Source organism: Scardinius erythrophthalmus (genome assembly GCF_964197995.2).
Source record: "Scardinius erythrophthalmus genome assembly, chromosome: 7".
NCBI classification, from domain to species: domain Eukaryota; kingdom Metazoa; phylum Chordata; class Actinopteri; order Cypriniformes; family Leuciscidae; genus Scardinius; species Scardinius erythrophthalmus.
The window spans coordinates 9,775,198-9,836,145 of NC_138227.1; the positions used below are offsets into that span (position 1 = coordinate 9,775,198).

Below are 60,948 nucleotides of genomic sequence, written 5' to 3' on the forward strand. Positions count from 1 at the left end.
CAAGGGAGTTGTTGTTTGGTTTTGATGGAATTGAGAAGCGATGGAAAATCCGACAGATTGAGAGTTTGAAGATCAATTTAGATTTGTGTCATTAACCAAATGAGTGATTATTTAGTATTTTATTTCATAAACAATCTATTTCTGTTAAGGTAAGCAGGTCACACTTTAGATTAGGGTTCACGAACTCACTATTAACTATGCTTGCCTTAATAAACTCCTAAATACTGCTTATTAATAGTTAGTAAGGTAGTTGTTCATTTTAGGTATTAGGATTAAGGATGAAGAATATGATAATGCAGAATAAGGCATTAATTTGTGCTTTATAAGTAATAATAAACAGCCAATATCTGTTAATATGCATGCTAATAAGTAACAGTGAGAATTAGACCCTAAAACTAATGTGTTACTGTTAATTAAGTTAACTTCTTGGGTTTATTAAGTCAAAATCTTACACAAATGTTTCCAACAACTGAAAAAATGTCATTATTGTCTCTTCACTTAATATTATTCCAAAATGCACTTGAAGCTCAGCTCAATTAAAGCTGTTATCAGATCTTTTTTTTTTAAGGAAACTTGATGAATATTTGAACATAGTTTGATGCAGTATAGTTTACATTAATGTTTTTATTCCATATAATATAAATACATGTACACACTTAATGTACATAAACAGTAAAAGAGGTCTGATTGCCAATAATGTTTGCATTTTTACAGGAAGAATAAATCTGTTGTAACAGAGGAACTGGCCGCTGTCATAATGTCATTCAGGGATGATAGATGCTTTCAAAATGACTTTCAACACCTTCATTTCACCGAGTGAATCCTAGTAGCCTATTAGAGACCAGACTCTCAGCTTGATACTGAATCAGGCAGAAAATCAACAAGTACAAACATGCCTAAATATAAACGATGTGTTGTGGTGTGCAGCAGACTATGAATAATTTAGCACCATCACCTCAAAAGATCTTGAATTCAGCCACACTGATGTTTATATTACTGTCTATATAGAGAGAGAAACCTCAAGATATTTGTGTTCTTAGTATTTAAATTTCCAGACATTCCAGATTGTAAAAAGTAAGAAATTAAAATAGACAGTTTTAATCTTTATTCTGTATTTAATACTTTAATAGCAAGAATGGGTTTTTATAAGTGACAGTTGTAGTTTCGGGGGACTGATCTGTTACGGTAGCTTGTTTTGTTGAACTTACTGGCATGAGGGAATCATCAAGCCTGGCATGGATATTCTCATATAGTGATTGTAGCGTGTGCTATAAATATATCTGTCCTCAGATAAACTGGCACAGAGTTTGAAATAGGACTATTGACTGGCACTCATTAACAGTACATGATGAGCCTGTCAAAGAACTGGCATCTTTTGTTCGCACATACTCATGTTTAACTGTTTTTGCACATGATGGCAATACCATAGTATTTTTAAGTACCTTAAAGTGTCTTGGTATATGAGAATGGCAATCAAAAGTACCATGGTATTATATGATATCTAACATAAATTGCACCTTTGTTTGGTTTATTATTATAAACTGTTCCTTAATAACATTTCTGTAGCTGTAGCTTTAGATTCGTATCACATGTATCAAACCCTCACGTTGATGCCGTTTTTCCATCGGAAAATCCTGATATCAGGTTGTTCCCGGCACATGGCTGTTGGTTTGGGTTACTGTGTTTGCTGACCCACATCTCCCGGCACGAGCGCAATTTTTGGAGACGATTAAGGGCAACTCACCTTTCACATTAGAGTTGAAATTCTATCGCCCTAGTTTTCCTCTAAATCTGTGTTGTGATGTTTGACTGAAGTCACGTGGCTTTTTCAGATAAGAAGTTATTGCATGACTGACCCACAATGTGCGGTCAAGCTTTCAACTGGTATTGATAGAAATTGGACTGTTTTTTCCAACTTGGTTTCTTTTAATTGATTATTATGATTTTCTGTGCAGAAATAAAAAATCAAGTTGTGGTGTCTCTTTTTTTCATTGTATTTCTGTCTTTGACTCTCTGTTTCTCTCAGATGTGGAGGCACAGTAGGTGCGATCCTGACGTGTCCATTAGAAGTGGTGAAGACGAGGCTTCAGTCTTCCTCAGTAACGCTCTGCATCTGCACAGTTAATGGAGCCAGCATGGCACGTGTGGCCCCTCCAGGGCCCCTTCACTGCCTCAGGTACACATGTCAACAAGTTAAACCCTTTTGCACTTTCTTTAGTGCATATACATTTTCTTCTTTAACCCTTAAATGCATGAATGTTTCGCCAATCATTATTACATATTCGGGTCTTTAGCGACCCGGATCTATAACTAACACGGATGCATCTCTACCTGCGCGATAATATAAAACTCTCCTAAAATTATAGGAACAATTACAGAAGAATATATAAAGCATATTTTGTTACCTTTTGGAGATTGGACGGGTTCAGTTTGAGCAGTTTGAGTTATATACCATCACTGTCCTCGTCAGAGCTCATTTCCCTGTACATTTTGCATTTGGCTCATATTCGCAATTTCAATCATATTCTCAAAACTATAATTTTCAACATCTTCAAAATCAATATGTTGATCGCTGACAGCTTCTTCAGCAGATCCACCATTAAGTGACAGTGACTCTAATATTTGATTGCATTCAGTACAAGTAGTAAATCGCTGAGCCAACTCTGCAGTAAATCGCTGAGTTATTTCAAGTTTTGCTGATGATACTTCCTATTCTTTTGTTTTCTGCCTGCAGTAACTATGAGTGAAAAATCTAGGGCTGTAGCTATCGATTATTTTAGTAATCGAGTATTCTACTGATTATTCCATCGATTAATCGAGTAATCGGATAAAAAATTGTGGTAATAAAAATAGATCCAAGTGAACAACAGCCTTTAAAATGACTTAAACACAAATAGGTAACACTTTACAATATGGTTCATTAGTTAACATTAGTTAACTACCTTAGTTAACATAGGCCTACTAAGAATGAAAAATACTTCTACAGCATTTATTAATCTTAGTTCATGTTAATTTCAGCATTTACTAATACATTATTAAAATTAAAGGTTGTATTTGTTAACATTAATGTAGTGAACTAACATGAACAAGCAATGAACAGCTGTATTTGTATGAACAAATGTTACAGTTGGAAATGTAGCTATTGTTCATTGTTAGTTCATGTTGGTTAATACATTAACTAATGAGCCTTATTGTAAAGTGTTAACCAAATATATAATAACAAGCAATAATTATTGGTTCAAATAAAGTATCAAAATAATCATATGGGTTTTATTGAACAACACTAAAAATACAGCATGTAAAATATATGATAACTAATAAACATTACATTTAATTCAAATGTCAACTTAATCTTTCATATTTGGTCACTTCTGGACGATAGAAATGCAACAGTCGCTGTAATTTTTTAAACAAGAACATGTGCATGTCAAAACATGCAAGCTCAGTGCAAGGGTTAAACTTTTATTTTGAAATTGCGATGAACAACAATTCGCATATGAGAATATATGCGAATGTATTTCTGAATATATTCAGAAACATACTTATGTGGTCTCCTGTTTTGACGTAGATTTATAAATGAGCTGCGTTTCGAATCTTGTGAAACGGCGCACACTGCGTGCAGATGAACGATATAAGCCACACAAACTCACTGCACGCAGAGATGGAGTTTGAGAAACCCGAGATTCTCCACGCATAAATTATGACATTGCAACTATGAAACACGCGTCCGATGTTTTGCGTTCCCAAATGCACATTATTGGAAAAAACCTAAACAAACAGCACATGCAGAGACTGAGTGTGTGTGGAGCAGCATTTACTGTGAACGGAGCTGAGGTACTTTAACACAATCTGCACGCATGTAAATAATTAAAGCGTCGTGCTTCTCTGTGGGAGAAAAAAAAAAACAGCGCATATATTTTTTTAACTGAATCAAAGCCAGTTAAACTGATTTATTTAACTGATTTCACAATATTATGATTGTAAATATACCGCGTAGCCTTAGAAAACGGTGTAATAATGCAGTTCATGGATTCTCGTCTGTGGAACGCGCCACTTCCGGTATTTTGCCGGTTACTCGACACGGGTAAATTGCAATCGAGGATTTTTAAAAATCGAGTACTCGACTTTAATCGAGGAATCGTTACAGCCCTAGAAAAATCACTTCATCAGTACCATCTTGTAGAATAAAGGTGAATTGCACTTATTCAGTCATCAAAGATTCAATTATTGTTGTGCAGAAAAAAATATACTTACACTGTTACACACCGTGGGTTGTTAGCGACCCAATGCCCAAAAAATTAATGAGATACATAATTTTTGTATTATTATTAATAATATTTTTTTTGTTATATTGTTTATACTGAATTGATTGAGGAATTTGATGTCTAAATTAAAAAAAATGAATGAGGAGGAGGGTAGTGAAGGATATCCCGGGTCACTAAAGACCCGAGGTATGAGTTTAAAGGGTTAATTCTACACACTAACAAAATATAATTATTTTTCTTGTCCGTGCGACACTGCCTGTCAAACATGTTTTTGAAGCGCTGATCATTGTAGCTAATCACAGACATATCCGATGAGTGCGTGGATGGGCAATCAGAGGTGTTTACGATTTCGCTCAACAGTGCTCAAAGCGTCACATTTTTCTTGGCATTGAAGTCGGTACTTTTGACAACACTACAGTGGAGTGCCATACTGTGGTATATTATTCAGTAGCACCAGGGTATGTATATTTAATTCCACATTTGTCCATAACATATCAGATATATGTGTGTCTATGCTGTTTTAGCTTGGTAAAGTAAAATGTTTACTCATCTGATTTAACATGGCGGTTTTAGTTCGGGAAACAGGCAACGCCCTGTACTGGAATAGTGCGAATGTTACATCTGCGTTGTGGAAACGTTGAGTCTGCGTCGCATTAGCTCAGTGTTTTGCAAACATTTGCTCTATGGTTTGTGGGCCTAAAACCGAGTGCCAGAGGAGACGCCCCCTTTCTGTTGTCTCTTTTCCAAAAATGTGGTCATATTTCTTCACTTCACTAGTAAATGTGACTAAATAAGGTCAGAAGACGAGACAAAATCGGGATCATTGGTTTGGCATTTAGGAATTTGTTTATTTTAGTTCTGTCATCATGGTCAGTTCCATGTATGAAACATATAAGTATATACATTACCCAGGCAGAACTACAGTTTGCACACACAGTGCATATTGCATAAAGTCTATAATCCCCTCTCTTTGCCTCTTTTCTTTCTGTTTTCTTAATAATGAAACTGTTCACAGTGGTTTTCACTCCCCCTTACCCAACCAATCGCTGCCCTCACACTAAAACGCTGCGTCCTGGTGCTTGGCTCTCGGATGAAGAGTGTGTGTGTGTGTGTCTGACTGACTGCTTCTGAGAACAGGGCCCTTGTCCTCTCTGTTTAACTTGGGTTATACATCACAGAGAGATACTAAAATAGTAAACACAAAGACATGCAGAGATACTTTGGTCTCGTTTATTAAAGTAATACATTGAGTAAATGATTCTGACATGTTGGCATCTGTCTATTTTGGCTTTTTGACACCTGAAATTGCATCAAATTACTGTAGACTTTGATTGGACGCATGGCCTTCGAATGAAAGCATTGATAATAGTCTAAGCTAAGTCTTTTTATTTCGCTATCCCATCTATGCCCAATTACAATCACTTACATGGGTATTTGCATTTTATTATTTCCTTAGCGTTCACTGTTTCCTTACAGTGCTCATTGTAAACAAAGTTAGTCTGGAGCCCTGCTGTCTGGATACAATGTTGTTGTTTTTTTTTTTTATTATTATAATCTTTAAATGAAAAAGAACAAAATATTGTGTTATTATTTTTGCATGATAATTTGGTTATCAATTTGTTTGAAATACTTATGAAAATATCACAATGAATGTCACATTGAAAAAAATATCAAATGTTCTTAAAATGGGATTCATTTACAATATAATGCTTTCTTTTGATTTTGGAGTAAAATATGAAACATATATTCCACCTCAGCCCCCAGACATTTCTCAGGAACCACATTACATGTTTTTACTAATACCAGACTGTGTTTATAGTGTTCATAAAGCCTTTCAGTACAAAAGTGTAATTCTGGTATGTTTGTCTTGTGCTTCTTTTGATGTGTTTCACTCTCTCTCTGTCTCAGATTAATTCTTGAGAAGGAAGGGCCTCGTTCTTTATTTCGAGGCCTGGGACCCAATCTAATCGGAGTGGCTCCTTCACGGTAAGTGTTTGTTTATTCATACAGTTAAACACCTCCATGTCAGTGCCATGAGTGTATGTACAGTAAGAGTATGTAATCCTGAACTCTGCATAATGAAAACACAGTCATTTTAATATGCAGTGACTGATGCAATCCCTGCTCAACCGGTAAAGCTGCAAATTTGCAGGGCTTGTAATACACACTGATACAGCGATCAGTTTTGGGCAATTTTACAGGTCAAGTACACCATGTTCATATCAACCTGGCAGGGTGCAAATTACAGGGTGTCTAAATCCCAATTAAAGGGATAGTTCACACAAAGTGCTGTCATTCATCATGTTCTGTATGACTTTTCTTTTGTAGAACACAAAATATATTTTGAAGAATGATTTGTGTTCCACAGAAGAAAGTCAGTTTTGGGTGAACTGTCTCTTTAAGGCTCGAAAAGTGCATACTAAATCCATTGTAATTCTAAACAAACAGTGCAGTTTTTAATGTACTGAACAATACAACTGAAATTATCATCAACATAAAGATAACATGCATGTGTTTTCCAGGCCATTAAACAGGCCATTAAACATCAGTTAACACTTGTCGATTAAGCCAGGCCCTGCACTTTTTCGCCACTCCAGCATTTTCGAGGTTTTCTGGAACAATGAAGCCTATAAACAGATCCAAACGTGCCTTCAGCCAAGGTGTAACAACCCACAAACTGCTCTAAGAAGAACAGCACAGCTTAAAGAGCAATTAAATAAATGAGCGGACATGATAAATGGTGGTTTCAACATTTAGCATCTGTTTGAACAGATGTTTGACGTGCATACGTTCAGGATAAAGCGTTTATCCAATGAGGCACGCGTGACAAATCTGTGACTACTGATGCTGGGCCTGTTACTTAACGTTATGTAAACGTGTGTGTTAAGTGGACAGGAAGGTGAGATTGAACTTGAGATTAGTTGCAGAGCGTGTGGAGAGTGTTTAATGTTGGAGTGGTCACCATGCTTCAGTTAACAGCTTCAGGAACTGCATGTGCACATTTGGGATTACATGTGGGGGTTTGCGAGGAACAGATTGTCTCTGTGAGCTGCTTACGCAGGCATCATTGTCGCACAATGGGTGTTTTCAGAAAGGTGGGTATATGCTGCATTAGTGTTGTCAAAAATATTGATATTTGGATATGTATCGATACTGAAATATCTGAAACTCTCCCATGACTCTTTTTCGGCAGTATATCGATACAGCGATAACAGCTGAACAGAATAGTGTTTATATTGTGCATAATTTTAGACATTCCCGCAGGTTTCGCGCTCCCACCAAAAGCTTGCGCACCACTGATCTATATAAGTGGCGCTCTCAAACAGCTTGCGAATACCAAATTTAGTTGTTTTTTTGTGGCTTATTGCGCTTAAACAGTTTAATACATACAGAATTATGTCAAAATGCCAATCATGCCGAGTATTCAGATAAATATAGTCAGTTTTGAAACGTAAATAGTTCAGAGGAACGCGTGTTGTGTAACAGTATATTGGATCTGTGCATAAACTCTTAAAGCTACACTGTGTGAGTTTTACCCCCATCTAGCAGTGAAATTGTATATGACTACCCAGTGAATATTAGTTTCTGTTCCTCTCAATTCCGAGGGCGTTTTAACTCCTACGGTGGCCGTATTATTCCAAGATTAACATGGCTTCCAGTTATCGACTTCGTCCATGACAATAATAAACAATATGTCTAAAATGAATAAAACTACAGGACAGATGTCAGGAGGTAAACGTCACCCTTGGAATCGGCTATCCCAGCATAATCAGATTAGGCTAACGTTACAATGTGTACAAAGTAAAAGCAATTAAAAATAACTAAAATTTACAGTGTCCTTTTTTTATATAGCTCAAAAAATTGCGCCTTTAAAACTATTCATCACCCGTGATCCGTCGCAGCACAGATTTATGTTACAAGGTAAACAATACTTTTTCACTATTGATGCGAGGATGAAGTTATACTAGAGGTCGTTCTGGCGTTATGCACAACCATGCTATGGTTAGACAAGCAACTATAAAACTTCGAATTTACACAAATTAATTACAACAGGCTGAATTACCTGTCGAGAAGAAAGCAGGCAACCTCGGCGTCCGTTTTAAAATCTTTTCTCCTCATGAGCTCTTCCCATCTGGGAAAAGTTACTCCAATATTGACTGTGGTCTTGCTTATTTGTCTGTCGCGTAGGGGTGTGACGGTTAGTATATAACCGTGAGACCGACGGTTATAGTTGAACACCGTCATTAGAACCGCCAAAACCGTGTTATTAAAATATTTTTTACAAACATTTTTTATCATAGAGAATGTTTAAAAACTAATTAAAAACAATTGTTAACAGTCTGTGTTATTAATGGTCTACGTCGTTTGCAACTGTATTTGATTCTTTGCCAAGTACCCCCTGACCGACCGCCAATCATTTGAGATAGAAATAAAAGCTATGATATAGTGATGTGCCATCATTATGAGATTTATTAAACAAATGAAAAACATTTGCAATAATAAACATTAGCAATAAACATTTACAATAATAAACAACGTATCATTATCGATAACTGATCGTGCAGTTTAATTACCCCTTGACTGGCCCCAAACATGTTTGATAAAAGAAACATATACAGTGTGTATATAGCCTATATGATGTGTTACATTTTAGCTCAAAAACAATTGTAATAAAAGAGAGGATCATAAGATGCGCAATATATCGGGAGACATGGTTTTTACCACTTAATCAAGTTTTGTTTTGTAAATCGTCAGACATGATTTTTACCACTTCATTAAGTTTTGCTTTGTAGAAAGCCTTTCTTTAAAGCGAATTTCGTTTTGTACAAATTGTATCTTCATTTTAATAAATGTTTCATCAACCAATTGCATGTATTTAATAAATAAAAAGCAAATATAGCAGACAATAAATAACCGTGACATGGAGGCGCGCGAAGCGCCACGTTCACTTGCATTGCATTGTAAACTAGAGCGCATCTCATAGTAAATGAATGAAACTCAGCTGGGCCTATGCCTCATACATTAGCATTAAATAGCTTTGCTGCATCCTTTCTAGAACAGACAAGGGCTTTCTTGTGGCTCGCATCAGCAAAGCATTGCATCGTCCATAGACCGGCTTTGAAATTTGGTCAAAAAACGTTGGTGCGGATGATGAGTTTTGTGATGCGGTTGCGGATAAAATAATACCCCATCCGCGTATCTCTATCGATAACAACATTGATCACTACACAAATATTTATTTTGTTTTATTTTAATTTAGGCGATCATGTAGTTAATCAGTGTCTGCTCCCCCCGCGACGACTACGACGGTTATGTTACGAACCGTCACATTTGACTCACGTCATAACCGTCATCACCAATTCTGAAACCGGCACACCCCTACTGTCGCGTTGACTTTTTAATTCTCTCTTTCAAATGTGAGTACGCACGCACACACACACACACACACACACACACCACACTATCTTTCAAATCTGCCGGTGTTGTGCCGAATTTTGACCCCCTGCCAAATTATTACCCCCCTCGTTGAAGTCAGTACCGATTGCCTAATCCTAACCCCACCCCTAATCCTAACCCCTCCCCCACAACTAATCCTAAACCTACCAATACTAGGGGGGTAATAATTTGGCAGGAGTCAAAATTCGGCACGACACCGGCACTCGCGAGTAATCTCCCCCTCGCATTCGTCTCTGTGTCACTGAGTGAAAAACGCAAAAGGCGAAGCTTGAATTTACAGGCATGTCCCTCTTTGGCTAATGTAGTTTCAAGATGGAGGGGCAACATGGCGACCGGCATTCGAACCCCTCACCCGTATGTACTTTCAATGGCAGATTATAAACTTAAGAGAATACTTTATTACTTGAAAGAAGTAAATATACATTAATGAGCACATATATTTTTGAAAGAACTAAGTGTTTTTTGCTAAGAATCAACTAAAAAAGTTACACAGTGTAGCTTTAAAGTAACAGCAGCCTAATAAACCTTCTGCTGCTCTTGGCTGAATAACTTTTGTAACTTTAATTGTAAAAATTAATCTGTATTTAATTTTTACAATGAAAAATATCCAGTGTTATTTTACATTTTATTACTTTCATTTCTGGTATTGTAAATAGTATCGAATATCACTGTTTTTTAAAGGTATCGTATCAAAGTAGGAAATTCCAGTATCGTGAAAACCATGTTGCATTAAACGATTTGGCAGCATTGCATATATCGCTTTGAAAAATCAAGCTTTGCTTTAGTAGTTGTGTTTGGAACATGGTAAATGCTTTATAGCTGGACTAAGCTGGAAATGAGCTGGTGATTTATTGGTTGTCCAGCCAGCTTGTTTCAAAACATGCCTTAAACTATTACGAGGATGGTTTGTTGCAGACAATGACTGACTTAGGCCAGTTAGTCAATAACATCCAGTAACATCTTAAGCCAACCTAAATGGTTTGCTCGTCTTAGCTGGTTCAGTTAGTCTCCCAGTGGTCAAGATGATGTTAATCAGATTTCTGTAACTTATTGGAAAAAGTTTATTGAACAATAACATACTGTCCAATGTTTTCTCCGAACAATGTGCAAATTCAAGACTATGAGAAGAAATATAAACGTATAAATTTAAACTATGCTATACGTTGTGCAATAAGAATGATGGTGCATTATAAGATTTGACTGCATTTCATTTATTCTTTTGAAAAATCAAGCATGGCTTTGGTAGTTGTGTTTATAACACAGTAGATTGTTTCTAGCTATTCTAAGCTGGAAATAAGCTGGTTACCAAACAGCTTGTTCCAACAAGTATGAGGTTGTTTTGCTGCAGATAATGACCGGTTTGGACCAGATTATGACCAGCTTCCCTGCTGCAAAGAACATCTTAAAACAGCCAGAATGGTTTGCTTGTCTTAGCTGGTTTAGTTAGTCTCCCTGTCTGGCCAGGTGGTATTCAGCTGGTTTATTTGGTTGTCAACCAAGTGGCCAAAACCAGTCTGACCAGTCTTGTTTTTGTGTAGGTTAGGTTGTGTGTTATTACTCATTTGTGTCCTGTCCTGCTGTGTTTTCAGGGCCATCTACTTCGCAGCCTATTCCAGCACAAAGGAGAGACTGAACTGTGTGTTTGAGCCAGACTCCACGCAGGTGCACATGACGTCTGCTGGGATCGCAGGTAACTTCCATTATATTTTGACCATGTAATTCAACTACGTCCCTGTTCCTGATGGGCTCAGAATAGGGAACGCTTAACACTTTAACCCATTTGATGCTTAATCGCACGTGTAGATGCGTCTAGCAGATTTGAATTGCAACTTTTCTCTTATGTTTCATGCTTTATCTCTAAGTATCATGCCAGTAAATGTCACAGATCCGGCAGATGGCCAGAAGAGAGCGTGTGTGTTGTCTCTTCTCACCTGTCACCTGGACTTTTGTCAAGGAGGATTTAGATTACTCTGAGCACATATGCTAGAGTTTTCTTACACCTTTAACGCACGTTTCACACATACTCCGTTTGCAGTGCGTATGTGGTGCAGGAGCAGCACGCGCTATAGTGCTATATGCTGCGTTTGCAGTGCGTAACTGATCCGCGGCTGTACCACAAACACACACTTACTATTTTTATTTCAAATCCAGAAGTTATGCAGTAACTTTTATTAAAAAAAAGTTTTGTCAGCATTGCGATTCTCTTTGTACACATATACACTCTTTAATGGACGTATGCACGTTTAAACACAATTTAAACAACGTAGGCCTATTATTCCATGCATTACTCCTACTTGTATTTAGTAGATCAAGTAGATAAAATCACAAATATTTTAAATTAAAACTTAAAATTGACAAGAACAGCCAACTCTCATGCCTTTTCTTTTGCATTTAAATTTTAATACAATAAATCTTGCATGTCACAAAGAACTTGTTTTTCCACCTCCACGAATGAGACGAGTGTTGTTCATTATGTCGCCTTGTTGAGGTAAATTGTAGTTTTCCTTGCTTTACCCCGTTCTTAAAGTAAAAAGATGACTGTGAAAAAAAAAAAAGTATTTAATTAAATGCATTTATGGTGAGATTACTACATTTTATTTAATTAAATGCATTTATGATGAAATTACTACATTTTCATGTCAATTTGTGTTAAATTTGACAACGAAACATGCTCTGTCACTTTAATTCAGCGTTTGCAGCACAGCAAAAATAGACTCGGTGCGGAAACGATCTCTGCACTGCTGTATAGGTACCGCAACTGGAACGGATCGACGGACTGCAACCGCGTGCAGTGTGAAAGCTCTAACCTGTTAACATGGGTACGGAAGAAAATACGCACCGCATACCCACTGCAAACGGAGTATGTGTGAAACCGATGTAAGGCCCTTTCACACCGAGCATGATGTAATAAAGCTAAGCGAATTGCTGACGAACGGAGCTTTCACACTGAACGCAAAACAATTGATTGCCTTCGGCTAATTCACTCCTGCACAATAGGTGGCGCTGTCCGACAATACATTTTTCCTCCTGTTTGTATCTCGTAGGTTTTCCCATTTGGCTTTAACATCATCCTCTGTTCAACATACAACAGTAAATTAAGATAAATAAAGTTTGGTACAAAACAGAAACTATCATTTTCATCTTTCAAATTTCACCTTAATCTTTCCAGGGTTCACGGCAATAACGGCAACAAACCCAATTTGGTTGATTAAGACACGTCTACAACTGGATGCCAGGTAAATGCCAACAGATATGTGGAAGTGAGTTGGAAGTAGATTGTTTGATTAATATCCTTAGTGACTGATTTCTTAGTCCAAGATAATGGTTTTAACATGAACTAGTGCTTGATCCCATTGTTCTTCACTCAATAAAGCATGTGTTATTCTGCACAGGAACCGTGGGGAGCGTCGTATGAATGCGTTTGAGTGTGTGCGGCGCGTATATCAGACGGACGGCCTACGTGGGTTTTACCGCGGCATGTCTGCATCCTACGCGGGAATCTCAGAGACTGTGATCCACTTTGTGATCTATGAAAGCATCAAACGGCGTCTTTTAGAGGCTAAAGCAGCGACACACATGGATGAGCATGAGGACACAGCCAAGGACGCTTCTGACTTTGTGGGCATGATGCTGGCAGCCGCAACCTCCAAGACCTGCGCCACATCGATAGCCTATCCACACGGTGAGCATGTCAAGCTGCATGTGTATTTTCCCATCAGAGCACTGTATGATTTTAAAGGGGACCTATTATGCAAAATTCACTTTTATAAGGTGTTTGAACATGTGTCCACAGTGTGTGTAAACAACCAGCATATAATGATAAAATCCATTCACTCCTTTTTTTTTATAATCCCCATAAATCATAAACAGTCTCTCCAAACGAGCGCTTCCAGATTTATGTAAGAATAAGCCCCGCCCACAACTGGTGACGATCTGCCCTATTAGCATAGGTCCCGCCCTGAGTGAGCCATTTCTGTTTCCTCGCTGTAGCCGCTGGAGATATACAATGTCTGTGCCAAAAAACATTACAAATGTTCTGTTATTGGATGTACCAGCAAACATAAGAGTCTCCATAGACTCCCTGCATCTGAGCCACTGAGGACACTGTGGTTGAATTTCATTTATGAAGGAAATGTGCTGAAGAAAGTCGTTAAAGTGTGATATATTTGCGAAAATCATTTTTCGTCGGACTGCTTCACAAATGAGGGTCAGTTCAACGCTGGATTTGCACAAAAGTTGTTTCTAAAAGATTTTTAGATTAACATGACTGTACATGCTAGTCGATGAGTTGAATCAACTTAACTCCACAACTACATACATTTATCCACTGACTAACCATTCAGAAACGTCCAGTTGCATTCTAAAAGTTGCAACTTCTTCCTGAGTCTCTCCATCAGTTTCCGACTCCGGTTTGAACATGTAAAGCTGAACAACATTACTGACAGTTTCTGACATTTTGGCTGCGTGAGATTCTCCAGTTTTATTATTCCCGGAGTATCTGAAACACAAGCTATATAGGCTCCGCCCTCTTCTGGAAAGGGGGCGGGGAGCAGCAGTTAATTTACATTTAAAGGGACACACAAAAAAAGTATGTTTTTGCTCACACCCAAATAGGGGCAAATTTGGCAAGCTATAATAAATGATGTTGGGTATTTTAAGCTGATATTTCAGACATTCTGGGGACACCAGAGACTTCATTCACAACCTATTTTACCTCATTAATGTGACGCATACTTCTGTTCAAACGTTTTTTAAAGAGGAATTAACACTTTTATTCAGCAAGGATCCATTAAATTGATCAAAAGTGACCGTAAACACATTTATAATTTTAGGAAAAAAACTATTGCTGTTCTTTTGAACTTTCTATTCATCAAAGAATCCTGGAAAACATGGATCTCAGTTTCCACAAATATATTAAGCAGCACAACTGTTTTCAACATTGATAATAATAAGAAATGTTTATTGAGCAGCAAATCATCATATTAGAATGATTTCTGAAGGATCATGTGACACTGGCGTAATTCAGCGTAGCATCACAAGAATAAACTACATATTAAAGTATATTTAAATGGAAAACAGTTATTTTAAATGGTAGTAATATTTAACATTATTTGTGTTTTTAATGTATTTTTAATCAAATAAATGCAGCCTTGGTGAGCAGAAGAGACTTCTTTCAAAAACATTTTGAAAAATATTACCAGCCCCCAACTCTTGAATGGTATATATAAAGTAAAACAAAAAGACTTCATGCTGTGCACATGGTTTGAAACCAATTCTGAGTAGTTTTGTTTCTCTCTGTTCGGTTCTGCAGAGGTCATCCGTACGCGGCTAAGGGAAGAGGGAAACAAGTACCGCGCGTTCTTCCAGAGTCTCAACCTAGTGATCAGAGAGGAAAGCTATCGAGCTCTTTACCGAGGACTCACCACACACCTGGTCCGACAGATCCCCAACACGGCCATCATGATGTGCACCTACGAGTTCGTCGTCTACCTGCTCGATGGCTAACCTTCGACCCGAGGTGCCTCGTGGACAGAACGTTATGTGGTTTTATTCACCTTGTCAAATGGTGTGTGTTCTGGGAGGAAGGTGTTAGGAGAAACAGGGTAATGACTGAAAAGGTGGTGTCTAGAAAGAAGCTTTTCCTTCCCTTTCCCTCTTTTAATGTTCTTTAAAATGATGCTGCTGCTAAAAAGCCTTGACATACCTGACTAAAGATGGCAGTGTGTTACGTTGACATCAGCACCAGTTCACCTTTAACCCCGTCAGAGTTTGGCTTTCCATCTCAAACAGCACTTCACGTCAGATTGATCTTGAATGTGGTTTTAGCAGTTTGGTTCTGTTAGAGAAGGTCATTGAGGGTTTTGTCCGCCACTTTGTTGTACTATGATGGTGATCAAAGCTTCAAGGGATTTTATCAAGCATTGAGCTGGAAAGATATCGAAGAGGATCCAAACAGAGGCTCACTTCCTGTCTGGAAACAGCCAATCGGGTTGCTCTTACACCATGCAGTGCAAAAGCAGGAAGATCCTACATAGAATCACATACCTGACACTATGCGCACACATGTACGTGGACCTGCAAAAGAAAAAAAAAATGTCTGAGAGTGTTTTGTCGTTTTGACACTGTACAGGTGAGTGTGTGCTAGTCTCAGTGTCATATTTGTGTGTTTATACAGGTTATCGTGTGTTTGCTTCCCATGTTTGACTTTAACACAGGAATGTAACAATCATTGCAGCCAAAGTAGGTTGTTAGCACAAAAAAAATCTTTAATAAATATATGTACTCAGCAGAAAAATTACTAAAGAAAGGAGGAATAATTATTTACATTTGTAAAAAAGAATGAAGTATTATGCAAAAAAAAAAAAAAAAGGCACTGCACTGTAACACAAAATAAGTTTATTTTTTGGTGGACATGTTGTGCCGCCATCCCAAGCGCACACACACACACACACAGAGCACAAAACAAGAGAGTTTGTGGCTGCTCATGTTGAAAAAGAAAACATTTGCATTTTTTGCCTTGTTTTGCCGTAAAGATTCCTAGAAATCCTTTGAACAAGATCCATTAACTCGAAAAGCAGAATTGCATTCGATTTTTTAGACTTTTTCAGACAATATTGAATTTATTATTATTGTATTCATATTTAATAATGATAGGCAAAAACTTAATTTATTTGAGATTTATTCTTGACAACAAAAAAAAAGATATTTTCCACAATGAGTTGAGACAAAAACAATTCAGTGTATATTATATTTACTGAAAATGTCTTTTGTTTCATAATTTCAAGTGAATTGATCTTGTTTTAAGTGTGTTTTAGATCTTTTTTCAGGAAAACAAAACAAAATGTTTTTGCTGTGTGGACAAAGGGAAAACACATTAAAATAAAGTCAAGCTGTCAAAACTCATGTTTTCTCTTTATGATGCAGTTTTGTATCTCTTTTATGCCTTTATGATTCCAGTGTTTGATTTTTTTTTTTTATTATTATTATTTTTTCTTCAGTGTTTCGTTGTCGTTTACAGTCAATTTGGTGTGAAAGGTGAAATTGCCTGCTCTGTTGTCACTGTTCATTATTAATATTCAGCCGTTGATCTTAAGGAAAAATAAATGCATATGATAAAACAAAGAAAGGACATGTCTATTTTGGGTTGGATGGAGATGCTGGGTGTTTGACTCTCACTGTAAGTTGTGAAGAGTTGGAAATTTTTCTGTTTAGACATGTCCCACTCCCTTTCTTTGCTTTAATTTTGTTTTCAAATATGCGCCAAGAGATTTTGTGTGTACAGGAAATGTGTGTGTATTCCAGTAAAGCAGAAATTCCTTTTAACTTGAGTGACACAAGTATTCAGTATTTACAGGTCCATACTGCTGTTAGTTTGGGTCAAATCTACATGGGAGGAGAGTATAGTTTAGTTGTCAAAAAGCAGGTAAATTCATTGAATATGAAGATAATGTTTTTATTATTATTATTTGCCTGTGTAAAAGTCTAAATCAGCTAAAGAATGCTTGTATGTAAACTAATAAAGGGACGTGCTTCTCCGTTCATTTTGGTAAGGAGTTAAACCTATGGTTATGCTTTTATATAAATAAATTCACAAAAAGTGATAGTGTAGACCTTATTCACAGCAGCGCCATATTTGATTTTCTAAGGTAATGAAAGCAAGTCTCAGGGTCAGACATCTTTTCAGTGGGTTGTGCTGTTATTTAATGTTTTTGGGTTGTTCTGCTGACGAAACAATGCAAAATGATCATTTCAATAAATTTCAGTAGACAAAAAAAAAAACCTCAAAACAAGCAGTGGAAAATTATAAGTGACCTATGTGTATTTCATCATCTTGGCATGAAAGTGCTCATTTAGCCTGGTTACTTTGCAGTCATATATTTGATGCAGTTCATCATCAAACCACAAGATGTCAGAATTAGTTTGGGAAAATAATTGGCTCACTGTGTTGACCAAAACTTTGGATGAGGTTGACTTCAGGGTGTAACCTAGCCTACTTGCTTGATATTACTGTTTCATAACTACAGTATATCTTTAAAAAGGTGACAAAGGTGCATTAAAAAAAGGTCTCCACATCTGAATTAATATCTGCTCTTAATTGTGATAAAGAAGTATCATGTTATAACAAGAAAAGTTTTCTGACAGGATGTCAGTATCATCCAGCTAACATAAAAATGATCAATGGGCTTAATTATAAACACAGATGGCTGGAAGTGAAGCAGTTAGCCTAAATAAACACACTTTCTGTCTGTTACACACCATTCGACTGGTCTGATAATTAGGGATTTTAAGCAACAGTTGCGATTCGTTATGAAAAAAGAAGAAGAAAAATGTGCATGAGCGACATTTATTTCTACTTCGTGACGTTGTAGCCTACTGTAACGGTCTACTACGGGAGAACCAATTTTTCGTTGTCGTTTCTACGTGACAGATAAGATAAATAATGTTATGTTTTATTGTGTATGTTTAATCACAGTTGATTATCATTTAATGCCAAAGCAAGATAACTGATGGCATGCTCCGCGCCGTTCTTGTTTACATTTTACTTCCGGTCGTATTGGTGTGGAGATTCGATATGATTCTGGGCAAAAACTGCAAAGTCATGGCATCAAATTATAATCTCCCTCCCTCACACTCTTGGTCTTTACTTGCTCTGTTTCTCGGGACACATGCGCACATCTGCACACTGAAAACCAGGAAGTGTGTGTGGATTCAAGAAAAACGGAACCGTTAGTCGGGTTAATATCTGACTTTTGTGTTCTGTCAAAGCAGGTGAGCTTCATAGAATCGTTAAATAATGTTTATTCCTTTGTCTTTTTGCCTACGCTGAAATAAAGAGCATTACATTATCACTGTATTATGTGTTAATCTTGATGTCGCATGTTTATTGTTTTGCTTAAGGATGAAGCGTTAAGGAATTTGTCTATGAATAAACAAAACTAAGCATTTTGTAGATTTTTAGTCGTGCTCTTTCATTTATGATTTACATGTGGATTTATGCACTATTTCTATAGTGATTTACTTCTGGCAGAACAGTTTCAAATAGAGGAACAGGCAGCTATCTGCAGCAAAAAAAAAAAAAAAAAAAAAATAGAGATAGAGAGAGGAGGAAATGTCTGAATCTGCAGCAAGTACGTATGTGGATCAGTTCAGCTGTCCAGTCTGTTTGGATCCTCTGAAGGAGCCGGTGACGATTCCCTGTGGACACAGTTACTGTATGAGCTGTATTACTGACTGCTGGGGCCAGAAGGAGCAGGGGCCGCCGTACCGCTGTCCCCAATGCAGAGAGAGCTTCAGTCAGAGACCTCTACTGAAGAAGAACACTCTGATAGCTGAGATGATGGAGACGCTGCAGAAGACGTCCCTACAAACGGCTGCTGTGGAGTGTGATGTTTGCACTACAGAGAAGAACAGAGCTGTAAAGTCCTGTCTGCAGTGCTTGGCCTCCTTCTGCCAAACTCACCTGCAGCTTCACTATCAATCTCCTGCGTTTATGAAGCACAAACTAGTCGAAGCTTCCAGACACATTCAGGAGAACATCTGTCTCAGTCATGGGAAACTTCTGGAGATTTACTGTCAGGATGATCGTCAGTGTATTTGTTGTTTGTGCACTGATAATCATAAAGGACACAGTGTGGTGTCTGTGGATTCTGAATGGACTAGTAAAAAGGTAACATCAACAATAATATCCTTTACTGGACTGGTGTCTGTATTTTTGCCTGTTTTTATTATATTTTTCTATGTTAACATCTTCAGAAAGAATTAAATGAGATAAAGGTGTCGTGTCAGAAGCTGATCCAGGAGCGAGAGAGAGGTCAGCAGGAACTCAGTGAAGCTGTGAAGCTTCTTAAAGTATGTTTCTGTATGTGTTCTTTAGTTTTTAAGTTTGTTTGACATGCATTTTTTTAATTCAATTAAAATAGACCATGACCAATGGGGTTTGAGCTCCAAAAAAATTATTACAAATTGCTGAAAGATTCGTGACACAATTCATGATGTTCTTATTGAGACTTTTGGAGCTTGACTGGCACTAATTTACTTTCTACCTGCATTGTTTTGAGTCACAACAACGTTCTTCATGATCAGATCTTTGTGTCTCTGACAGAGTTCAGCACTAGAGACCATGGAGGACATTGAGAAGGTCTTCACTGAGCTCATCTGCTCTCTTGAGAAGAAACGCTATGAGATTAAAGAGCAGATCAGAGCTCAGGAGAAGACTGAGATAGATCGAGCAGAGGAACTTCACAAACATCTGGATCAAGAGCTGACAGAACTCAGAAAAACACAAGCAGAGATTGACAAACTTCTGATTAATGATGATCAGGTCAATTTTCTGAAGGTAATAAAAGTCATTTAATCAGTATACCATAATGTTTTACAGGTGGGAACTCACTGTTTCACATTTTTAAATTGTCTTTTACATAACACGCAGTGCTGTATTTGTCTCATTTCAGAGCTGTCAGTCTGTGTGTGTTTTACCCACATTTGAAGATGTTCCCATCACTCAACACACTCATCTGTATTTTAAAGACATTTCAATCTCAACATTCAGGGAGGTTTTGGAGGACGTCTATCAACAGCAGACAGCCAAAATATCACAAGAAGGTCTGAATATTTTCATATATTGTTTTGCCATTCATTCTCTGTAGTATAAAACCAACGAATGAACTGTACGCATGTTTCGTTTTGTCTCTTCAGTGTCAAATGTCCATGTTGCAAAGACCCCAAATGATTTTTTGCAGTGTAAGTTGAACTGTAGTTTCTTCAAGGCAAACACTCATTAATTAAGTATCAGTGGAAATGATCTGTGACAGTGTGACCATTTTGGAACCAAAGTTTACTTTGTTCAATATTTGTTTTTGTTTTTCATTCCTCCTCAGATTTCTCTGAACTTAACTTGGATCCAAACACTGCAAACAATAAACTCAAACTGTCTGTGGACAGCAGGAAAATATCTTTTACATATAAAGACCAACAGTATCCTGATCACCCAGAGCGATTTGATAGATATGTGAATGTCCTGTGTCGAGAGGGTTTGTGCGGTCGCTGTTACTGGGAGGTCGAGTGCACTGGGAACAACTGGGCTGTAGCAGTTTGTTACAAAGGAATTGGACGTAAGGGGAGAAATTATGACTGTAGGCTTGGCTCCAACAAAAACTCTTGGAGATTGTCCCGATCTCAACAGAATGTCTATTTCACGCATGATAAAACCCAAGTCTCAATCCCTGCTGTCTGCTCCTCTAGAATAGGAGTGTATCTGGATCACAGAGCAGGAACTCTGTCCTTCTACAGCGTCTCTGACACAATGACTCTCATTCACAGAGTCCAGACCACTTTCACTGAACCCTTATACCCTGCGTTTTATACTGGACAGGTTTCATCTGTCAGGATCATAGAAAAGCAGAGTTTAAAATATAATCTGTCAGAAAATAATACATTAAAAACTACATGACTGTATTTGAGTTAAATGTACACATCAAACATTGATTTAAATGAAAAAAATAATAATATAATACAATGCCCAATCAAAAATAAAAATGTCTGTTTGGATTTAAATAGGCAAATGCTTAAGAGTCTATGACTGCATCATTATTGCAGTGATAATTCTGTTTCTAGCATGTTATATAGACTTACAAGAGTGCTTGACTCTTGAATTGTCAATACAAGATCTTTCAACAAGATTTCCATCAAGAGATGCATACATTTTTGGTCAAGATCTTGTATTGTCACTGCAAGAGTCAAGCACTCGGTAAAGTCTCCTCCAGCACAACCCAAAGACTTTCAATCATCCTGGAATATGACCATGATGAGTCTTCCTACATGGTTGTTTAAGAAAGAAAAAAAGCTACTCACTCTATAAATGAGAATTATAAGAAATGTTGTCAAACATATAACATGCTAGAAACATAATAATCACTGCAATAATGACTTAGACTCTTAAGCATTTGCCAATTTAAATCCAAATAGCAACTTTTTTTGGCGGGGCAGTGTATAATATTAATATAGCACACTTTACAACACTCTCAGAGTGGATGTCAGTAAATACTGTTTTTAAGGCACAGTTTTTAATATAGACCTTATGCCAGTACATTGTAGAAATGTTTGTTTCAGATTTATCTTTAGATTTCTGCCGTCTTCAGTTTGGTGTGTAATTAATGATGTCATTTTGATCAGATAAAGAGAAAATTAAATGAAATAGTGTGTTTTGTGTTAATAGTAATATTTTGAAGAAAATGTGGCAGTTTTAGGAAATATTTTGTCTCCAGAATTCATGGTCTATGTGAGATTGTGTGATTTAGGGATGAGTTGCGATCTTCGAATAGTCGAACTGCATGTGAAATTCGATCATAAAATAGCTTTTTCCAATATCGCTATATTTTCACGCAATTCCAATGTGTTCTACATAATTGACCACGCCTACTGTCACAGATCGCGCATCAGGGTATTCTCCTGTCGGGGACACAAAGTAGCGCTAACATGAATGAAACCCCCTAGGCTACCTCTTTTGTGTACATAGTGTAAACAAACAACAGAAGAAGAGCATTGTCGTGACCGTTGACTCTTCGACCAACCATGCAACAACCAAGAAGCTCCGTACGGGACTCGTTAAAAAAAAATTAACAATGATAAAGTTGAGCGTAAATTATGCCAAGCAAAGCTGGCATACCACCACTCTACAACAACGATGCATAGCCACCTGAGATCAAAGCACCCAGGAGCAGCTTCATCCTCCTCAGCACCCAGCAGTCAATGGCTAGTTTGCCTGCATATACTTCAGTGTGCCTGCGACTTCTGTTCTGTGCCATCCGAGCGGGTGTTCTCCGTGGCTGGACTAATTGTTAATAGGTTGCGCTCGCGTCTCCTCCCAGAAAATGTTGACATGCAAATTTTTTTGAGCAAGAATTTGGCATGTCACATATGCCTAAGCACAGTAACATTGATTGAAAACTACTTTGTTCAAAAAGTAGGCTATTGCCGGTAACAAGTCAGGTTCGCGTAAAATCATTATGACATGTATCCAACCGCATTTATTTTATTTTTTGATGTATCAAGCATCTAGTTTGGCAATGCAGAAACGGATTGTCGTGCTTATTGTTTTTTTGTTGTTGTTGTTTTTATTAGCCTACCATAGGCCAACTATGTAAACTATGTAAAAAAAAAAAAAAAACAAGAACATGTTACTTGCTCAACTAATAAACTGTTTGTTTGATGACAAGTTGCTAAAGATGAAATTGGCCTCCCTTTCTGTCATTGTGAGAAAATGCGTTTTTTGTTTGTTTTCCTACGATTTTCGAACAATATTCGACTTTTGCTCCTCGATTGTCGAATGGCTTTTTTTGGCAGAAATTCACATCCCTATTGTGATGATTATTTTTCTCCACAGCATCTGAATGAAAACCTGCTGTTCTTATAACAAAGAATCATCACTTGTTAAAACAAATGATTTCTGAAAGGTTTAATGCCATTGACATTGTACAACAAACATGAAATAATTTAATCATTTTATCATTTTACACACAGATTGCTGGAAGTGTGTTAGAAGCAGTTAAAACAAAGAAACACATTTTCTGTAAGTTATCAACTATCAACAAGTGATATTAAGCAAAGTTCAAAGAGTAGAGCATTAAAACTGCAAAGTCATGGCTTCACATAAACAAGTTTATGGATTTGAGAGAAATGAAACCTATTTCCCTGCTACTGAAAATCGGGAAGCTTGTGGGTTCGAGAGAAACAAACCTATTTCCCTGCTACACAAACCTCTACTTGAGGATTCACTCTCTTCCAGTTTGGTTAAAGCTGTAAAGTAGGGAATATTTGTTATTCTGTCAAATCAGGTAAGAACGTCATAGAGTCGTTAACTAATTGTTTTATGTCTTCTAGCTTGCTTTAAAAAAAGAACATTCAATTATTACTGTATGAGTTTGATAATAGCTCCATGTTCATTTGGATGATTTATGTTTATTCTTCTGGTTACAGGTGAAGAGTTTACGATTCTTTCATATTAATATACAAAACTAAGTATTTTGTATAGTTTTATACATGCTCTTTCATTAATGATTTACATGTGGATTTATGTAGGCTACTCCTTCAGAAATGTCTGAATCTGCAGCGAGTCCGTATGTGGATCAGTTCAGCTGTCCAGTCTGTTTGGATCCTCTGAAGGAGCCGGTGACGATTCCCTGTGGACACAGTTACTGTATGAGCTGTATTACTGACTGCTGGGGCCAGAAGGAGCAGGGGCCGCCGTACCGCTGTCCCCAATGCAGAGAGAGCTTCAGTCAGAGACCTCTACTGAAGAAGAACACTCTGATAGCTGAGATGATGGAGACGCTGCAGAAGACGTCCCTACAAACGGCTGCTGTGGAGTGTGATGTTTGCACTACAGAGAAGAACAGAGCTGTAAAGTCCTGTCTGCAGTGCTTGGCCTCCTTCTGTCAAACTCACCTGCAGCTTCACTATCAATCTCCTGCGTTTATGAAGCACAAACTAGTCGAAGCTTCCAGACACATTCAGGAGAACATCTGTCTCAGTCATGGGAAACTTCTGGAGATTTACTGTCAGGAGGATCATCAATGCATTTGTTGTTTGTGTACTGATAATCATAAAGGACACAGTGTGGTGTCTGTGGATTCTGAATGGACTAGTAAAAAGGTAATATCAACAATAATTAAAAACATGCATAAACTATCTTATTATAATTATTATATTGCATATATTATAGTCTGTAATTTCGATTAACTTTGTTACAAACCTTTACCATATTATGTGTATTTTTGCCTATTTATGTTAACATCCTCAGAAAGAGTTAAAGGAGATAAAGGTGTCGTGTCAGAAGCTGATCCAGGAGCGAGAGAGAGGTCAGCAGGAACTCAGTGAAGCCGTGAAGCTTCTTAAAGTATGTTTATTTTGTTCTTTGGTTTTTAAGTTTGTTTGACATGCAAAAAGTAGATATTTTAAATTAAATAAAAGTAGACGATGACCCATCGGGTTTGAGCTCCAAAAATTCATTGAAAAACTGTTATAAGAATCTTGACACAATTCAGAGTGTTCTTATTGAGACTTCTGTCAATCTGTCAATTTTGGAGCTTGACTGGCACTAATTTACTTTCTACCTGCATTGTTTTGAGTCACAACAATGTTCTTCATGATCAGATCTTTGTGTCTCTGACAGAGTTCAGCGCTAGAGACCATGGAGGACATTGAGAAGGTCTTCACTGAGCTCATCTGCTCTCTTGAGAAGAAACGCTCTGAGATTAAAGAGCAGATCAGAGCTCAGGAGAAGACTGAGATAGATCGAGCAGAGGAACTTCACAAACATCTGGATCAAGAGCTGACAGAACTCAGAAAAACACAAGCAGAGATTGACAAACTTCTGATTACTGATGATCAGATCCAGTGTCTGAAGGTAATTAATGATCATGTGTGTAACTGATTTACTGTAGGACGCTCACTATTCATTGTTCTGTGCTTTAAGTATTTATTTTATTTTGTGGAAACAGTCATTTGTGCTGATGCCAAAATTTTGGGAATCTAAACATTATTGTGTTGCTTGTTTGGTCTTTGAAAAAAATCAGTTCTGCTTTACAAATCATGTTTGAATTATTATTTGTCTCATTTCAGAGTTGTCAGTCTGTGTGTGTTTTACCCACATTTGAAGACGTTCCCAGCTTCACTCAACACACTCATCTGTCTTTTAAAGACGTTTCAATCTCAGCATTCAGAGAGGTTTTGGAGGACGTCTGTCAACAGCAGACAGCTAAAATATCTCCAGAAGGTCTGAATCTTTTGATATGTTATTTTGTCGTTAATATTCTTAAACCAACAATTTAACCATACACTTGTTTTTTGTCTCTTCAGTGTCAAATGTAAATGTTACAAAGCCTCCAGAACCAAAGACCCCAAATGATTTTTTGCAGTGTAAGTAGAACTGTAGTTTCTTCAAGATGAACACTCATTAATTGATTAATTGATATCAGTGGAAATGATCTGTTACAATGAGACCATTTTAGACCAAAGTTTACTTTAAAGTTCGATATTTGTCTTTTGTTCATTCCTCCTCAGATTTCTGTGAACTTCACCTGGATCTAAACACTGCACATAGAAACCTCAAACTGTCAGAAAACAACAGGAAAATATCATGTTCAGATAAAGATCAGCAATATCCTGATCAGCCAGAGCGATTTAATGTGTATACCTACATCTTGTCTAGAGAGGGTTTGTGCGGTCGCTGTTACTGGGAGGTCGAGTGCACTGGGAACGACTGTGCTATAGCAGTTTGTTACAAAAGAATTAGACGTAAAGGAAACAGTAATGACTGTAGTCTTGGCTTCAACAAAATATCCTGGAGATTATGGTATTTTCGGCGGAATGTCTTTTTCACACATGCTAAAGCCCAAGTCCCAATCCACGCTTTCTCCTCCTCTAGAATAGGAGTGTATCTGGATCACAGAGCAGGAACTCTGTCCTTCTACAGCGTCTCTGACACAATGACTCTCATTCACAGAGTCCAGACCACTTTCACTGAACGCTTATACCCTGCGTTTGGGGTTGGTACAGGTTCATCTATCAGGATCATAGAGCAGAAGAGAGTTCAGTCAGACAAGAAATAAATATAATTGATTGAGTTTCAGATTCAACTGTGAATCAGACTAGAGTTTAACAGTGTAATTTAATTATTGCAAATCATTATGTCATTGTTTGTGGAAATTATAAGTGTTACCAATTGTAATATTAATAGTGCACCTATATTTGTTTCTTGTATCAAAAGATGACTAGTGTATTTCAAGTAGTCTGTAACTTATTAGGGGAACTGTAAAAAATGGTTACAATTGCCCTCAGGCTCCCTATAAATTTAATAAATAATGTAATCAATTATGATAAAATACAGAGAAAATTCAATGAAATGTTGCATTTGTGTTAATAACAGTAATATTTTGGTTAATTCAAAGTGGAAATGTTGCTGTTTTAGGAAACATTGTCTTAAGAATCTGATTCTATTACTATTATGATGTAGTGAATGGAGTTTTTTACAATGACATTCCTTCAGCTAAACTCACAGGTTAATGTATAACTTAGACTAGTGTCATTCAGATTTATTTGAGATTTTGTCATTTGTCTGTCATTATTAAATTATTTAAATAAATTGTCAAAACATATATTTACTACATGAAATATTCAATTTATTATTTTTCATTAAATCATCAAAAATGATATCAGACATATTTGACACATTCAGCAGAAATCAGATGTCAGCTGTGATCAGTTTTTATCACCAAGAGCTTTTCTCTCCAGAGAGTCATTATCCCAGTAGTGGACGAGATAAACTACTTCATGATCTTCAATTGTGTGTCTAAATCTAGTACTAATAAATGTGTAAGTTTATAAATAACGGTTCAATAATGTATAGAATCGTTATTTAATAATTCTATGAATAAGATGCACATTTAGACACCTGTATTAATTATCATAACTTGTAAGCCATTTAAGTGCAGCCATTTTAATCTAAATTCATAGTTTATTACTATTATGACATTCCTTCGGCTAAAATACAGGCTTATGTATAATTTAGAGAACTGTAGTGTAATTCAGATTAATTTATTTGACTGTGATTTTGTCATTTAATCTGTCTTTGTTCAATTATTTATCTAAAAATACAAAATACATAAATTTACATTAAATAATTTAGTATTTTACATTAGATCATCAAACATATCAGTCATAATTTATATATTCAGCATAAATCAAATGTCAGCTGTGATAAGTTTAACCCAAGAGTTTAGAGATTATCCCAGTACGAGACATAAAATATATCTCTAAGAAATGTCTAAGTTTAATAATTACAGTTAAATAATGTTCACCAGTCGATCAGGAGAATATAAACATTTTATTCCTCTTTTTTTCATTATCTCACACAAAACACACGCCCATTTTGTTTACGTGCTGAGAACCAGGAAGTGTTTGATTTCAAGAGAAATGAAACTTAGGCTATTTCTCCTCTACACAAGTGATTCAACCTCTGTAATAGATCAACACCACTGCTCTTTGTGTCAAAAGCTTATAAGCTTTAACGCAAATCGTATTTGAGTTGAATTTCTGTCGAGGTAAGGACTTGGAAAATACATACTGTAATCGCGTGCAATTGTGTGTGCAAAATATGTGTGTGTGTGTGTGTGTGTGTGTGTATGTACAGAGTTTCTAATCCTGTAACTTGTAACAGGCCTGATGAAACAAAAGTTTGCTTTGTACTTCATTGCTAAACAATTGTTTTTGTATTTTGTTGTCTAATGAAAACTTAAGTGAGTTACTATTGAATTGAAATACTCGATTACATACCTCAAAACTATACTTTTTACTCTTTATGATTTCGAAGATTGTTTAAAAATACAAACCTAATTCAGTGGTGATCATGACTAATAAGACTATTCTGCATAAATACAAGTTAAACTCTACAGTATATACAACAGCATTTACAGCCTGCAGTTGATCAGCAGAGAACAGAATTGATTTCCCCTCAGTTAAAAAATTAAACGTAATTAAAATCGTGATTAGGCTTCTCTCAAACATTTTTATTACAGAAGCAGAGAATCTGTTCATCTTTGAACACTGCAAAGAAATGTCTGAATCTGCAGCGAGTCCGTATGTGGATCAGTTCAGCTGTCCAGTCTGTTTGGATCCTCTGAAGGAGCCGGTGACGATTCCCTGTGGACACAGTTACTGTATGAGCTGTATTACTGACTGCTGGGGCCAGAAGGAGCAGGGGCCGCCGTACCGCTGTCCCCAATGCAGAGAGAGCTTCAGTCAGAGACCTCTACTGAAGAAGAACACTCTGATAGCTGAGATGATGGAGACGCTGCAGAAGACGTCCCTACAAACGGCTGCTGTGGAGTGTGATGTTTGCACTACAGAGAAGAACAGAGCTGTAAAGTCCTGTCTGCAGTGCTTGGCCTCCTTCTGTCAAACTCACCTGCAGCTTCACTATCAATCTCCTGCGTTTATGAAGCACAAACTAGTCGAAGCTTCCAGACACATTCAGGAGAACATCTGTCTCAGTCATGGGAAACTTCTGGAGATTTACTGTCAGGATGATCGTCAATGTATTTGTTGTTTGTGCACTGATAATCATAAAGGACACAGTGTGGTGTCTGTGGATTCTGAATGGACTAGTAAAAAGGTAACATCAACAATAATTAAAAACATGCATAAACTATTTTATTATAATTATTATATTGCATATACTGTATTATATAGTCTGTAATTTCGATTAACCTTGTTACAAACCTTTACCATATTATGTCTATTTATGCCTATTTATGTTAACATCCTCAGAAAGAGTTAAAGGAGATAAAGGTGTCGTGTCAGAAGCTGATCCAGGAGCGAGAGAGAGGTCAGCAGGAACTCAGTGAAGCTGTGAAGCTTCTTAAAGTATGTTTCTGTATGTGTTCTTTAGTTTTTAAGTTTGTTTGACCTGCACAAAGTAGATATTTTAAATTAAATAAAAGTAGACAGTGACCAATCGGTTTTGAGCTCCAAAAATTTAATAAAAAACTGTTGTAAGAATCTTGACACAAATTTAGAGCTTGACTGGCATTAATTTACTTTCTACCTGCATTGTTTTGAGTCACAGCAATGTTCTTCATGATCAGATCATGATCTTTGTGTCTCTGACAGAGTTCAGCGCTAGAGAGCATGGAGGACATTGAGAAGGTCTTCACTGAGCTCATCTGCTCTCTTGAGAAGAAACGCTCTGAGATTAAAGAGCAGATCAGAGCTCAGGAGAAGACTGAGATAGATCGAGCAGAGGAACTTCACAAACATCTGGATCAAGAGCTGACAGAACTCAGAAAAACACAAGCAGAGATTGACAAACTTCTGATTACTGATGATCAGATCCAGTGTCTGAAGGTAATTAATGATCATGTGTGTAACTGATTTACTGTAGGACGTTCACTATTCATTGTTCTGTGCTTTAAGTATTTATTTTATTTAGTGGAAACAGTCATTTGTGCTGATGTCAAAATTTTGAGAATCTAAACATTATTGTGTTGCTTGTTTGGTCTTTGAAAAAGATCATTTCTGATTTACAAATCATGTTTGAATTATTATTATTCTCATTACAGAGTTGTCAGTCTGTGTGTGTTTTACCCACATTTGAAGACGTTCCCAGCTTCACTCAACACACTCATCTGTATTTTAAAGACGTTTCAATCTCAGCATTCAGAGAGGTTTTGGAGGACGTCTGTCAACAGCAGACAGCTAAAATATCTCCAGAAGGTCTGAATCTTTTGATATGTTATTTTGTCGTTAATATTCTTAAACCAACAATTTAACCATACACTTGTTTTTTGTCTCTTCAGTGTCAAATGTAAATGTTACAAAGCCTCCAGAACCAAAGACCCCAAATGATTTTTTGCAGTGTAAGTAGAACTGTAGTTTCTTCAAGATGAACACTCATTAATTGATTAATTGATATCAGTGGAAATGATCTGTTACAATGAGACCATTTTAGACCAAAGTTTACTTTAAAGTTCGATATTTGTCTTTTGTTCATTCCTCCTCAGATTTATGTGAACTGCAACTGGATCTAAACACTGCACATAGAAACCTGAAACTGTCTGAAGACAGCAAGAAAATATCATGTTTAGTAAAAGATCAGCAATATCCTGATCAGCCAGAGCGATTTAATGTGTATACCTACATCTTGTCTAGAGAGGGTTTGTGCGGTCGCTGTTACTGGGAGGTCGAGTGCAGTGGGAACGACTATGTTATAGCAGTTTGTTACAAACGAATTAGACGTAAAGGAAACCTTAATGACTGTAGACTTGGCTTCAACAAAATATCCTGGAGATTGGGCGGCTATTGTCTGCAGAATTTTAGTTTCATACATGCTAAAGCCCAAGTCTCAATCCCCGCTGTCTGCTCCTCTAGAATAGGAGTGTATCTGGATCACAGAGCAGGAACTCTGTCCTTCTACAGCGTCTCTGACACAATGACTCTCCTTCACAGAGTCCAGACCACTTTCACTGAACGCTTATACCCTGCGTTTGGGGTTGGTACAGGTTCTTCTATCAGGATCATAGAGCAGAAGAGAGTTCAGACAGACAAGAAGTAAATATAAGGCTGCATTTACACTGCAGGTCTTGATGCCCAAATCCGATTTGCTGACTATATCCGATTTTTTTTTGACGACCCACTTACATCATCTTTTAAAAGTGACCCGTATCTGATTTTTTTATTTAAATTATACACTGCCGAAACTACCAAATGTAGACGTTCTGACCCGGAAAAGGAAATAAAACAGCACGAAATGCAATGAATGCTGATGCAAATAAAATTATCTAGTGTTTTGCTTTCCACAATATTTTGAAAAGTCAGCAAAAAAGTCAGCAAAACATTGGTCTCAACCGTGCCTCCCCATATCTCGTGAAATGTTCATTTCATTTTCATTTCACATTTTATTTCATTCTTTTGAAAAAGAAATGAAAAGGAGCAGAAAGAAGATAAACTTATAATATCTGCCCCTTATCAACATAAGTTAAATTACAATTCCAAAGAGGTGCGCTTACAACACACGTCTACTTTGCAGCACATATACAAAGTCATAAATCAAATATCACATTTTCCTGCTAAATAGCAGCATTATATTTCTCTATTAGTAATGCTTTTACACACTTCTTAAAAACAAAAAACGATGTTGAAGTTTTAATTTCACTTTGTAGATTGTTCCACAAACTGACACCTTGTATTGAGACACATCTTTCCTTTAATTTTGTTCTAAACTCGGGTTTCTGAGAGACTTCAGTTCCTCTTAAATTGAATCTACTAACTCTCTTGATGAATCTGTTTTGCAATTTATCAGGTAATGTTTTCAGGTGAGCTTTATACATTATTTTTAGAAGGCTATATTCTAATAAGTCATTGAATTTTAAGGTTTTTAACTGTATAAATATTGGATTTGTGTGGGCCCTATATTCACTTCCATTTACAACGCGAATGGCACGTTTTTGTAATTTAAAAACTGGTTCTATATAAGTCTTATTTGCACTCCCCCATGCTTCAATGCAATAGGTCAGATGTGGAACAATCAATGAATTATATAACAAAAACAAGGCACATTTATTAACAGATTCTTTTACCTTATGTAACACGGCTATAATTTGGGATACCCTAGATTTAACATGGTCGATATGGAATTTCCATGTCAAGTGTTCATCGATCACAACACCTAAAAACTTAAATTCATGAGTCCTTTCAATCTGTACTCCTTGTACTGACAATGCTGCATCAAAATCCTTATTTATACAACTAAAAATCATAAATTTTGTCTTACTAATATTTAAAGACAGTCTATTGGCGTTAAACCATCTCATAATTTTCCCAAACTCATACTCTACAACTTGTAATACGTCATTTATATTTTTGCCAGCATAAAATAAAGTAGTATCATCCGCAAACAAAATACATTTTAGTAACTTAGAAACATTTGCTATATCATTCACATAAAGAAGAAAAAGTACTGGACCTAGTACCGATCCCTGGGGTACACCACAAGTTATTGGACAGTTTTTTGATTTTGTGTTATTGATTTCAACAAACTGCTCTCTTTCTTTTAAATAGCTTTTTGCAAGTCCACGAAGACACTTACAGTAACATATTTCTTATCCATAGCATTGGTTATTTCTTCTACCAGTTCCAAAATTGCTGTTGCAGTTGAATGATTAGAGCAAAATCCATATTGACTATTATTTAACAATTCATTTTTATCCAAAAATGTTTTTAATCTAAACACAAATAATTTTTCTAAAATTTTAGATAACTGTGGTAACAGGGATATGGGTCTTTAATTCGAAATATCATTTTTATTTCCTTTTTTGAAAAGTGGAACCACTTTGGCTATTTTCATACGTTCTGGAAATTTCCCTGTAGTGAATGACAAATTACAAATATAAGTAAAAGGCTCAACAATGACATCTATAATTTGCTTTATCAGTGACATATTCATATCTGTATAATCATTTGACTTTTTATTTGCAAATTCATACACAATTTTCAAAATTTCACTCGCTTGTACCCTCTCAAGAAAAATGCTGTTAACACTATGTGGAATAATACTACCATAAATGTTTTCATCTGTGGTGTATTGTACTAAATTGGAGCCAATGTTTGCAAAATAATTATTGAATTTGTTTGCAATTTCTTCTGTCGCATATATATCTGAGTTTTTCTTGGTTATAAAATCGGGAGTAATAATTTTGGCCTTGCCTTTATGCAAGACTGTATTTATTACACCCCATGTGTTTTTGATACTGCCTTTACTTTTGTCTATCAGATTGGTGTAATAATCCTTTTTTTTGTTTTCTTATAATTGATACAAGTTTGTTTTTATATTTTTTATATCTGCACTCTGCATCTTCTGTTCTTTTTTAAGAAACATTCTATACAGATATATTTTTTTTTTTACAAGCGTTTTTCAACTCATTTGTCATCCAAGGGTTATCAAAGGATTTTTTCGCAGTTTGAGCACGGATTTTGATTTGTTTAAAAATTTTTATCATATGAATTTATATTATTACATTATTTAAGTCATTCGTATATACTTGATCCCAGTTTTGTCTCTTAAGATCTTCTTTAAAATCCTCAATAGCTTTACTAGACTTATCCCTTATGACAACGAGAGAGTTATCTTGCATTAATACCGAAATTGTCATAAATTGTAAATACAGGGAGATGATCACTCACATCTGTCATGAAAATACCATTTATAATGTCACCGTGTATATATATTATCAATAATCGTGGCACTATGAGTTGTGATTCTGGTTGGTTTGGTTATCATTGGGCATAAACCTGCAATTTCCATATAATTCTTAAAGTCGTTAGTTGCTACTATGCTACCCAAATCTATATTGAAATCACCACATACAATTACTGATTTGTTCTTTACATCCTCAAACATTTCTATACTTTTTTCTGTAAACAAATCAGTAGCAGGCCCAGGTGGTCTATAAACACAAGTGTTTATAGACCACCTGGTTAAATAATGTTCACCAGTCGATCAGGGGAAGATAAACATTTTATTTCTTTTTCTCTCATTATCACACAGAACACACACTCATTTTGTTTACGTGCATATAGACTTAACAGAGTGCTTGACTCTTGCATTGACAATACAAGATCTTTCGACAAGATCTCCATCAAGAGATGCATACATTTTTGGCCAAGATCTTGTTTTGATAATGCAAGAGTCAAGCACTCTGTAAAGTCTCCTCCAGCACAACCCAAAGACTTTCAATCATCCTGGAATATGACCATGATGTGTCTTCCCTCATGGTTGTTTAAGAAATGAAAAGCTACTCACTCTTTTAATGAGAATTAGAAGAACTGGCCAAACATAAAACATGCTAGAAACATAAAAAATCACTGCAATAATGAATGATCCAATCTTAGACTCTTAAGCATTTGCCAATTTAAATCCAAATAGTGACTTATTTTTGGCGGGGCAGTGTATAATATTAATATAACACACCTTACAACACTCTCAGCGTGGATCTCAGTAAATACTGTTTGAAACCTTTTCAAAGAGGCACAGTTTTTAACATAGACCTTCTGCCAGTACATTGTAGAAATGTTTGTTTCAGATTTATCTTTAGATTTCTGCCTTCTTCAGTTTGGTGTGTAATTAATGATGCAATTTTGATCAGATAAAGAGAAAATGAAATGAAATGGTGCGTTATGTGTTAATAACATTCTAGTGATCTTTTGATGAAAATGTGCCAGTTTTAGGAAATATTTTCTCTCCAGAATTCATGGTCTATGTGAGATTGTGTGTGATTATTATTTTTCTCCACAGCATCTGAATGAAAACCTGCTGTTTTTATAACAAAGAAGCTTCACTTGTTAAAACAAATGATTTCTGAAAGGTTTGATGCCATTGACATTGCACAACAAACATAAATAATTTAATCATTTTACACAGATTGCTGGAAGTGTGTTAGAAGCAGTTAAAACAGAAAGAAATTCTGTAAGTTATCAACTAGTCTGATTATTGGTGTCGAGAGATACGGTGTGATGTTAAGCAAAGTTCAAAGAGTAGAGCTTTAAAGCTGCAAAGTCATGGCTTCACATAAACAAGTTTATGGATTTGAGAGAAATGAAACCTATTTCCCTGCTACTGAAAATCGGGAAGCTTGTGGGTTTGAGAGAAACAAACCTATTTCCCTGTGTTACGAATTAATTGAAATCCCTACTCAAAGAGCATTAAAATCATTCATAACAATTAACAGGGATCTAATCAACAGACTCCCTGGAGTCCCCGCTCTCACTCCCAAGGCTTCAAAACACCAAAAACACTCTTTAAAGTGAAAAAGTGAATTTATTAAACAAATGTAAATAAGGAGCAACATAAGCTTCAGGAGGGGGAAAAGCCAAAACAAATAACAAAACAAAGCTAACTAATTTTAAAGATACTAACCTAGAATTAAGATAACAAAAGAAAAGTACAAAAACTTCCCTCCCTAACTATCGTAACCAAGAGAAAACAAATAATAAATCAAAAGGCACCCACCTCCCTACCATGCTCCAAGTAGATAAGGATAAGGGCTTAACAAATCCCAACTTAACAAAAGGTAGTGGTTTACATCAAATCAATCATTTAACAATCACTATGGGCACCAGACTATACAAACAACACATATGTCTGTCTGTCTGTCCGTCAAGGAAGCCATGAGAGCGGGGAGCCGTAGATCCATGGTTCAGAAGACTTAAATACAGCACCAATCACTCCAGTCTCCAATCAGGTCACTCGTTAGCAGCTCCACCTGTGAGTCATTATAGTGAGAGTAGCAAGAGAGAGGAAGAGAGAGAACATGCCAGAGAAAACCAGCCCACCAATACACATCTTCCCCATGAACACCACACAGTAAATGCACTTCCACGTAACACCTCCCCACCAAAAAGATGCTAACAGGAAGTTTGCATCTACTACACTGCACAACTGCAATTTACACTTCAGCACCATAAACTCGAGACAGCGCATCCGCGACAATATTCTGCGAGCCTTTTTTATGTCGGATATCCAAATTAAACTCTTGAATTATTAATGCCCAGCGCATTAAGCGTTGATTCGAATTAGACATCCGAGCCAAAAAAACAAGTGGGTTGTGGTCTGTATATACCACAATTGGAAATGAACTTCCACCTAAATACACCTCGAAATGTTGCAACGCTAAAAGCAACGCAAGAGCCTCTTTTTCGATGGTGCTGTATCTGCGTTGACATAACGTGAATTTTTTCGAGAAGTAACAAACTGGGTGATCAACCTCAAACTCACTCTCTTGAAGTAAAACCGCACCAGCCCCAGTAGCAGAGGCATCCACTTCCAACTTGAAAGGGCGTATAAACTCTGGGGCAGACAAAACAGGAGCATTACACAGCAAATCCTTAGCTGCTCGAAAAGCCTGCTCACAAGCAGGAGACCACACGAAAACTCGAGCTGTGCTGAGAAGATCGGTTAATGGTGATACAACACTGGCAAAATTACGACAGAACCCTCTGTAGTATCCTGCCATCCCCAAAAATCTACGCAGTTCTCTTTTATTCACTGGTACTGGAAACTTCATAACGGATGCAATCTTCACATCAATCGGACATACCTGACCTTGACCCACTCTTTTCCCCAAGTAAACCACTGTTGCCTTGGCGAACTCACATTTGGCTAGGTTCAACGTCAAAGAGGCATCACAAAAGCGTGAAAGCACTTCACGTAAGGAACTCAGATGTTCTTCCCAACTAGAAGAATAGATCACAACATCGTCCAGATAAGCCTCACACTTCTGAACGCCACTTAGTACAATACGCATTAAACGTTGAAAGGTTGAAGGCGCGTTTCGCATCCCAAAAGCCATAACGGAGTACTGCATGAAGTCATCAGGGGTTACAAACGCTGAAATCTCTGAGGCCCGAGGAGTAAGAGGAACCTGCCAGTACCCCTTAAGAAGATCTAACTTCGTAACAAACTTGGCGGGACCAACTCGATCTATGCAGTCTTCCATACGCGGAAGCGGGAACGAGTCAGGTTTAGTTACTGCATTAACTTTGCGATAGTCAGTGCAAAACCGAACCGATGAATCAACCTTGGGGACTAACAAACAAGGTGAACTCCACGCACTCTGACTAGGACTCGCAAAGTTATTCTGACGCAAATACTCGACCTCAGCTTTCATTAACTCACGCTTTCTCGGATTAAGCCGAAAGGGGTGCTGTTTTATGGGCTGCGCATCTCCGACATCAATATCATGCTGAAGTACTGTAGTCTGAGATGGAATGTCACGAAAGAGTGAGTGGTAACTTTCAATTAGCTCGACGATATCCTTCTTTTGATTCGGAGCTAAATAACTTAAGTGAGATCCCAACTCATTCAAAATCTCAGAATTCGACAGATAGCCACAAGGTACAGAAAAGTCCTGTTCCACCTCATTTACTACAGATGACACAACAGCAACACTCGGCTTAACAAGGGCAGACTCATCTTGCACATAAGCCTTCAACATGTTAACATGAACCATCCGCGACTTCCTCCGACGTTCAGGCGTGCAAATCAAATAATTCGTGTCACTCAACTTTTTCGTCACCATAAAAGGACCTGAAAATCTTGGTTGCAAAGCAGACCCTGGCACAGGCATTAACAGCAAAACAGAATCACCCGGCTGAAAAGAACGAGCGACACTCTTGCGGTCATAATGCTCCTTCATCTCAGTCTGTGATTCAGCCAAATTCATCCTCGCCATCTCACAAGCCCTACGGAGACGTTCACGAATAGAACTAACATACTCAGATACGAGAACAAGCGGTGTGTTATCAAGAACAAGTTGTTCGCGTAACAACTTTAAAGGGCCCCGAACCGTATGTCCAAAAATTAGCTCCGCAGGACTAAACCCTAACGATTCTTGAACAGTTTCCCTTATCGCAAATAAAAGCAAAGGGAGATCATCAGCCCAATCCTTACCAGCTTCTACACAGTGCGCCCGCATCATTGATTTGAGCGTCTGGTGAAATCTCTCTAGAGCTCCCTGTGACTGCGGATGATATGCGCTCGACACTGCATGATTCACGGAAATCCCTTTCAATACTTGCTCAAACACTTTAGATTTAAAATTTGTTCCCTGATCAGTCTGGATCACACGAGGTAACCCAAACGTTGAACAAAATTTAATCAACTCTTTCACAATGGTTTTCGCTTTGATGTTACGCAATGGTATTGCCTCCGGAAAACGAGTCGCAGCACACATCAACGTTAAAATATACTGAAAACCCGCTTTCGATTTCGGTAAGGGACCAACACAATCTAGAATGAGTCGCTCGAAGGGTTCTCCCATGACTGGAATAGGCTGCAAAGGAGCCGGACGAATTGTTTGATTGGGTTTACCAGCGAGTTGACACACGTGACATGAACGACAGTGATTTGACACAGCAGATCTTAAGCCAGGCCAATAAAAATATTTAGCCACTCGCATGAATGTTTTAGTACTGCCTAAATGACCAGACAGGGGATGATCATGAGAAAGTTTAAGCACATCCTTTCGATAACCAACAGGTAATACAATCTGATACTCCGGACTTAATCCAGCCTCTTTTGCATTACGAGAAAGCCACTCACGCATTAAGACGCCTCGGTCCCAGAAATACCGTACCCCCTCAGTATTACCCCCTTCCCTTTTATTCTCCACGGCCTCAATACAGCGCATTAGAGAAGGGTCAGACTGTTGGGCTCTGCCAAGTTGTTCTCTTCCCATCGTAAGAGAAGGTTCTTGCTCAGGAATCTCACTATCTGGATTACCCACACTGGAATCAACAGATAACTTTAACTCAGAGAGAGAATCTGGAGAAACAAGAAAAGTGTCAAACAGATCACACACATCCTTTTTTTTTCGTGCCTGTGCACGAGTGACAGCACATGCTGAAAATATTGAAGGGAACCGATTAGCAAGTCCCGCATCACAAACCGGAGTTTTTGCTACAATCGGATGAGGAAAAACTTTAGCACCGGCCAGGTCATTTCCCAAAATTAGACTTACGCCCTCAACAGGCAGTCTGGAACGTACCCCCACTTTTACAGGACCTGAAACCAGATCAGAGGTCAAAAACACAGTATGAAGAGGAACTTTAACACAGTTCAGTTCGATACCACGGACTAACACATCAGTTCCAGTGTACGTCACCTCTGAGAATGGTAATGCACTTTCCAATATAAATGACTGGGCTGACCCCGTATCCCTCAAAATAGAGATTGAATTCACGGTACCATCCAGAGAAACTGACACACTCCCTTTAAATACAAAGGGAGAAAATGCAGAATTGTCTGAAAAATTCTCAACACCAGACACTTGCTCAAGAACAATATTAGCTACACTTTTAGGCTTAAAGGCAGCATTCTTACTCTTCCAGGCTTTACAATCGACAATAAGATGATTTGGGTCTAAACAATAAAAGCAAACTCTTATTCTCAACACTCTTACTCTCTTCCTTACCCTGTACTGCAGAGCGCACCATAGGTTTCGTTGAGCGCGTGTACATCAAAGGTTTCTGCACACCTGAAAACATTGAAGTACCATGATTCGGGCTAACAGCAGAAGAAAATACAGTCTTATGTGTCAGAATATATTCATCCGCCAACACTGCAGCTTCCGAAAGGGATTTAACCTTTTGCTCATTTAGGTAAATCACTAAATTGTCTGAAAAACAATTTTTAAAATCCTCCAACAGAATCAGTTCTTGAAATTGCTCAAACGTAGTAGTTTTCGAAGCAGCGCACCACTTTTCTAACAGAGCTCTCTTATCACGGGCAAACTGCACAAACGTTTGTTTAGCCGATTTAGTATAGTTACGAAACTTTTGCCTGTACGCTTCAGGCACAAGTTCATAAACTCGCAAAACAGCAGCTTTCACCAAATCATAATTAAGAGACTCCTCGATGGGCAAAGCAGAACATACTTCTTGAGCTTTACCAACTAAACTGCATTGTAACATTAACCCCCACATATCTTTCGGCCAGTTAAGTTTAGCAGCAATACGCTCAAATGCGATGAAATAGGCATCGGCTTCTGATTCTCGAAAAGGAGGCACAAGCTTAATATATTTACTTGGATCAAACAAATTAACAGCAGCCGGCTGAATAGATGAAGACATGGTCGCATGCACTGGAGTCACAACAGGTGGAATAACAGTAAACGCACGCTCTCTTTCCTTTTCCTTATGCACCATCTCTAACTCACGTAAATGCAACATACGATTCTCATGTTCTTGCCGTTTTATCTGTAACTCCATCTCTTTCAATTTTAATAAGAGCAACGGATCTGATGTCAGATTAGTTTTAGCAGTCTCACAAACATTACTCTTTTCAATTTCGCTATCCACATCAGCAGAAAAAAAAACCTTGCTCAACCAGTTTATTATAAACTTCAGCCTTAATCACATGTTTAGGTGCAGAGCTTAATACAGAAACCTCCAAAATTTCAGCAATCTGTATTAGATCTTTCTTTCGAAATGCATCAAACTGCTGTATAGTGGGTTTTGAAATAAATGATCTAACATCTGACTCCATTATTAATGTTCGTTACTGCTTTACACTTTAAATCAGCAAGACAAAAATAGGAGTAAATTTTACTCACCAAGACAACAGAAAAATGGTGCCACTTAGACTTGTTCGTTACTCACAAAAATTGACAAGCGGCCACCTCCACTCATTAAATCAAAACAATTAAGAAATAAAAATTCATTAATTAAATTAACACAAAACCAAGTGGACGAGCCCCCATTTGTTACGAATTAATTGAAATCCCTACTCAAAGAGCATTAAAATCATTCATAACAATTAACAGGGATCTAATCAACAGACTCCCTGGAGTCCCCGCTCTCACTCCCAAGGCTTCAAAACACCAAAAACACTCTTTAAAGTGAAAAAGTGAATTTATTAAACAAATGTAAATAAGGAGCAACATAAGCTTCAGGAGGGGGAAAAGCCAAAACAAATAACAAAACAAAGCTAACTAATTTTAAAGATACTAACCTAGAATTAAGATAACAAAAGAAAAGTACAAAAACTTCCCTCCCTAACTATCGTAACCAAGAGAAAACAAATAATAAATCAAAAGGCACCCACCTCCCTACCATGCTCCAAGTAGATAAGGATAAGGGCTTAACAAATCCCAACTTAACAAAAGGTAGTGGTTTACATCAAATCAATCATTTAACAATCACTATGGGCACCAGACTATACAAACAACACATATGTCTGTCTGTCTGTCCGTCAAGGAAGCCATGAGAGCGGGGAGCCGTAGATCCATGGTTCAGAAGACTTAAATACAGCACCAATCACTCCAGTCTCCAATCAGGTCACTCGTTAGCAGCTCCACCTGTGAGTCATTATAGTGAGAGTAGCAAGAGAGAGGAAGAGAGAGAACATGCCAGAGAAAACCAGCCCACCAATACACATCTTCCCCATGAACACCACACAGTAAATGCACTTCCACGTAACACCTGCTACACAAGCCTCTACTTGAGGATCCACACTCTGGGCCCTGTTTCCAGTTTGGTTAAAGCTGTAGAGGAGGGAATATTTGTTATTCTGTCAAATCAGGTAAGAACGTCATAGAGTCGTTAACTAATTGTTTTATATCTTCTAGCTTGCTTTAAAAAAAGAACATTCAATTATTACTGTACGAGTTTGATAATAGCTCCATGTTCATTTGGATGATTTATGTTTATTCTTCTGGTTACAGGTGAAGAGTTTACGATTCTTTCATATTAATATACAAAACTAAGTATTTTGTATAGTTTTATACATGCTCTTTCATTAATGATTTACATGTGGATTTATGTAGGCTACTCCTTCAGAAATGTCTGAATCTGCAGTGAGTCCGTATGTGGATCAGTTCAGCTGTCCAGTCTGTTTGGATCCTCTGAAGGAGCCGGTGACGATTCCCTGTGGACACAGTTACTGTATGAGCTGTATTACTGACTGCTGGGGCCAGAAGGAGCAGGGGCCGCCGTACCGCTGTCCCCAATGCAGAGAGAGCTTCAGTCAGAGACCTCTACTGAAGAAGAACACTCTGATAGCTGAGATGATGGAGACGCTGCAGAAGACGTCCCTACAAACGGCTGCTGTGGAGTGTGATGTTTGCACTACAGAGAAGAACAGAGCTGTAAAGTCCTGTCTGCAGTGCTTGGCCTCCTTCTGTCAAACTCACCTGCAGCTTCACTATCAATCTCCTGCGTTTATGAAGCACAAACTAGTCGAAGCTTCCAGACACATTCAGGAGAACATCTGTCTCAGTCATGGGAAACTTCTGGAGATTTACTGTCAGGAGGATCATCAATGCATTTGTTGTTTGTGTACTGATAATCATAAAGGACACAGTGTGGTGTCTGTGGATTCTGAATGGACTAGTAAAAAGGTAATATCAACAGTAATTAAAAACATGCATAAACTATTTTATTATAATTATTATATTGCATATATTATAGTCTGTAATTTCGATTAACTTTGTTACAAACCTTTACCATATTATGTCTATTTTTGCTTATTTATGTGAACATCCTCAGAAAGAGTTAAAGGAGATAAAGGTGTCGTGTCAGAAGCTGATCCAGGAGCGAGAGAGAGGTCAGCAGGAACTCAGTGAAGCTGTGAAGCTTCTTAAAGTATGTTTATTTTGTTATTTAGTTTTAAAGTTTGTTTGACATGCAAAAAGTAGATATTTTAAATTAAATAAAAGTAGACAGTGACCCATCGGGTTTGAGCTCCAAAAATTCATTGAAAAACTGTTATAAGAATCTTGACACAATTCAGAGTGTTCTTATTGAAACTTCTGTCAGTCTGTCAATTTTTGAGCTTGACTGGCACTAATTTACTTTCTACCACAACAATGTTCTTCATGATCAGATCTTTGTGTCTCTGACAGAGTTCAGCGCTAGAAAGCATGGAGGACATTGAGAAGGTCTTCACTGAGCTCATCTGCTCTCTTGAGAAGAAACGCTCTGAGATTAAAGAGCAGATCAGAGCTCAGGAGAAGACTGAGATAGATCGAGCAGAGGAACTTCACAAACATCTGGATCAAGAGCTGACAGAACTCAGAAAAACACAAGCAGAGATTGACAAACTTCTGATTTCTGATGATCAGATCCAGTGTCTGAAGGTAATTAATGATCATGTGTGTAACTGATTTACTGTAGGACGTTCACTATTCATTGTTGCTTTAAGTATTTCTTTTATTTAGTGGAAACAGTCATTTGTGCTGATGCCAAAATTTTGGGAATCTAAACATTATTGTGTTGCTTGTTTGGTCTTTGAAAAAGATCAGTTCTGCTTTACAAATCATGTTTGAATTATTATTATTCTCATTTCAGAGCTGTCAGTCTGTGTGTGTTTTACCCACATTTGAAGACGTTCCCATCTTCACTCTAAAATATCCCCAGAAGGTCTGAATCTTTTGATATGTTAATTTGTCATTAGAGAGAATGGAGGGTCCTTTCAATCAAACTTTTGACAGGTTTATTGCTTTATGACCCTCTAAGCCCCGCCCCCTTTGACCGTGGGAATTTCCCACGCTAGCTCCTCCCACTTATGGGCTGTACGTACACACCGTGGGAAAATCGGACTTACGCCACACCTCCTTATGGGTTGAACATCTGAAGCGTGAGAAATTTCCCACGCTCAGTAGTTCTAAACAGTGTATATTTAAAACTTTTTTAAGAAATAAAAACATAGTCAAGAGTGTGAGATCAGTGTTTTTTATTAAAGAAGACAGATGTACATTCATCACTTTAAACGTTAAACTTTTAAGGTTAAAAAACATTAAAACATTAATGAAATGAGTTGAAATTGCATTTTTTTCTCTAAAAATAGTTATTAAAAAATGAGATGTTAAAACATTAAAACAACATTGACAAAAAGATAATTTTTAAAATGTTGACTTGTAAGCATTTAACTTTCACACAGTATTTTGTAAAACTTTTTACATAAAACACAAACACTGTTAAAAAGTGCTACGTTTTTACATACCAATTGTTAAAGGAGTCAGAGTTTAAAAGATACAAAAGTGTTTTGTTGTAGTGGAGCAGAGTGGACAGCGTCCTCTCACTCCGGAGGCCAGTCAGAAATGAAGCTCTCTGACCCTTCCAGAGAGACAGACCCAAACTCCGCCCCTATCCCACCCACAACAGATGTCATCGTGGGAATCTCCCACACTCCCTTCAAGCTCCCAAATTGAAAACACATCCAGTCATCTCGGTGGCCGAACTTAAATGACCAAAGAAAACCGATGCAACGACCCAAAGAGACCACACCCCTAACACACCCCTCTCAAACCTGAGAGGCCAATTTCGATTTAAGGACATCCCTAAAATGAGGTCATGTGGGAATTCCCCTCTCAACTTTCATGCAACACACACACACACACACACACACACACGCACACACATACACGCGCGCACGCACACGCGCACACACATACACACGCACACACACGCACACGCACCCATGCATGGCGTCATAATGTCTACATCACACACACACACATACACACACGCACACACATACACACACGCACACGCACACACACACACACACGCACATGGCGTCATAATGTCTACATGAGGTGTCATGGCCTATGTGATAACATCCTACATATTTATTTTTTCTCTTTTTTGACGGATCTGTGTTAATTAGTTTTATTACAGATCTGAAGAGATCGCTCAAATTCACCATATGCTTTCCTAGCCATCCAAATCAGGTATGAGATTCCCTGCCACGTGGAGAGATGAAGGCTTTCTTTGAAATTAAGTAGAAAAAAATGTTTTTTAAAACGCGTCGTATCGTAATCTTTAAAAGGAGCTAACTAATTCATTCGTGTACCAAGTCAACGAAGGAGACACAACCGGATCGGAAAATGGCTGCAAATCATTATCATGGACCAGAAGGATCCGAAGTCTCATCGGATCAGTATTTTGATCCTCAATTAGGAGAAATCCTTAATCACCTATGTGAGTTTTTATTTTATTTTATTTTATCATTAATTATAACCTACAAAATTACAAAGATAACGAATGGTTTTTATTTACAGATGACACATCATTCCCTCCGGGGGTTTCGGCAAATGACTTTTTACAAGGCAAGGGGTATATTTTTGTTATGTCTTTTTTTTTAATATTTACTATTTTAATATTTGTTTTAAAGAAAAAATCAAACTCATAGGCCTATTTCAACAGAAATCACGGAGGATCCACCGAGTCATAACTCCTCCCAGCCACCGGGCCCCAGTAACCACCCATTGGCTGTCGATCCAACCCCCGCGAGTGAAATATACGAAGACTTAACCCCAGAGACAACACCTTTACATCACCCCTCCGGAGAGGTAGAGAGTGTCAAATGTCAAGTCTCACCTCTAGTCGAAGGCGAGAATTCTTTCCCTCAGTCCCTGTCTCTGGGATCGGGAATTACCGGAGCGGCTAATAGGCTATCACTGACGGTCCAGGCAGAGGGATAAAACGTCTTAGGGAAATTTATGGAGAAGAATTAATCTATCCAGAGATAGGTAAGGGAAAAAAAAGAAAACTATTTATCTTCAATTATAATTTTTTTTCTGTGTTGAATTTTAAAATAACATAATATTGTTTTTAGAAGAAAACAGCGAAAGTCCATCTGTTTCATCCACCACTCGAGGAAAAAAGCGACTGGGGAAATATGCTCATGAGAGTCCAAATTCTTTGCGAGAAGGTAAGATATATTTCTTGTTTCATTATATTTTATCCATAATAAATAAATTGTATAATGTATATATATTTTTACTCTAGAAGAAACCCCCGACGAAAGAGAGGCCCATGTGTTTTTTGATTCACAAGACTCGGTTCTGAACACCATCAATTCGGAACGCAGAACATCAAATAGTAGCTATGAAGATGAGCGGCCCTTCACTCCTCTATTCAACGCCGGAGAACTACACGGCTTAAGTTATGCCAGTCTACGTGCAGCAAACAGAAGTTTCCAACGTGTTCTGGAGATCGCCACCTTACCCCTCACTTACCACCAGACAGCGGATATAGTTTCACAAGCCCAAAGCGGTATTGCAGACCTTCTACATAGACTCATTGATACACAGAATCAACACACCATTGATTTAAGAACTGCGGTGGAATTTTTCGCTGTCTCCCAAGACCGCGTCTTGGAAGAAAACAGACAATTGCGTAACACGGTCTTATCACTCCAGCAAGCCCTGATGGAGGTGAGGAACGATCATTCCTTGTTAATAACGGTACTTTCTTTAATCTCTGAAAGATTACATATTATGCAAAGACAATCGAGGGATACATGAGAATGGCTGACTAGTTTTAAAAAATCCATCTCACTGTTATTGTTTGAAAAGCATTTGTCTGTTATTTTTTTATCTAGGTGTGTGAGATCTCGTGCTTTTTTTTTTAAAGTTTTTAAAAAAAATCTATTTCTGTTATTGTTTTTTTATTTAGGTGTGTGTGTGTATGTGTGATTATGTTTTACTGATAGTTATGATGTATACCATTAACAATATTATGAACTATATTTGATGGTACGCTTCTGTTTCACACAATTTTAAAAATAAAAACATATCAAAATGTTTCCTAAAAGGCAACGAATCGACTCAGAGTGTGATGAAATAACTCGCTCAAAATCAAATCCTAGGTCTGAGAATAACGAGAGACTCAATCTTTTAATACGTGAACAGTTAAGAGGTCTAAATAGTAATGATTTGTCTAATGCGGAAAGATTGAATAATATCATAATAGACCAACATGGCTGGATAGATGATGAAGATGAGAGTCTGCAGATGGGGGATGGAATAGGTACATCCCAAACGCGTACGGAGTTAAGTCGTGGGCAGATAGATTCACTGATGGCTCACGGCGGGGTTATCGGTGATTTCACAATAACACCACGCCCCCGTTTCAATGGTTTAGAGTTGCAAAGATCGTTAGATCTTAGACAAATACAGACCACCGATTTTGTAGAATATAATTCACGCCTCCATAATATCCTAAATGAGGTGGTTGACTTTTCACAACAGCTAGCTGGACAAACAGGTTTCATAAACATATCTCTGGCCGGAGAAAGTTTACCGGGATCCATAAATGCAGTATTAACGCCTGATAGCCACCACGACCCATCATCATTCATAAATCAGATTGAGCAAGTTACTCAGAGTAATAGTGATGTAACCAGTGATTCGACCTTAACATTACAAATCTCAATTGTGCGAGATAAAACAGGAGGAGCACGTAGAAAGATTAGTGACGTAGCTATAAGTGAGAGTATCACTCGTAATAAAATGCATTTATTTAGCCCCATTAATATCGATAATGAAATGTGTTTGAGTTACTGTCTAGCATATTTCTTTAATCCAAAATACACCGATCAAGAATTACAGGAGCCTGCGAAGGGGATTCATACAGGATGTGGTTTTAGGACAGATGAGGAGATAGGTCTCCACAATTTATCTGTTTTCGAAAATAAATTAGGCATAAAAATTGTAGTTTTTCACAGAGACTGCTCTGGGAAGCTCCAGGTCTACAAAAACACAGACGAATTACACCCAAAGACAGTCCATCTATTTCTGCACGAGGGGCATTTTCATCTGATAAAAAATTTACCTGGGTTTATAGGAGCTTCATACGTGTGTGAGTATTGTTTTAAAGGCCATAAAGACAAAAAAACACACGAATGTCAGTTTGTTTGTAAGGTATGTATGACATCGGAGTGTCGTTCGTATACGAAAAGAACAAGACAGTGCGCAGACTGTCTGAGATTCTGTAAAAACAACTTCTGTTACGAATCACATAAAAAATCACAAACCCCTGGTGAGCGATCTCAATGTATCTCTGTCAAATTCTGCTCAAAATGCCATGTCGTTTATAGAGTGCCATCTGATGGTGAAAAAATAAAACCTCACAAATGCTCTCCAGAGCGTTGTGTACATTGTTACGAGATTTTGACTAGTGGAGGTACTCACGAATGTTACATTCAGCCTCTAAAACCTGAACCAAAGGACGATAAATACATTTATTATGATTTTGAAACATTCGTTCAAGATGGCAGACACATAGCAAATTATGTTTGCGCCATCACACACGGAGGAGAGACGTTTGAAGCCGGGGGGTTGGATTGTGTAGCACATCTGATTAAACACTTCAGACGTCCTAAATATACAGGATATACGTTCATAGCCCATAACTCGCCCGGCTTTGATGCATATTTACTCCTCAATTATCTTGTCGGGGAGGGGTTGACTCCGAAAGTTATTATGCAGGGCTGTAGAATTCTATACATGTATGATCATGTGTTTAAACAGCGTTTCATTGACTCATGGCAATTTATCCCATTCAAGCTTGCCAAAATACCAGCGGCCATTAACTTAGATGTACAGGAGAAGGGGTATTTTCCGCACCTTTTCAATAAACCACAAAATGCAGAATATATCGGTCCCTATCCTGCAAAAGAGTTTTACGGTTATGAGACAATGAGTGAAGCCGAGCGTGTCAGATTTGACACATGGTATTCACATGTATGGGGTGATATCTTTGACTTCAAGAAAGAACTCGCTTTCTACTGTAGGAATGATGTAATTATTCTACGCGAAGCGTGTACACGCTACAGAACGGAATTTATAACTTTCACAAACATCGACCCGTTCAAGTCAATAACATTACCAGGTGTGTGTATGAAAACATTCAAAACAAATTTTCTCTCGCGCGACACGTTGGCTCTAACACACAGCCATGCCTATATTAAACAACACAAGACGTTTTCAAACGCATCTATCCAATGGCTTGAATTTCTCAAGCAAAGTGAAAATGTGGAGATAGAACATGCACTAAACTATGGTGAGCGGGCCATCGGCCCATATCACCTTGATGGTTATTATGAGGATGCTAATGGAATAAAGACAGCCTTTGAGTACTTAGGGTGCTTTTTTCATGGGCATTCTTGTAGATTTAAACCAGAAGAAATTCAACCTTTATCGAAAGTGACTTTTGGTGATCTCAGAAGACAGTCGGATACAAAACTAGAAACCCTCCGAAAAGTGTACGACTTGCGTGTCATTTCAATCTGGGAGTGTGAGTGGGAGGGGTTAAAACAGACAGATCCTGACGTCAAACAGTTTATGCAATCTTACGAAAGAGCCGAGAGGCTGAACCCTCGTGATGGTCTATATGGCGGCCGCACAAATGCCTACAAATTGTATCACGAAACAGCTGAAGATGAAAGGATCGACTACTTTGATTTCACATCGCTATACCCGTTCGTTCAGTCGAGTAAAAGGTATCCTATAGGTCATCCTAAAATTATATTCAAGGACTTTGAAGGGATAGAGAGCTATTTTGGCCTCATAAAGGCTGAAGTCCTTCCACCGCGTGGATTGTATCATCCGGTTCTACCTTACAGGTGCAGGGATAAGTTGATGTTCCCTCTGTGTAGAACCTGTGCCGAAAATCAGATTCAGGACACACAATGCTGCCACACAGAGGCTGAGAGATGTATTGCAGGGACTTGGGTGAGCATTGAGCTCCAAAAGGCAGTTCAACACGGCTATCGGATAATAAAAATACACGAGGTCTGGCATTACCCACACACGTCCGACACATTATTCACAGAATATGTTAAAACATTCCTTAAACTGAAACAAGAAGCCTCGGGGTATCCGCCCGATGTAATGACAGAGACAGAAAAACAATCTTACGTAGCTGATTACCTGGAGAAAGAAGGGATCCAGTTAGATCCGTCTAAAATAATAAAAAATCCGGCAAAAAGATCCATTGCTAAGCTTATCTTGAATACACTTTGGGGGCGATTCTGCCTCAGATCTCACCTCGCACAGAGTGAACTCGTGTCAGACCCAGAAGAATTTACTCAGCGTCTCTTCAGCCACGCCCATGTAATACGTCATTTCTCTTTCGTATCTGATTCAGTGGCTTTGATTCAGTCGAGTAGTTTAACACAAGACCCCTCTCCCACCCGTGATGTAAATATTCTCGTGGGTGCTTTTACCACCTGTTACGGACGACTTGAGTTGTATAATCTTTTGGACAAATTAGCCGAACGAGCGATTTATGCCGATACAGACAGCGTGATTTTTGTGTCAAAACCCGGTGATTGGACGCCTGAAACAGGGTCATATCTTGGCGAGTTAACGAGCGAACTAGATTCTGGTCAGCATATTATCCAGTTCGTGTCATCTGGCCCGAAATCTTATGCCTTTAAAACAAACACCGGTCATTCATGTCTTAAAGCTAAAGGAATCACGTTAACAGCAGAGAATGCTGAAATAGTTACACTACAGAGCCTGACCGATCTTGTGCGAGCCTATGTCGAAACAGGTGTCAAATTACACCTGTCGGCAAAAACAGACACCATCACACGAAATAAGAGGGGGTTTACATTGCACAATAGGTCAAACGTGAAAAAATTTTCACTAGTTTACGACAAGAGGGTTTTACAAAGAGACTATACAACATTACCTTACGGATTCTAGTAATATATTTTTAAAAATGTGTGAAACAGATGTGTTCGACTGGAGAATGCATCATCCGTTCTCCAGCATCGTGGTTGGACAAAGTGGATCCGGGAAGACTTATTTTGTGAAAACTTTGATGTATAATTCACAGAAAATGTGTTCTGTCAAGTTTGATAATTTTGTGTACGTGTATACATCCTGGCAACCAATGTATGATGAAATGTCACATGCTTTTGATATTAAATTCATTGAAGGTATACCAAAGAAACTGGATGATGAATCGTTATTTCCTCCTGCTAAAGTGTCTCTTTTGATCTTGGATGACGTAATGACTCAAGCTGCTTCTAACGGTGAAGTCGAGAACGTTTTTACACGCCTAGTACATCACATGAAGATTAGCTGTTTGCTATTAATACAGAATCTGTTTTTCCAGGGTAAATCTACCAGAACAATAGGTCTTAATACAAATTATTTAATAATATTTAAAAACCCTCGCGATAAGCAGCAGATTGGTATTCTGGGTCGCCAAATGTACCCATCCAATGCACGATTTTTTATCGAGGCGTATAACGATGCAACTGAACGTCCTCACAGTTATTTGTTAATCGATTATAAACCACACACACCTGAAAAATTCAGGCTCAGAACAGATTTACTATCAGACTATCCGGTGGTGTACGTTCCGAAGTGAAAATGAGCACCCGGCTATCCAGAAATCTCTACCTCTTAAAAGTATTATACAAGAGCTCACCCAAACAGCGACGTGTTATTCTCCAATCATCACCCGACGAGTTAATATTGGCTCTATGCGAAGTGGCTCTCAATATTCTTCATGGTAAAATCCCCTTAACTCTGAAACAGCACGGGACTTTAAAAAGAAGGAAAAAAGAATTAAAATACGTTGCAAATAAAAAGATTAATATAAACAGAAAGAGACGTATGATTAACCAAAAAGGTGGATTCATACTTCCCCTTCTCAGTGTAGCACTCCCTTTCATAACCAGTTTAATAACTAGAAACTAACTCTGAAGAGAAAAATGCAACATACCGAGAAATTATATCTTGTACCAAAACATCAACTCGATAGACTAAGGACTGCTCCGGCTCCTGAAAATATTCATACGGTTGTGGAGAATGATCTGGATTCATCTATTAGAGATATACTACAGAAGCATGATTTGAACGCTTACGAAAAATCCAAGCTCTACACTAATGTTTTACAACGATTCTTAAGTGTGGTAAAACAAGGTGTTATGGAAAGTAACACTCTAACTCTTGCATTGCCTGAACACGAGACACCTGTCACCCCCCATACCCCGGATGTTAGGAATGATGACGTCAGTGAGGACCCAATCGTCTCAGAAGTTTTAAACAATATTCCTCACAGAAGCTTAAAAAATGTAAAATATATTATGGATAAAATGTCCAAAGCCAAACACGTGTCTTCATGGACAGATGATGGCGAATTTGTTTATAAAGGGAGAATCATACCAGGATCCCATATATTTGATCTGGTAAAGAGTGTAACATCATCACAAATGATCCAAGACAATCGCCGCCCTGTAGGTTGGTACGAGTTTCTGGATGCATTTGCGGGATTAAAGATTCCTTATTCGACTGTAACCAACCATAATGTAAGACGGATGATTGAAACGATTAAAACAAAAACGCACGCGGATGACTTTGGTGCTGTACCTACGAAGTCTTTGAAAAAACGCCACACACACACACACCCACAGGACTCTGATGAAAACGTATTTAACTCCCCCAGAGTAGATGCCCACCAGTGGATGAATTTTTAACAAAATATATGTAATGGCATAGCTACGTGTTTTTTTTTTTACAAAATATTATCATGTATGGGATTTGTATCTGTGTTTTTTTTGTTTTTTTTTTAACTATGTATGTTATTCTACACTATGTTGTTAACATCTATGTGTTATTGTTTTTGATGTCAAATAAAAGAAAGAAAATGAAATTATTCATCTGTTTACGACTCGCTTTTATTCATTACATATTCTTTATTCATTACATATTCTTTATTTATTCGTACACAGGAATTAATAAGACTGGAACATTTTACCAGACTGTACACATTGGATACATTTAAATCTTTTACTAACACAGACCGTAGGTTTCAATTTTTTCACAAAAAGAGACACCATAGTATCATTTCTTAATAGATTATCGTTATGGTAAAATTTCATTATATCTTTATACTCAACACCCCGTGAAATATGATACAGGAAAAATACACAATGTTGTCCACAGGTGACTGATGTAAAATCTTGGACTTGTCTGGTAGAATAATGAACTCGTGTAGAATTGTTTTTTAGAAACTCGAGAATGGATGAAGGAAAAAATTCTGAATACGGAGGATTCCCAAAACTGTCGAAAAAACACCCGACCCCATTTCGATCGATATACATAGCTAGCCAATGGCGTCCCGGTTCGTCCGATCGATCCGTATTACAGATTAATAGAGTCGGGAGATCTGTCAGCGGTTCTTTTGGAAAATGATCGCTAGCGAGTACTCCTAAAAAATTTACATTACATGCGATGTTATCCATAATTTCCGTTAACTCCACAGTGTTCATTTCAGTAGTGTTCTGCCAGCACCTGTCTCCGATTTGATATTTCAAGTAGAGAATCGTAGATGGCATAGATCAAAATGTTTACTGTGTTTTGTAGAGGTTCTCTAAAACGGGCTTCTAACCTAATATTTCCTGATCTAATCAGCGAAACATGCTGTGAACACTCTTCATCCGGAGTAAGGTTATAGGCAAACAGTGTGTAGCCGTTGAGAAAATCCTCCCTGTCTATAGCGAGAGACTGGTTCTTCAGATGTCTCCCCGTGGCGGTAACCAGCTGATAATATTCTCTTACAGCATTTCCTAGATTAAATTGTGGCTGAAAAGGACGATTTGGGATATGACCCCCGTCTGAGGTAAGATTTAAATATTCAATATTAAAATGTTTGAACGAAAACGGGTTTTTCTCGTATGATCCCGTGAATGCATCGTTATCTGTCAGTCCAATAATGATGGATTTTGGTAAAGTCCCGAGGAAGAGATTTTCGTGGTTTGAGACGCGCGCCCCTGCCGGCACGGAGTAGGATTTCACGCAGACCTTGTCATACGGGTATTTTGAAGTGGTTGTGAGCAAGGCCTGAGCATGCGCCAAGCGGAGGGAGGGCGAAACTGACACCCTTTTGATAAAAAGTGATGCGGAGATTATTTTTAGTTTATAATCGATCGCGTCCCCTCGCATAAGACAGAACGCATCTTTTGCTCTAGTTAAACGAATACGAATATCAACCCCGTTCAAAAGTAATTTTGGCTGAAAGAATATATCGCTGTGTATCGGGGCCAGTAACTCAAGAACATTGCCTCCGTCCGTAAAGGCAGCTCTCTTTGTCAATCCTGCATTCGCACCAGCAGGATCTGTAGCATCCATGTGCCCAGCTGTGTCCTTGTAAAACAAAGCTGCTGAAAAGTTGTTTTCTAGGGTATCTTTTCCATAATTGATAAGCATCTCCAAAATGGATCTGTACGGATACGTGTTGGACGACTGTGATACCAACCGATCTCCTAACGACACATCCACCTGCGAGAAAATACACGCTCCAGGATAGTTAACAAGGCCCACTGGAGCTCCCTGCGGGGGATCAGACCCATCTGGCAGGGTTATTTTAACGCGAGTATATAATAATGTGTTATTCAGATCAGTGTAATCTTCACCAGTCCCTGCAATGAAAAACTCAATCGGAGAAGCATCATTAATCGCTGACATTGGGGGGATTTCCACATAAGTGTTTTTCTCAATAGCTGTCTGAGTTAAGGGAAGTGTAAAAATATCCAGTTCGGATTTAATACATTCGTCTGACAATGCATGGATCAACGACATGATTAGAAGATAGTCTTGCTTCGTCTTTTCAAACTTGTAGATTTTTTGAGACGTTTCGTCTGGCTTCTTCGTCTGCTTTTTGCAACTGGACGTTTCTTAGTGACGCGTCTAGTCTTCTTTATACCGTGACCACGCCCCCTCCTCATACGGGTCCCAGGTGGCTTTAACCCTCTGCGCATGACCATAAGACCGTGACCGCTCTGTCCCTCGGCGTTATCATTATTATTAAATGACTTTGACAAGGCACTGGTGACTACATCACTTACTATATTTTTTGCCGCAGCTTTTATGTGTGGCTTTGCTATACTGAAACCCCTTCTTAGAAACGGGATTGCCATACGATATAATCCACGAAAGAGACCTCCGATCCCTGACGCAAAACCGGAACCGTACATGACTCCACTTCCGGCATAACCCGGCTTTCCGTGTCCAGTCTGGGCCTGATAATATGATATGTAGCGGTGGGGGTCTTCTTGGTAGGGATGGAGATAAGCCATTTTTAAAACAAATGTTTTCTCACTGGTCTAAAGTGCAGCTTCGTCACAACTTTGCCGTAGGTGAATCGTACGTCTTTATTCTGATCGTCTTTAATCTCGATGCCGATATCTGATATGATGTTTTTATTAAGACGAACGTAATGAGGCTTGTTGTATCTGACACTGACTGCTTTGTTAGTGGTCGGTTCAATATGTATCGTCTCTAATAATGGAACATACGCGTCACCGACTGCTTGATATTCTATTATATCTATGTATACAAATAGAGTGTAAAATCCTCCGCTTATATCAGCCTGATGTGGTGCGTATGTGCGCTGTTCTTCGTGTTCATCAGAACTGTTTAGATTTTCAATAGGAACGCCGGGTTTTAATCCTAGAATAATGGCTAGCTTTCCGTAAAACGTTAGCGATGCTCTCTGATTTGATTTCAGAGATATCTTATTGTTTATATTATCGTACCTGAGTTGCACTCGTGGTGGAAGAGCTGCGTTTATTTCCTTGAGTAATACTAAAATATCCTCAAAATAACCGTATTTTATTTTTAGGTCTTTCCGAAAAGTTTCAATACTATCCCCGCGCACTTTGCTACGTTCATCCACGTTTAAACATGTTGTACATTCAATAATAAAAGTAGCGTCTTCCTCGTTGAAAGTATACCAAGTTTTTGGATAGTGGAACTCAACCAACGCCACTTCCCATAATCCTTTTAAATGTATTGCTCTTGCCAGTCTAGTTCTGTAATTACCTATCTGATTTTCGGGGTAAACATGACCTGATGCATTACACGGCAGCGTGACGTAGAACCCCTCCTCCTCAGACATTTTTTTTAAAAATGAGAACGTGAGCGACTCTCCTAATGTTTTAAAGGAGTGTGAAGATCAATCACCTGTTTTTCAGGAATCCAGCTATTGAATTTTGATGGCCATCCAAACCATTTCACCAAAACGTACGTGGCTTTTCCGCGTCTCTTTTTATCGAGAATTTTTTCGACCTTAAACGATTTATCATCGCTCACAATGATTTTTTGGAGTTCTTTTTCGTAAAAAAAACCCTGTATTATTTCTCCATCATAGTCTTGTAATTTATACACCGGTACATCCCTTGGTATACAAGATGCTATTGTAAAATATTCTTCGGTATAGTTCTGCTCATAGCCTTTGGCAAATATATTTCGGACTTTAGATATTCTGACCACATCCCCCACTGAGAATTTAAAGACGGGTGTCTTTTTAACCATTTTCCCGTATAAATTGTTGAATACCACAGATTCGTTTTCTTTATTTACGTCCAGCGGTCGCATTTTTATGGATTTGTGATAACTGGAGTTATACCCATCTGTCAAATCTTGCAATATATCACAGTAGCGTTTGGAATTTATAGCTGTAAGATACCTCCACATTCGCCCTTTTAAAGTTTTATTAAACCTTTCGACTACACTCGCTTTTAATTCAGAAGCTGTTGCAAAATGTGTTATATTATATTTTTTCATCATCTGCTGAAAAGGCCTGTTGAAAAACTCTGCACCCTTATCTGTCTGTAGTTTGATGGGTACACGTCCCTCTTTCAAAACGGACAAAAAAGCTTTAGTTACTTCGGACGATGATTTATTTTGGAGCACCCTTGTCCACGCGTATTTTGAGAAAATATCAATAATAGTTAAAATATATTTAATATTGTCGTTCTCTTTTGAGTATGCTGTCATATCGACTAAATCAGCCTGGAACTGTTGGTCTTTCCCATACACCACTACGCGGTTCCGTTTATAATGTATTGGTGCGGTTCGATGGAGTGTGTATGTGTCCTGACTAGCGAGCCAATCACTCACGTCTTTATCAGATAATCTTACACCGTGTTGTTCTAATACAGCTTGTTTTAATCTATCTTTACCCCCTAAAGCTCCAGAGCTCGCTGGGTCGTAATATATTTTTTTCATTAGTTCTGCCATGTCAACGCTATGAGATTTCAGTCATAATGATTCGAATTACAAATTTGTTCAGTATTTATTTATTTTATTATTTCACAATATAAAAGTCACAAACATTTTTTTATTTCACAATATAAAAGTCACAAACATTTTTTATTTCACAATATAAAAGTCACAAACATTTTTTATTTCACAATATAAAAGTCACAAACATTTCCAAACAACGAAAATTATTTTATTAGAAAGTTACAAACATTTTTTTTATTTCACAATATAAAAGTCAAACTTTTTTTTTTATTATTTTACAATATAACGTTACAAAAAAAAAACATTTGAAAACAACGAAAATGATTTTATTATATCACACAAACAAAAAATAAAATTTCACAGACATTTCAAAATTCTTCTCCATAATGTATTCGACTATAAAATCAATAATATTACATACATCAGGGTTTTCGTTACTTAACAAACTGCAGACATCTGTTACATACGTACAAATACACAATATATTTCCTATTCTAAAAAGAGAGTTCTGATCTTTAGACATTAGATCGATAATGTTTTTGATGACAGCAGATGGTATGTTGTCGGAAGTGACAGAAATGTTTATCATATGATCCCATTCGTCCGATAATCCTCTCACGACATTCATTAAATCCATCACCCGTTTTTCATCCGAAGTTATGACGGTATTTGTATTCCAATTATTCCGGATAATCTTGTGGAGTAGGCTAGATATTCCACATTTAACACGTGATTTAAAGAAATATTTTGTAATCCATGAGGTAGAGCAGAAGTTTCCCATTTTCAAACCTGTGTGATTTCCGGATCTTCAGATACAGCAAGTTTCCATTTATCCACAGCCGTGTAAATGATTTCCTCGCATGATTCGTCGATTAATTTCTCACGGATTAAAGATAATTGTTCCACTATGTACATTTCATCTTTGAGGCCGTATAAAATTACCTCAACAGCTCCCTCAATCCTCTGGAGATGAGGTTTGCCTCCGTACTGACTCAAGGCCTGAGCCAATATGTTTTTTAATTCCGGGGTGTGAAGTTTCAGACTGATTTCTTCAAAACATCCGTAAAAATAATATGCACAAGGTTCAAACAAGCAACTGTGTCTTGTCTGCGAAGGATGATCCACTGTGCAGCCGAGACAGTCTTTCTTCATTTGTTTGTCAATCAAAATTTCCAAAATGAGAGCTAAAATAGCTTTGATAATCCGGTGACCTGTATCCCCGAGACATCCGTCCGTCTCATCGACAGTTGTGTCTGGGGTCTCGCTCGCGGGAGAGGGTGTTGAAACTCCGTAGTTTCTGAGGAAAGCCAAATTGTGGTATCCGAGATCTGTACAAAATTTATTTATCCAATCGATGCTTTTGTGAGGTAATCCATCTGTACCATCCGGTAATCCATCAGTAGTTCCAATTAGTTGTGAAGAAGAGTCACTTCCTTGAGACATGATGCGTGAATGAGGTAAGCTTTCAAGAGACACCCCTTTTAAAGTTTGTAGATTGTGGGTGGAGTTATGCGGGAGCCCTTCCTACACGGTACATCCCACTCTGGGTGAAAGAGCTTCACTTTGATGTTTGTGTAACGCTCGTATGCATGGGTCCAGTGGAAAAGCTGATCTACCTTGGAAAAAATCTTAGCCATCACAGGTAGATCTTTCCATTGGAACATGAATTTGAGATCATATAATTTCAAATGATCTTTTTCACATATAGGCCATTGAAATTCCGGATTTGCACCACAGTCGCTACAGAGAATAAAAACATAATCGTTCGGGTGCTTGTTAATCTGATCCCCTAAAATTCGGTATCTCGTACCCATAATTAAACCATTCCATTCACCGATAAAAAGAGGCGTGTCCGTACCTTCTTGTAAATCCGGCCACACTTTTGAATAGAATAAAACCCAATCTCTTTCAGTGAATTTTAACGAAGGTTCATCCGTGGAGTTTCTGGTAAATCTTTCGTTGTTATCCACGTTAAAAAATCTGACTTCTCTGTTGATTTTGTCATAATGATATGTACACGCACGTCCATCTGACAAGTGAAAACTATATATCACAGAATCTTCATGCTCGTGAAGAAATTGCGTTAAGCATGGCCCGTGCGTTCCTCGTTTTTTTCGTGGAGCTAAAGTCAAATCTTCCATAGCTTCAGCAATGTTTCTCTCTGGAGTTTTCGGAGGGCCAGCCGTTGCCATTGTAGATTATCTTGTAAAATCACAGGTAGTATTTCACTGTAAGTTTGCGCTCCTTTTTAAACATCTCATGTGACTGTGACGTTGTGAGGAGGGAGGGAGGGAGGGAGGGAGGGAGGGGTGGGGGATTCCCACGTGACGTCATTTTTTACACACCCTTAAATCAAAATTGACCTCTCAGCTTTGAGAGGGGTGTGTTAGGGGGTGTGGTCTCTTCGAGCCGTTGCATCGGTTTTCTTTGGTCATTTAAGTTCGGTCACCAAGATGACCGGATGTGTTTTCAATTTGGGAGCTTGAAGGGAGTGTGGGAGATTCCCACGATGACATCTGTTGTGGGTGGGATAGGGGCGGAGTTTGGGTCTGTCTCTCTGGAAGGGTCAGAGAGCTTCATTTCTGACTGGCCTCCGGAGTGAGAGGACGCTGTCCACTCTGCTCCACTACAACAAAACACTTTTGTATCTTTTAAACTCTGACTCCTTTAACGATTGGTATGTAAAAACGTAGCACTTTTTAACAGTGTTTGTGTTTTATGTAAAAAGTTTTACAAAATACTGTGTGAAAGTTAAATGCTTACAAGTCAACATTTTAAAAATTATCTTTTTGTCAATGTTGTTTTAATGTTTTAACATCTCATTTTTTAATAACTATTTTAGAGAAAAAAATGCAATTTCAACTCATTTCATTAATGTTTTAATGTTTTTTAACCTTAAAAGTTTAACGTTTAAAGTGATGAATGTACATCTGTCTTCTTTAATAAAAAACACTGATCTCACACTCTTGACTATGTTTTTATTTCTTAAAAAAGTTTTAAATATACACTGTTTAGAACTACTGAGCGTGGGAAATTTCTCACGCTTCAGATGTTCAACCCATAAGGAGGTGTGGCGTAAGTCCGATTTTCCCACGGTGTGTACGTACAGCCCATAAGTGGGAGGAGCTAGCGTGGGAAATTCCCACGGTCAAAGGGGGCGGGGCTTAGAGGGTCATAAAGCAATTAACCTGTCAAAAGTTTGATTGAAAGGACCCTCCATTCTCTCTGTCAAATGTCCATGTTGCACAGTCTCCAGATCCAAACACTCGAAGTGATTGTTTGCAATGTGAGTTGAGATCCATTTTCTCAAATGTTTCTAGAACACAAACACATCCCACTACATTTTACCCTCTAGAATGTGACAGTTTGAAATATATATTTATATATATATATATATATATATATATATATATATACACACACACACACACGCAGAACAACAGGAATTGTAATGTATTATTTAAACTTAATTTTTAATTATTTTACTTTATTTTAATGTTTGTCTATTTTAATCAGATTTCTGTCAGCTGCACCTGGATCCAAACACTGCGAAAAAACACCTTGTCCTGTCAGATGGAAATAAAAATATATTAAGCACAAATGTAGTTCAGCAATATCCTGATCACCCAGAGCGATTTGATAGGTTTCCTAATGTCTTGTGTCGAGAGGGTTTGTGCGGTCGCTGTTACTGGGAGGTCGAGTGCAGTGGGAACGACTGCGCTATAGCAGTTTGTTACAAAGGAATCGATCGTAAAAGCAGTGATGACAGTAGACTTGGCTGCAACAAAGAATCTTGTTCTATTTCAGAGTCTATTTCATTCATGATAAAGCACAGGTCTCAATCCCTGCTGTCTGCTCCTCTAGAATAGGAGTGTATCTGGATCACAGAGCAGGAACTCTGTCCTTCTACAGCGTCTCTGACACAATGACTCTCCTTCACAGAGTCCAGACCACTTTCACTGAACGCTTATACCCTGCGTTTGGGGTTGGTACAGGTTCATCTATCAGGATCATAGAGCAGAAGAGAGTTCAGACAGATAAGAAATAAATATAATTGATCGAGTTTCAGATTCAATTGCTAAACTCCTGAAATGTGCATGTATTTAAATTAAAATATAATTCACGAGTTCACCCTTACATCAATTAAACAGAGTAAAGATTATGCGTATTTGGCGTGCTGTGTGAGGGAACGGCTCCGAGCTCGGAAATTTTGCCCGAACCCAGAGTACTCCCCCGTTGTTGTAAGAGTATTTAGGACTATAGAAGTGAGGAGATGGGGTGGTGGAGGGATGCTGTTAAACTGTCAATGAACAGAGGTAAGTTTGCAGTATATATACACACCTCTT

General features: G+C 37.9%; 5 protein-coding genes and 1 pseudogene across 6 annotated transcripts in view; all 6 read left to right on the forward strand.

The window, feature by feature from the left end:
• Nucleotides 1-16,625, forward strand: part of slc25a36b (solute carrier family 25 member 36b) — a 17,571-nt gene extending 946 nt beyond the window's left edge. Inside the window, exons 2-7 of the mRNA XM_081370759.1 lie at nucleotides 2,027-2,176; nucleotides 6,174-6,251; nucleotides 11,312-11,412; nucleotides 12,892-12,958; nucleotides 13,115-13,404; nucleotides 15,034-16,625. Of these exons, the coding sequence (XP_081226885.1) occupies nucleotides 2,027-2,176; nucleotides 6,174-6,251; nucleotides 11,312-11,412; nucleotides 12,892-12,958; nucleotides 13,115-13,404; nucleotides 15,034-15,227 (880 nt within the window). The 3' untranslated portion in view covers nucleotides 15,228-16,625. The remainder of the gene's footprint in view (nucleotides 1-2,026; nucleotides 2,177-6,173; nucleotides 6,252-11,311; nucleotides 11,413-12,891; nucleotides 12,959-13,114; nucleotides 13,405-15,033) is intronic.
• Nucleotides 16,626-18,383: 1,758 nt separating this feature from the next.
• Nucleotides 18,384-22,948, forward strand: LOC308693683 (E3 ubiquitin/ISG15 ligase TRIM25-like). The gene is made up of 7 exons (XM_081370766.1): nucleotides 18,384-18,491; nucleotides 18,734-19,389; nucleotides 19,476-19,571; nucleotides 19,825-20,058; nucleotides 20,174-20,324; nucleotides 20,418-20,462; nucleotides 20,600-22,948. Exons 2-7 carry the CDS (start codon nucleotides 18,832-18,834, stop codon nucleotides 21,169-21,171), a joined length of 1,656 nt encoding a protein of 551 aa, XP_081226892.1. The 5' UTR covers nucleotides 18,384-18,491; nucleotides 18,734-18,831; the 3' UTR covers nucleotides 21,172-22,948.
• A 468-nt stretch (nucleotides 22,949-23,416) lies between these two features.
• LOC308693685 (E3 ubiquitin/ISG15 ligase TRIM25-like) lies at nucleotides 23,417-26,888 on the forward strand. Its single transcript, XM_081370768.1, has 7 exons — nucleotides 23,417-23,554; nucleotides 23,799-24,371; nucleotides 24,520-24,615; nucleotides 24,892-25,125; nucleotides 25,341-25,494; nucleotides 25,578-25,637; nucleotides 25,782-26,888. Exons 2-7 carry the CDS (start codon nucleotides 23,814-23,816, stop codon nucleotides 26,327-26,329), a joined length of 1,650 nt encoding a protein of 549 aa, XP_081226894.1. The 5' UTR covers nucleotides 23,417-23,554; nucleotides 23,799-23,813; the 3' UTR covers nucleotides 26,330-26,888.
• A 787-nt stretch (nucleotides 26,889-27,675) lies between these two features.
• On the forward strand, nucleotides 27,676-33,012 carry LOC308693684 (E3 ubiquitin/ISG15 ligase TRIM25-like). The gene is made up of 7 exons (XM_081370767.1): nucleotides 27,676-27,820; nucleotides 28,295-28,890; nucleotides 29,046-29,141; nucleotides 29,388-29,621; nucleotides 29,837-29,990; nucleotides 30,074-30,133; nucleotides 30,278-33,012. The coding sequence occupies exons 2-7, from the start codon at nucleotides 28,333-28,335 to the stop codon at nucleotides 30,826-30,828; spliced, it is 1,653 nt and encodes a 550-aa protein (XP_081226893.1). The 5' UTR covers nucleotides 27,676-27,820; nucleotides 28,295-28,332; the 3' UTR covers nucleotides 30,829-33,012.
• Nucleotides 33,013-40,676: 7,664 nt separating this feature from the next.
• LOC308693686 (E3 ubiquitin/ISG15 ligase TRIM25-like) lies at nucleotides 40,677-43,487 on the forward strand. The gene is made up of 4 exons (XM_081370769.1): nucleotides 40,677-42,166; nucleotides 42,315-42,410; nucleotides 42,671-42,904; nucleotides 43,116-43,487. Exons 1-4 carry the CDS (start codon nucleotides 41,609-41,611, stop codon nucleotides 43,191-43,193), a joined length of 966 nt encoding a protein of 321 aa, XP_081226895.1. The 5' UTR covers nucleotides 40,677-41,608; the 3' UTR covers nucleotides 43,194-43,487.
• Nucleotides 43,488-53,789: 10,302 nt separating this feature from the next.
• On the forward strand, nucleotides 53,790-60,650 carry LOC308693712 (stonustoxin subunit beta-like; annotated as a pseudogene). Its single transcript has 2 exons — nucleotides 53,790-53,856; nucleotides 60,119-60,650. The product of its transcript is annotated as a stonustoxin subunit beta-like (transcript).
• Nucleotides 60,651-60,948: the final 298 nt, after the last annotated feature.

What these genes read in the sequence shown, in the direction of transcription:
- LOC308693685 (XM_081370768.1), top strand. Translation starts at nt 23,814, where the DNA reads ATGTCTGAATCTGCAGCGAGTCCGTATGTGGATCAGTTCAGCTGTCCA. An exon ending in CTGAATGGACTAGTAAAAAG is followed by an intron (nt 24,372 to 24,519) that starts GTAATATCAACA and finishes TAACATCCTCAG; the next exon opens with AAAGAGTTAAAGGAGATAAA. An exon ending in AAGCCGTGAAGCTTCTTAAA is followed by an intron (nt 24,616 to 24,891) that starts GTATGTTTATTT and finishes TGTCTCTGACAG; the next exon opens with AGTTCAGCGCTAGAGACCAT.
- LOC308693683 (XM_081370766.1), top strand. Translation starts at nt 18,832, where the DNA reads ATGTCTGAATCTGCAGCAAGTACGTATGTGGATCAGTTCAGCTGTCCA. An exon ending in CTGAATGGACTAGTAAAAAG is followed by an intron (nt 19,390 to 19,475) that starts GTAACATCAACA and finishes TAACATCTTCAG; the next exon opens with AAAGAATTAAATGAGATAAA. An exon ending in AGCCAAAATATCACAAGAAG is followed by an intron (nt 20,325 to 20,417) that starts GTCTGAATATTT and finishes TTGTCTCTTCAG; the next exon opens with TGTCAAATGTCCATGTTGCA.
- LOC308693684 (XM_081370767.1), top strand. Translation starts at nt 28,333, where the DNA reads ATGTCTGAATCTGCAGCGAGTCCGTATGTGGATCAGTTCAGCTGTCCA. An exon ending in AAGCTGTGAAGCTTCTTAAA is followed by an intron (nt 29,142 to 29,387) that starts GTATGTTTCTGT and finishes TGTCTCTGACAG; the next exon opens with AGTTCAGCGCTAGAGAGCAT. An exon ending in CCCAAATGATTTTTTGCAGT is followed by an intron (nt 30,134 to 30,277) that starts GTAAGTAGAACT and finishes ATTCCTCCTCAG; the next exon opens with ATTTATGTGAACTGCAACTG.
- LOC308693686 (XM_081370769.1), top strand. Translation starts at nt 41,609, where the DNA reads ATGTCTGAATCTGCAGTGAGTCCGTATGTGGATCAGTTCAGCTGTCCA. An exon ending in AAGCTGTGAAGCTTCTTAAA is followed by an intron (nt 42,411 to 42,670) that starts GTATGTTTATTT and finishes TGTCTCTGACAG; the next exon opens with AGTTCAGCGCTAGAAAGCAT. An exon ending in ATCAGATCCAGTGTCTGAAG is followed by an intron (nt 42,905 to 43,115) that starts GTAATTAATGAT and finishes TTCTCATTTCAG; the next exon opens with AGCTGTCAGTCTGTGTGTGT.